At 40.1% G+C, this 72,089-nt stretch overlaps 5 protein-coding genes across 7 annotated transcripts; 4 read left to right on the top strand and 1 right to left on the bottom strand.

Moving 5' to 3' along the window:
- The first annotated feature begins 29,121 nt into the window (after window positions 1-29,121).
- On the top strand, window positions 29,122-40,956 carry LOC121880072. Of its 2 annotated transcripts, none has more exons than XM_042387080.1 (9): window positions 29,122-29,527; window positions 30,971-31,097; window positions 31,289-31,524; window positions 32,960-33,173; window positions 34,849-34,959; window positions 38,060-38,159; window positions 38,474-38,609; window positions 39,592-39,805; window positions 40,613-40,956. In XM_042387080.1, the coding sequence occupies exons 2-9, from the start codon at window positions 30,979-30,981 to the stop codon at window positions 40,698-40,700; spliced, it is 1,218 nt and encodes a 405-aa protein (XP_042243014.1). In that variant the 5' UTR covers window positions 29,122-29,527; window positions 30,971-30,978; the 3' UTR covers window positions 40,701-40,956. The 2 variants fall into 2 exon arrangements, with proteins under 2 accessions (XP_042243014.1, XP_042243013.1); XM_042387079.1 differs by having other exon boundaries at window positions 29,123-29,527; window positions 30,963-31,097.
- A 10,305-nt stretch (window positions 40,957-51,261) lies between these two features.
- On the top strand, window positions 51,262-54,760 carry LOC121880150 (poly(U)-specific endoribonuclease-like). Its single transcript, XM_042387240.1, has 6 exons — window positions 51,262-51,371; window positions 51,470-51,703; window positions 51,850-51,979; window positions 53,297-53,496; window positions 53,807-54,036; window positions 54,356-54,760. The coding sequence occupies exons 1-6, from the start codon at window positions 51,335-51,337 to the stop codon at window positions 54,590-54,592; spliced, it is 1,068 nt and encodes a 355-aa protein (XP_042243174.1). The 5' UTR covers window positions 51,262-51,334; the 3' UTR covers window positions 54,593-54,760.
- Window positions 54,761-58,183: 3,423 nt separating this feature from the next.
- Window positions 58,184-65,653, top strand: LOC121880194 (poly(U)-specific endoribonuclease homolog). Of its 2 annotated transcripts, XM_042387337.1 has the most exons (6): window positions 58,184-58,388; window positions 61,089-61,187; window positions 62,240-62,411; window positions 62,511-62,710; window positions 62,876-63,102; window positions 63,421-65,653. In XM_042387337.1, exons 1-6 carry the CDS (start codon window positions 58,343-58,345, stop codon window positions 63,649-63,651), a joined length of 975 nt encoding a protein of 324 aa, XP_042243271.1. In that variant the 5' UTR covers window positions 58,184-58,342; the 3' UTR covers window positions 63,652-65,653. The 2 variants fall into 2 exon arrangements, with proteins under 2 accessions (XP_042243271.1, XP_042243272.1); XM_042387338.1 differs by lacking the exon at window positions 61,089-61,187.
- A 130-nt stretch (window positions 65,654-65,783) lies between these two features.
- LOC121880193 (rhodopsin-like) lies at window positions 65,784-67,829 on the top strand. Its single transcript, XM_042387336.1, has 2 exons — window positions 65,784-66,011; window positions 66,612-67,829. Exon 2 carries the CDS (start codon window positions 66,612-66,614, stop codon window positions 67,737-67,739), a length of 1,128 nt encoding a protein of 375 aa, XP_042243270.1. The 5' UTR covers window positions 65,784-66,011; the 3' UTR covers window positions 67,740-67,829.
- Window positions 67,830-68,927: 1,098 nt separating this feature from the next.
- LOC121880021 (rhodopsin-like) lies at window positions 68,928-71,418 on the bottom strand. Its single transcript, XM_042386972.1, has 2 exons — window positions 71,303-71,418; window positions 68,928-70,154 (listed from the first exon to the last, which is right to left on the bottom strand). Exon 2 carries the CDS (start codon window positions 70,152-70,154, stop codon window positions 69,027-69,029), a length of 1,128 nt encoding a protein of 375 aa, XP_042242906.1. The 5' UTR covers window positions 71,303-71,418; the 3' UTR covers window positions 68,928-69,026.
- Between the last annotated feature and the right edge of the window lie 671 nt (window positions 71,419-72,089).

The raw sequence follows: 72,089 nt of genomic DNA, 5'->3' as shown, positions 1-72,089 counted from the left end.
GTTCCTGTACATATACACGATTACCTGCCAAACTTCAAGAGTGCCGTCAGTAGTCAGCCCTAAGGAGTGCCACTTCAGTATACCAACTTCTGTAATCACTTGTGTCACTCCCCACCCGCTTGTGTGTGTGTGAATTACGTAACTACCTGGTTTACCATATGGTCATCCCTCAATATGCATGTAGGAGTTCCTGGGGGAGACGAATAAAAAGGTCGAGGGTGAAGGTCGAAGATAAAGGTCATGGGTCAAGGTCAAAGGTAAGGGTCATGGGGTAAGGTCAAAGGTAAGAGTCATGGGTCAAGGTCGAAGGTAAGGGTCAAAGGTAAGTGTCATGGGTCAAAGGTAAGGGTCATGGGTCAAAGGTAAGGGTCATGGGTCAAGGTCGAGGGTGACGGCCATGGGTCAAGGTCAAGGGTGCCGGTCATGGGGTCAATTCGGCCACCATGAATTCTTAACCGAGTCCGGAACTATTGAGTCTATTTATAATGCACTTAAAAGAGAGGGTGTTTTTCCTTACCAACGAATAACCTTAAATAATTATATACCTGTAAATAAAAGAGCAACTTCTATTATATTGGTCGATATTCAACAAGTATAATAATCTAAAGTTAGTCGTTGGTAAGTAAAAACCTCATAAAAAAGTACAGTACAGACAGACTTGATGATGATAATAATAATAATAATAATAAAGCTTAAACATTTTCAGTGAAGTATGTGTGAGTGTCCTTGGCCTCCAGACAAGTGTTTAGGGTAAAGCATAGAGAAGGGCCTCACACCTGGCTCCCCCCCCCCCGTCTCACAACATTACTCATCGCTAGCATAAGCCACACACACACACACACGTGGCACCTCTTAACCCGACCACACAGATTCTTGGTATGTAAAGTTAGAAGTTTTCCTACAAATACAACTGTGGCTCTTCAACTAAAACACCCCTTCAACAACACACAGGCACGTACGCACACACGTACGTACGCACACAAAATGAACTAAATTCTTTATCGCAAAGTAAAAAAAAAGGTAGAAAATATAAAGGAAAGAAAAATGTTTTAAATTGTTGTGTGATTTAAATTAGTGAAGAGGTTAAGTTGTGGCGGTGACGGGGGAGGCGACCACGACGTTAAAAAGTTTGGAAATTGAGATTGAAAGTTTATTTAGACGTGAAATTAAAGACTCAGATTGAGGAAAATACTTACAGCGGTCTCCGGTTCCTGCTGCGACTCCTGCTGCTGTTCTTCGTCCTCCTTGCCCGCCATGGCAGCGGTACCAGCAGCTGACTGTCTTAACAAATACCGCACCGTCGGTCGACACTCGTTCGTCAGGTGAGGCCAGGAGAGGCGGCCGATGGTGCCCCTGGTGTCACTAACGATAGTTCTCACACAGGTAACTCACAAAGGGCACAACGACCAGGCCCCCGGCACACACACACTCGGTCGAAGGTGCGGGCACTCCCTCTCACCGCACCATAAGCACTGGCTGGCCTCAGGGCGTCTCGGTGCCAAGGTGCCACCACAACCCCGCCCTGCTCTCCCCCCACCCCAGCACCTTGCACAACACACACCAAACATAACTTACACCACTTTAAAATAAAAATAAACAACTACACCAAATCATTTAAAACACTCCTGAGACTCTTCATGATTAAAGTTCTTTACACTAACAACTAAAATATAGTAAATAATCATATAAATTCCCCTAACAGTAAATATGTCTCCCCCCCCCTAACACCACCACCATGTATCGGCCAATACCCGTATCGGCAGCGTCACACACACACACACAGACACACAACCCGTATCGGCAGCGTCACACACAGACAGACAGACAGACAGACAGACAGACACACACACACACGCCAAACATCACCAGTGAGTGATGCGAACGACGGCATTCCTCCCCGACGATTGACCGAGGCGCCACACCAGTCACAACGAACCCGGAACACAGATCCTGAGAGAGTGATCATCTAAATCCTACAATCCTGATCCTTAGAGAGACAAGAACAGCCTCAACTCTGTCCGGTAATGAGGGGCAATGGAGGCCTAAGGAAAACGGTGTGAGAGGTATAGCGTGGGTGTTCCTCCTCTACCGTTTCGTCACCAGGAGCTTCGGCTAATACACAATCCTCCTCTGTGTGTGTCCCCTCAGCCTCGACTACCCACACTACGCACTAAACACAATCCCTTTAAAAATACGGAGTCAATCAAAACGACATTTACGTGGAATAAAAAAAATAATTTCCCATACCTTAACACTCAAAAAACACTACACCATGACCTTCAAAATTCCATCATAAACATCAAAATACAACAATAGTGTATTCTTAAACCTCTATTGTATTATCTACATCAAATCATTCAATAAATCTCTGCACTAGACATAAATTATTTTCCATGTGAATATTATGCATCCGTGTTTATTTCACCTGTAGATTTAACAACCTTAACGCCGCTACCTTTAGGGGGAATTGATTAATTTATCGCTAGGGTGGTTAATCTTCAGGCGATCTCCAATTCCTGTAGCAGTTAATGGCGTCTTACACCACATGTTAAAAACGTCCCTCCTTGATCATCCCATCCCGTCCACAACACCCACAAACAAACAACACAAACTTAACACACACACACACACACACATACCACATACACACACACACACACACACACACAATTAACAGCTCTTCCAAGACACAAAAACACAGTATGAAACCAAGACAATATCTGTATTCCTAAACACCCCCCGCCTCCTGTTTGGAAGAAGACCCTCCTCCTCCTCCCCCTCCATCCAGCTGCTACCCGTCCCACCCTCTCTAACTATCAACATATTGTCTTCCATCAGATCTGTCGTCACGCCAAGCAGAACGAGAAAACATTTTTGCTGTCAGATTCGTGACGGGTGTCGCCTGGTGACGAGAGAGAGAGAGAGAGAGAGAGAGAGAGAGAGAGAGAGAGAGACCCTCCTCCACCTAGCTAGATCATAACACCACCCCTACCTCCCTTAGCCCTGTTTCACGATCCTCCTCTCGATTCCAAAGGTCACACGACCACCCAGGAGACACAGCTGAGGAAAAGAACCTGGATGGATAAACAACAACACGTGGGAAGATTTTTGTTTGGACCTCAGACACAACATTTTACAATTCAAGTCCACAAAACTACAAAAGACAGACAAACACACTCCTCATTATTAACACCTCAAATAAAAAACACAATAAAGACAAAAACACCACAAAAAATAATAATAATAATAATAATAATAATAATACCTACCCAAAAAAACAACCAATAATAATAATAATAACAGTAATGATAATCACCTCTTGTATACCCCTATATTCACCCTTATTACATTCCCTTATATCGCCTCAGTGAACAAACCACTACATATAACACAACAAAATTGAGAATTATCGTCAACTGGGTGGTGTTGGCACATCAATCCTTAATGATTTACCTGCAACAGAAAATTAACTTATGATAACGCAGGTAGAGAAAAGGTAAACAAACAAATTATATTAACAAACTCACCAATATATTATTATCATAACTTCCCAAAAATGTCGAATATATCATTAAAATATATGAAATTATAAGTCTATATTACCTAAGCTATGTGTGTTTGTTGGCAGATGTATAAGAACAGTATAATACCAATATAAAGTTGTAAAATATTGATATAAATTTATAGATCTGATTTGTGTAAGAAACCACGTGTGTGTGTGTGTGTGTGTGTGTGTGTGAGAGGCCCCAGTCACCTTAACATATCCAAGACACTAGTAAACACCAATACATCATTCATACATACATACACACATACAGTACATACATACATACATACATACATACATACATACACAGCAGGCAGCCCCCAGTCGCCTCGCCAGACCCATGAACACTAGTAAACACATACACACAAACACACACTAGTCAACATGTAAACATCATATGATCCTGAATCAAAACATTCAAAGCTGCAGCAGCGTCCAAACACGTCACGATACATTACACTCGCAGGGGTGAGTTAGAGTCACCGTTTCCTAGGCGTGTTTACTTCTCACATCTGGTCTCTCTCTCTCTCTCTCTTGGGGCGAGGAACATATCCGGTGCAGTAATACGGCATATATCATAAGGGTGATTTAGACAGATTTTTTTTTCTCCAATAACTGTTTTTAACTTGACTTACGAATGTGTGAGTGATATTACAGGAATAGTTGAATTTTTAATGGGAGAAATTGGTGATGGAGGTGAGAGAATGGAGGGGAAATGGTGGATGGGGGTGAAAGAATGGAGGGGAAATGGTGGAAGGAGGAGAGAAAATGGGGGGGTGGGGGGGATGGTGATGAGAACAAAGTGAATATGAGAAGAGAAACGTGGAAGACAATAACATAGTAAAGAAGATGATAGATATAAACTTATAAACAATGATGAGAAGAGGACAGTGCCACCTCTGAGAGAGAGAGAGAGAGAGAGAGATGAAGCCAACATTTAATGGTATGAACGGGTGAGCCAAGGAAGGTGAATGGAGAAAATGAAATAGTGTTAACAGCGACGTATGTTAAAATACTTGTCTCTCAAGAAATAAATATTTACTGACTAGGATGGAGACGGAGGGAAATGGTGGCAGGAGGGTGGGGGGGGGTGGGTAGAAGGGGAGAAAGGGGAAGGAAGTAGGAAGGGGATGGCTGTAGAAGATGAGGAAGTGAAAGAAGATAAGAAACGAGAAGAGGTAGTAGGGAAGGAAGAAGAGGAAGTAAGAGGGGAGGAAGTTATCTCCCTACATCAAAGGGTACAACACACACACACACTGGTAGCGTCTGTCAGGCCATGGAGACAGACTTCTTGGCGAGGCATATGGCAGCCTAAGTTATTATCCCTCCCCTGATTGTGTGAGATAAATTAACAAGAACATCAGCGTGTAGGCCTATATGTCAGACGCAACTGGAATACTGAAAGGAAAACGGGAGATATGAGAGAACGGATTATCTAAGAGGTTAAGGAAAATGTTACTAATATAGAGAAAGATATTTTAAGCATTAGAGAAGACGAGTATTTTTTAATTTCCTTTATTTTCCCCTCCCGAGTTGTGCCACACCATCTAAACCTCCTCCTCTCACCTATATCAAAGTTTTTTACCATCATCAATGCTCTCTCTCTCTCTCCCTTACTCTTGTGTTTCTTCTCAGGCTGTCCATTGACTTCCTTTCCCTCACCAGCACTGCTCCTCCTCACCCTCCATCACCAGCCCCCCCTCCCCCACAATTTGTCCCTCGTCCACGCGTGACTGATGACCTACCGGGATATCTAGCTATCTCTCCCTCCTTCCTCCCCCCGCCTCTCTCTCGCCTATCAAGTCATCTTTCACTATTCCCTCTCGTCCCTCCAGACCACGAGGCTCTCTTTCACTTCAATTCCCTTCCCTTAGACGTCCCTCCCTCCCTTCCCTTAGGCGTCCCTCCCCCCACTTTCTTCTTTCTTTGTGTACGAACCTCTGTCCTGTATGGCAGTGAACAGTGACATTACCCACATGAATCTGACCTCTATACATTTATAGCTGTTAATGAATATGATGTATTTCTTTGTGTATGAACCTCTGTCCTGCGTGGCAGTGAGAAGTGATACCACCCTCAGAGTCAAGACCTGACTGAACTACTCAGAATAGGCAAACTGTACTACAAGCTTTGTCAATAAATTTGTTAAACTAAAAACTCCACTCACTCCCTTCCCTTAGGCGTCCCTCCCTTCACTCACTCCCTTCCCTTAGGCGTCCCTCCCTCCACACACTCCCTTCCCTTAGGCGTCCCTCCCTCCACACACTCCCTTCCCTTAGGCGTCCCTCCCTCCACACACTCCCTTCCCTTAGGCGTCCCTCCCTCCACATAATCCCTTCCTTCAACCAGCCCTCCACTTACACCCTCCCCTCCAGCCCGCCCCTCGACACAAGCGCGGCGGAACTCTTACATCAGGGGAGTAAAAACATTAAATAAACTAGTGTAGCAATAAAGAGGATGTGCTTTATGGCGCTGTCCCATATTTACAGTCTCCTCTCTTGTGATTGGTTACGTGACAACCAATAAACGTTAAACCTCTCCATCACTACTAACAACACCCGGTTCCTCCCCTCCATGATTCTTCCCGTACAAGTAAATATATGAGAGATTTTTTATTGCAATGATGGAAAGTGTGTGTGTGTGTGTGTGTGTGTGTGTGTGTGTGTGTGTGTGTGTGTGTGTGTGTGTGTGTGTGTGTGTGGGGTAGGGGAGGTAAAAGTGTTCAGGTACTGTGAAGGTCTGGGGTGTGTATGTGTGTGTCGACCATGGAGGTATAAAGTATACCTCCATGGTGTCGACAACTGCCTCTATACCGAGTGACCCAGATGTGAGGTAGGGCAGGGACTGGGTGGGTGGGAGGCAGGCGGGTGGGCGTCCCTTTATGAGGGTGGCGGTGGCTCTCACTCACTCAAAACCACAACATTCCTCAGACCATACAGAGAGAGAGAGAGACGCTCTACATACTCCCCCATGACTCACACCTCTATGCCACCGTCGCTGCTGTTATCGTCACCCTCACTTGTCAACTTCCACTCTTAATTCACCCTCCATACGGCACAGTACCGAGAGATCAACACCCAACCCTCAGAACATCTTTATCTATATCCATCTTATCCCAGAGTCCCAAATTGGAACTAATAGCTACAGTATGAATCATTATCCTGTATCAATAACTTACAGTATTTTACAACATTTATCTGGCTTTATCGTCTGTCTATAGCCAAAAGGAAACGCCGAGACTAAGGGACAAATCTATTTTTTTGTACCATTTATAAAAAAAATAAAAATAAAAAAATAAATAAAAAATAAATAAAAAATAAATCGTGAGCAAAATATGAAATAATATTTACTGAACCTTAAGTAGTTTTTATTGTTTGATTACTGTCTTATTTACGGTAACTTTAGAATATCCACCTAAGCTTATTTCACATTATATGATTAACCACCTAACACTATTTGGGGGATGGGGGTGAGGATAGAATAGGTTAGATTAGCGTTAGATTAGTATAGGACAGGTTAGCGTTAGGATAGGTTAGGTTAGCCTTAGATTAGTATAAGACAGGTTAGTGTTAGTATAGGATAGGTTAGTGTTAGGATAGGTTAGCCTTAGATTAGTATAAGACAGGTTAGTGTTAGTAAAGGATAGGTTAGTGTTAGGATAGTATAGGACAGGTTAGCGTTAGGATAGGATAGGTTAGTGTTAGGATAGTATAGGACAGGTTAGCGTTAGTATAGGATAGGTTAGTGTTAGGATAGGTTAGCCTTAGATTAGTATAAGACAGGTTAGCGTTAGTAAAGGATAGGTTAGTGTTAGGATAGTATAGGACAGGTTAGCGTTAGTATAGGATAGGTTAGCGTTAGGATAGGATTATATATTTTAGGATAAGCTAGGTTAGAATAGAATAGGATTGAACAGGTTAGGATAGGTTAGGTTAGTGTTAGGATAGTATAGGACAGGTTAGCGTTAGTATAGGATAGGTTAGTGTTAGGATAGGATTATATATTTTAGGATAAGCTAGGTTAGAATAGAATAGGATTGAACAGTTTAGGTTAGGTTAGGTTAGCGTTAGATTAGTATAGGACAGGTTAGCGTTAGGATAGGATTAGATAGTTTAGGATAAGTTACGTTGGAATAGAATAGGATTGAACAGGTTAGGTTAGGTTAGGTTAACGTTAGGGTGCTTAATTTTTAGGTGAAATAAGCTGAGGTGGAGATTCTTAATAATAACAATACTATTTCATGTACTAACAAAGCTTTCAAACATTTTAAACCTAACCTATGTTAATACCTAAAACTGCACTATTATTTATTAAGTAACAAAATGAACCACCACCTTTACAAATGAACCAATATATTGATTTGAAGAACCACCACCACCACACTTGAACCTTTAACCACTCGTAATCTTCCGCCACCATCGAGGACAACCCACCAACCCCCATTTAACCTTCAAAGGATGAACCCATACTACTCCTCCTCAACCCCATCCCCCATCAGAGAGAGAAAAAAGGACCTCTTCCCCAACCCATATTCCCTTTCCATCCTTCATGAATCCCTCCCCCCTCCCTTCTTCCCCTTCCACAGTGCCCCTCAGCAACCCTCCCCCCTCCCCCCAAGGAGACGCAGTACCCTTAAACCTCCCCCGACCCTCACCTCCCAAACATTCCTCTTTACAAGAGTGCTATTCATATATCTCCATGGTGGGGGGAGGAGGGAGGGGGGTTGGGTGTGGACACTTCTGGACGAGACCCGAGGACAGGGATGAATTGGCTACTCTAGTAACTCCCTATTACACGAGGACAGACAAGACTTGGCTACCTTAGTTCCCTATTACACGAAGACAGACAAGATTTGGCTACCCTCGTCTCCCTATTACACGAGGACAGACACGATTTGGCTACCCTCGTCTCCCTATTACACGAGGACAGACACGATTTGGCTACCCTCGTCTCCCTATTACACGAAGACAAAGGCAATGTATAGCAGTTATAAAAGAACTGAGAGAGAGAGAGATACCTTCTAAGCACATAAAAAAAAAAAAACTCATGGTCCACTACGTAACCTCGTGGGTGAGAGCTGCTACAGTAAATCACAGATACATATCAACTTATAACTGACAAGTCACCTAATGGAATTTACAAAGTCAGATACATCACTGATTTTATATGTATGTATGTGTGTGTGTGTGTTTGTGTGAGAGAGAGAGAGAGAGAGAGAGATCAATAACCACAAACATTAAGCACATACTGTACCTAAATAAATAACAATAACAAATAAACCATCAGAGTTAAACCAGGTTCTCCACACATCAGTTAACATGTCTGTCAGTTACATTTAAATTCGTCATTACGGTACTTAAGAGGTCGAGGGTAATAATTAAGTAGGAGCGCTGCCTCACATTTCTTGCATATTATCACACACACACACACACACACACACACACACACACACACACACACACACACACACACACACACACACATTCTTCGGGTAAAATAAACTCAGGTGTCTAATCTCCAGGTGGTCTATTTTAAGCCTCTCTTCCCCCCCCCCCCTTCATTACTCTCTCATCACACCTACACTCCCTCACCCCGGTCCTGCCAGCCAACCAAATGACAGACAAAGCCTTAACGAGTCTCCCCACAATCATCAGCGTCCGCCAGCCCCAAAACGCCCTTTCCATTGAGGTCTGCATGCCTACCAAGTCCCTGAAACCTCGGGGCAACAAAATGCTATCTCTTAACAACTCTTAAGTGTGATAATCCTACGTTTCTAAGCTGGAATGTGGTCCTTTTCACCAGCTTTAACTATGAGAGATGTTACTGTTTGTTTACAATACGCCAGAGAACTGCTTTTTTTTGTATATTTTTATCTATTTCACCGTATGACACTGTAGGCTGGGGAGGTGTCCTTCACCTCGAGTTACGTGCAGTGTGTGCAGCCCGAATTACGTGGTGCTGTGGGGCCAGGTAAGCGTGGGAGAGTGGTCCAGGCTTGTAAGAGAAACCCTCTGAAAGATAAACCTCAAACCTAGCAGCCAGGCACGTCCCGGACGCGAATTTTTTTTCCTGAGGGCTTCCGTCATTTTGAACAAGGGGCACTGTCGCAGTGTTTGAAGCGCGGCACCACTGTACACTCCGTAAGCGAGAGAATAAGAGACGATCATTCATGCTTGACTTAATATTGTATATCCTAACGTAATAGATACTAATACAACCAAATAATAACCTAACCTAACCTAGCCAGCACGGCCAAGATAGAACGAATTCTTGCTGCCACCAGCTGATTGTACAGTGGTGCTTCGCTTCAAACACTGCGAAGTTGCAGCTTGTTCAAAATGACGGAAGCCCTCAGGAGAAAATATTTCACGTCCCGGACACTCCCACACTGGAACTGTCAACACAACACCACCCAAACCTTCCACAGTAACCCCAGCTGCCTCTCTCATGATACATCTTAATCAAGGGAATAAATTAAGTCATGTAGAATCAATGTCAATAACCGCGGCTATTTTAACAGTGTTTCCTGACTTTCATCCCAGCAACAAATTATTATCGGTCATATTCTCCTACAGCAACCAGAACACACACAGACAATACACACATATATATACATACACACGCACACACAATACAAACACACGCACACCATCTTCCCTCAAAACACCTCATATCTATACATTGAAACCACGTCTGTCGATTCCTGGCGAACTAAAGTCATTCCCCTCCTCCCTTCCTCCACTAATCTGTAATTAATACACTGTCCTTTACGCCACTTACAAACTCTATTATTATCCTCCCACCTATACCTACCTACCTAACCCTGGTGAGACTTCCCCCTCCCTCTCTCTTTTTCTTCTCCCCGGGAATAAAAAAGGACTATACTCCACTCATTCTCCCTCGTAGCTCGGACATTCAAAACTCCTTCCTCTCTCCCCTCACGTTCACTCACTACCCTGTCCACCCTCTAACCCCCATTTTTTTGGCCGAATCATATAATTAGATACCCACCCTTTCCCCTAATCGCCATACACAGACACACACACACACACACACACACACCTAGTCTCCTCACCTGGACTAACAAATATCTCGCCTTTTTCCCTCCCTTTTCTTTATAACTCACAAAACCTCTTCTCTCCCCTCGTCACTATTTACTTACAAACTTCCCTCTCTTCTCCTCACAACCCCACCCCCCCTTATAAACACCATCCCTCACCTCATCGCTATTCACGAGCCCCCCCCCCCCTCTCATCTATAAAGGTCATAACTTCACCCCGTGTGCATTAAGATCAACAGTGTATTGAGGATGGAGTAATTATGGGGAAGAGGGTGAGTGGGTGGGGAGGAGAGTGTGAGTGAGTGGGTGGAGTGGGGAAGGTGAGGTGTGGTGAGTGGGGACGATGAGGTGTGGGTGAGTGGGTGGGTTGACGATGAGTGGGTGGGTGGGTGAGTGGGTGGGTTGGGAGAGGGTGTGGGTGAGTGGGTGGGTTGGGAGAGGGTGTGGGTGAGTGGGTGAGGTTGGGGAGAGTGTGGGTGAGTTGGGAGGAGGGGTGGGTTGGGAGAGGGTGTGGGTTGGGAGAGGGTGTGGGTGAGTGGGAGGGGTGTGGGTGAAGGAGGGTGTGGGTGAGGAGGTGTGGTGAAGCAATGAATGGTAGGGGAGAGAAAGGGGTGTGGTGTGGTAGGGTGTGGGTGGACAGATGTGTGGTGTGGTTGGGTATGGGAATGGAAGAATGGGTGTGGCGTGTGGGGAGGTGGGTGGAAGGAGGAGGCGAAAGTAAAATGTGTGGGGATGTATGAAAGGGAGATAAAGGTGTGGTGTGGAAGGGGTGTGGGTGGGGAAGTGGGTGGGGATGTGGAAGGGGAGGAGTGGGTGGGAGGGGGAGGAGGGGAGACTATTACTTCATCCCTCCCCACTTGAGGACTTGATCAACAAACACTACGGTTCACAGGCTGCTAATTAAATGCCCCGCCGCCGCCGCCGCCTAAGAATACCTTCCCACCATACCCTACAACACACCTGTACTCCACCTGTATGTTGTTGCATTTGTAAACACCCCAGATGACAGAGAAGGAGGAGGAAGAGTATGAGGAGGAGGAGTAGGAGGAGGAGGATGAAAAGTATGAGAATGAAAATAAATATGAGGATAAGGAAGACTAAAATGCATGAGGAGGAGGGGGAAGGGGAGGAAGGAAAGTATAAGGGAAAGGAGGAGGATAAGTATGAGGGTGAGGAGGAGGAAAATGAAAAGTATGAGTATAAGGAGGATGAAAAAAATCAAAGAAACCAAGTAATAACAACACAAGAATACGTTAATAATAACAAGGACGTTCTATCAGTGAGAAAAATAAACACAATAAATTGCCTCATCACTTCATAACCTCATCGTCCAATAAAAGTCTTCACAATCACGTTATATATAAATTATGGCTTATACTAGTTGACTTCATTCTTAAACCAAGTGTGTGGGTGTGTGTGGGGGTGTGTGTGTGTGTGTGTGTGTGTGTGTGTGTGTTTGTGTGTGTGTTTGTGTGTGTGTGTGTGTGTGTGTGTGTGTGTGTGTGTGTGTGTGTGTGTGTGTGTGTGTGCGTGTGTGTGTGTGTGTGTGTGCGTGTGTGTGTGGGTGCGTGTGTGTGTGTGGACCTTAAGGAATATGAAATAAAAGTAAAAATGAGATTTCTATGTAAACTTCACAACCCAGCATATTAAAAGGGCTCATTATATACGGTTCAAAACACTAACTCTTAGACTCCACGACGGATGAACATTGTAGGACGTGAAACAACTCTCTACCGTGTCCAAACCTTGTCGAACTCATTAACACTAGAACACAAAGAATCCAATCTAAGTGTTGAAACAGATACAGCTGCAAAATTCACGTCTTATGCACTGGAAAATTGTTCGTCATACTGCAAAACCCCCGTCCAAGGTCTACGAACAAGGCCATTTGTGTGCGACACCATAATCCCAATAGTTAGTTGTGCGATTGTCGTGAAACTTAAGGGTACGCGTGTTGTCGAATAAAAATAATCCAATTCGAGAGAGAGAGAGAGAGACCCAAACAAACGCACAGAGATGCATTGTATACACCACTACAACAGTATAAACAGCCTCACGCCCACAGTGATAACCCTACACCCCAGGCACTAGACAGCCGGGGGCAGACCACATCACGACCCAGCTGGACCATTACAAACCACACCACAACCCTCATCATTCTATATTAAAACAGAGAACGTGCAGTCGCCTCCACGAATACCTACTACAGTGGCTGGTGTGTTTTGCGAGATGTGGCAACTCTGTGTTCGTTTACTACGTATTAAGACTCCCGGAATTGCCCCCAGGAACCTCGCAATAGTAGCCAGACTATAGGGAAGCTAGATAAGCATTCCACGGTGTTACCACATCACAAACCACGACAAGCACTGTACCAGGTGTAATTGCAATCGACTGTACATTAGCCCCTTAACTATTGATAAAGGTAAAATTTCGTCTTGAACAATTAATTTTGAGGACAAACATGTTTCTTTATCAAACTTACTATTAAGGCTAAGTTAAGTGACCTTTTTGATAACCTTAATACAATTCCATATTTGTACCATTAATATGACGTTCTAAACCACATGCACCTTCCCTCTGTTGCCTCACTTATCAAGGTCCTTTAACTAGAGTCTAACAAGAGGTGAATATAAGCAATCAGTGGTGAATGATGAACAGTATGATACCAAGTTATGATCACCAGTCTCTCATCTTGTGTCCCCTCACCACATGACTGACAACTGGCCTCACACCCACAAATTACGGTTCCTTGACAGTGATGTTCTGTGAAATTTCCGTGTTTTTTAAGGTTTAGTTTTTCGCAGCGCCTTCGTCACTACAACTACGAAGTAAACACAATCAGCCAGTGGATTACTTTCGAGTCTACCCAATTCCTGTTCAGTAGTCTCTCATCGACGGACATAAACAACAGTGTAAAAACGACATCCGTTCTTGTTATAAATAATTACGATCTTTTAAAGTAAGTCACGACACACCATGACCAGCACAACTTGGCAATTTACCTGACAAACGAGGCACGCCAGGGATCAAAAGTGGGTTATTCACGCGAAAATGTGAACAAATGAACCAGATGGCAACTGAAGCTCCAGGGCAGAACTGAGAGAGAGAGAGAGAGAGAGAGAGAGAGACTGCTGGGAATTAAAACCATAACAAGATCAGAAAATATGAAAACTTTATTATAACGAGATAAATAAAGATGGAATGTCACTCATCAAGCACTCCTCTATATCTTATACGTAAAAATATACATTAAAATAAATCGTCTGTTATATAAATATGGGTTTTCTTTCTCGCTGAAATTTCTATAAAAGCCAAAATGATTTATAGTAAAGAAACAGGAGGGAACTAGACTAGCAGGTCAGACGCAAGTGAAACCCCGTAATTAGAATTTAACGGAAATTGCTGGTGAGTTGGCGGGTTGGTGGTGCAGACACGGCCGCACCTCCCTGGCGGCCGTTACTGCCACTATGACCTCCGCTTACAACACACAACCACTTACCATACTGTCCCCTCCACACTATTCTCGTTCCTCCACGTCCCTCCCGGAATACCTCCAACTCTCAAAGTCTCTACAACCTTCCACACACACACACACACGGCACCACATTAAAACTCGCAGCTCTCGTGATAAAGTGGTGGGAGCGTAGCCACGACAGGGTGACGCTGAGCAACTGTGTTTACATAAAAAGATCCAGACGAGGGTGATGTAGAAATGGCCAGAGGAACAAGTGGTGGGTGGTGGTGGAGGGAGGTGGGGGAAGTTGGTGCTGCTTTGTCTGGTGTACACGGGATGAACTCACAGCCCCAGTACATTAATCTATGTACCGCCTGGCTCCCTCGGGGGGTACACTAGGAGCAGGACACGCGACGACGATGTGCAAGTCATTTGTCGGAGTGGCATGTGATGGTGCCCAAGTAGGCTTGACGTGAGAAAGGCGAACAATGGCTGTACGAATAACCTGCCTCTTGGGGACGGGGGGAGGAAGGAGTGAGGGGGGGAGGATAATACACCTAGATGAATAACGTTTGTCAAAGACTCAATGGGTCAAGAGCAAGCATACAGAATGGCGTGTCTGCTGCTGGGTGCTGGAGCAAGGTAGTCTTGGCTGGGGTGAGGCAGGTTGCACCATCACCCCCAACCAGACAGCTTTCTTCTCCAACATGGATATGATATCAAAGTTGAGAGAAAAGATGTTGGTATGACTCAACTGGTTGGGAAAGACGCCGTCATGATGGATATTAAACAGGACGCTGCGTGACTTAACGTGGGTAGATCGTGTGTGTGTGGGCGGTGGTGTGTGATAGGGTGGGGGAGAAAGGGTGGGATGCAGTGAATAAGAAGGTGAAGGAGAAGAAACGAACTCACTTGGTAGCAAAATACACCAACCATCTTCAAGGTCCTGCCATCGCCCTCACACTGCATACACCTGCTGTTACCACCAACCCACCACAACACACCCCCTGTGGCCACCTTCACCACACCCTCCACCTAGAACCAGTCACAATATCCAAAGTAGAGAAATAATTTACAATTCATTTATGTTATACAAAACTTGACAGCGAGTACAAACAAAACTATAAATGCCTCCGTATACTTCATGAATTGGTTGGTATGTAAATAGACACATACACAAGAAGCTATTACCTTCACCACAAGGTCATGTTAGTCCTTCACTTCATCTCCCAGCTGCCCACTCACTCCCCTATCCCACCCACTCTACTATATCTCCCCAAGTACTCCCATCCCACTCAACTCTCCCTAGTAATTTTTACCCCAATCACCCGGCCATCTCTACCCCCAAATCCTCTCATCTCACTCACCCACCTCCCTATATAACACCCACCCATGTCCCCAAGACCTAAACACCCTACTCACTTCACTTCCTTCCCACTCAACCATTCCACACCCCCACCATACAAACCTCACTCTCTGGCTCACCACAAACCACAGATGAGTTTATTAATTAAGCGTTACATGGGCTCAACACCCAGAGCCCATTAGTCTCTCTCAATTACCACTCCCAGCTGCTACGACGCTGATGTATTAACCACACAGGAACCTCTCACCGTGTATAAGGAACCAGAGCAGATGGTATAATTTCCTTCCCTCGCACCGTAGCCAAAGTCCAGAACGTAACTTTGTATATAATCTCAATTACATAAAAACACACATTAAACACTATTATAATTAAAAGATATAAGACCTCAACTGAACGAACACCATTCACCTAAAAGGCTCACGCTTCCTTTCTTCATACCTAAGTTAAATATACGTATAAAAACAACAACAAATGGATTCACGCGACCAGCAACAACACAACTCAAGCGACACAAAACACGGCAGACAAACACTGGACAGAATTGACGATTAAAATTACTAATTAGCGAGTGATGTTGCTGTTATATATTAAGTGGATGCAATACCTTTAGAAAGTTTAAATCCTGGTGTTTTAATGAATGGAACGAAGGTGAGGGTAATCTGAAGCTGGTTATTACCGAAACAAACGTAGAGGCAAGTCAGCCATGTTGTTGACCTACACTGAGAAATAAATACTCACACATATTATTACAACATCTTGTTCCGTCACTCTTTACCAATTATACCAACACTAATGACAGGAAATTAGTACAAAAGTTGCCTAATATGTTGTTGTTATGTCGCCTTTTCCAACAAATAAATTATAATGCATAATATGAAGTGAGATAAATATACCCAAATCAGTAATGGCTTTCCGGGTTTAAACTGAATTTTTTTTCTTTGGGTAATATTGCCAGTTTTGACAAGGTAGGGTAAGATATTCAAACCAAATGATAAAACTTAATATTCATGAAAAATCAGATGAAATGTAGCTTATTCAGGTGTCCGTCATTCAAACGTAACAATCTCGTTTAAAATGAACGTGTCCATGTCAAATGCCCCCAATGGAGGAGGAACGGAGGCAAACATCAGCCAGCTTGATCAGAATGTCAATATATTATGCAAATTTCATTGTACAAACAGTTTCCCTTGGTCACAATTCAGGAGCTTCATCAAACCGTGTAAATCAATCTTGTAACTACCACTATATACCAAATCGGCTTCGAATTCCTTCTACGAATTTATCATCAACTTTTCTGTAAACTTCATCCAACAGAGACTTCCGATGTTCTGTCAATCTGCGTAATGACGTCATGAATCTTAAGCGTTTGATGGAAATCACATTTTCAATCAGGATTTCATTAACCAATCTCGGCAAATTACAAATTATCACTTTAATCAAATATCCACGGGATCTATTAGAACCTTTTCAACTATTTCTGCGCACTCGTGAATAATGATGATAAAATTCAGATACAAATCACATTCTACTGCTCACTGCAATATAAAATACACTCAATTTATTAAACACGAGAGAGTATTCCCAGCCTCTGTATTCATACTATACTTAGGATAGTAACAACAAACTTTGTAACTAACATACAATATAAACCGCAAATACTACTACTAATAATGATGGTGATATTTCCCAGCGGTGGTGATGGTGTTTTTGGTAATACTGAACTCCACCGCCTGTCAGTCACGGTGGGTAAGCGGCGTATATACGCGCCATTAAGTGTCCCGCAGCGCTCCAACACCCATCGGTCTTACCTCCCTCCCTCCTGCCTGACCTTCACTTCCGGAGTGCTCAGGTTCACCCCCCTCAACTTTCACCAGTGTCAACAACTCTTTAAGTAGCGGTACATATTATGACCAAGTTCTGCTACTGTACTCGTTATTCCGTTAAGGAGTACAGTACTGCATTACATAAACAAATTTCACACAAGGGGTATTACAGGTATATTTGTATTTGTTATTACCATTTATCATTCTTTTACGTAAAATTGTATAAATGAAAATACAAAATATGCAAATATGTTGAGTGAGGATGGTACAACACAATAGAGTTCAGGGAAAATGAACCCAATTTTCTGTGAATCATTCTGAGGTGAAGGTCTCCTAAACCAACCAGTGGAGGTAATATTCTCTCTCTCTCTACTACAATGAAAACTAGCACCGATACAGTATACTGACGCTATTCACAGCTCATATTAGTGTTTTTGTTTACAGTATCACCCTGGAGTTAGTTAGTATATGGAGGTCTACATCAATACCTGACATCCACAGCCGAGCTTTACATTCCAGCAGAACTAAACAAAGTATAATTGACTCCTGACTCCCTGATCTGTGCAGTGTGACGGTACAGAACTGTCACTCCCCCCAACTCACAGCAAACAATACCTGCCTTCATGCAAACTGTGGTACATACAGTCTGGGTCAAAAGTTCGCTCCTGCCCAAAATGAAATAGCATCGACCTCAAACGAGATACAACTGTCAGGGTAAGTCAGTTCGGAGACTCATTCCCGTGAATCAGTTTCACCAAGAGGGGAGCAAACTTTTGTCCCTGACTGTACCAATAATTTGAAACTCTGGTCCAAAGTAACACCATAACCAACACTGTAACAATGCCAAACTGAGGCAGACAGCTAACTAAACCAGTGCCAGAGTGACACCATATTAACCCAACAGCAGTATAATGACCCAACCAAACTCTGGCAATTGTCTCACTGTTGAGTCTGGAAGTGGGGAAATATTTACGCTTGGCTAGAAGAGTAGGTGAACGCCAGAGGACTATTACAGGGGTGTTACTGTCCCTGGGAGTGGTAGGTGAAGTATATGGGAGAGAGGATGTTGGACTAATCTTATAAGAAAGCATCACAAACACCCACAAGCAAGGAACAGGGTGACTTTTGAGGTAAAGGGAATATTAATCAAACACTCGCAATAAAGTCAAGAGAAAGGGTTAAAAAAGTATAATATACCTGTACTGCATTTATGACTTTTGAGACCAGCAAAATCAATAGAAAGCCCTGGCAGGTGTTGTGAAGGTGTAGAAACTTAATGGCGATAGATTATAGCACAGGGTAAAACAAATAGGTCGAGAGGTTCGTGATGTCACCCAAGTTATCTGGTGTAAAGGCTGATCTAAAACGTGGGAGAATAAGATCTTATATTTGCGAGGTCTTGGAAGCTTAATCTAGACAGTGCTCGAAGACGGACCGTAAACCATGTGCAGGGGAATGCCTTGGTATGCGATAGTGGCATCATTAACGAAGCAAACAAGCACAATTTGGCATGCACGATACAGTTTTATGAAACATTGTGAATTCAATATGGACGCTGAAGATTCGATTTGTATGCTGCGTATTCAAGTTAAGATGAGCAAGTACGTTCGAGTCTACTTGTTTTTGCTCTTTCCTGGCGTGACTTTCTACACATGTCTTATACCATACACATCCTCCTATTGTTTCATCCACCTTCCAGGTTTCAGTACCTCTTGATCCACAACACAACAGTAACAAAAGTAAGAAAATAATAACAAGCCCAAATTCACCCAGACAGCATAGCCAATGTAACTGAACAAAAACAAACTCATCTGTACAAGTACAGGGCCCACTGACTCGGTGGAAAGTGTTGCCAACGTGTATGATTTAACTCGCTGCTTTTTATTATAATTATATATGTATATTTTTTGTATGCTAGTTGAGTATTGTTAACCATCATCTATTTCTTAACACACTTATTCCATCTTTAAATGTTAAAAAAACGAGTAACTACGAAAGTCCAGACAGGAGAGAGAGCTGGGGGGGGGGGGAGGACTGAGGACGTTATGTGACTCCTTTATGATCTACACAACAAAGATTCTCTAAGAAAACCTTAATGTCAAGCCCAATACCAACTTAAAAATCACAACTTCTCCCTAATAAGAACGACTTACATCATACCACCAACCCTTACCGCGCAGACAACCCACACAAAAACACCCACATACCTTCTTAACAAAACCCTCTGGCACTTCTACCCCACCTACCTACCTACCTACCCAGTAACTCCTCTGATCCTAAAGCACAACCCACTCTTCACGCAGCTCTGATTTCAGTACACAAAAACACGAAAGGAAGTGAGGCATCTCTTGGGATGGTGTGGAGGAGAGCTGGGTGGCAAGGGTAGACTGAGTCACTCCGTGGGGGCGAGTGAGAAGCACTGGGCATCTACCGGGGATGATGATGTTGACTCACCACCACGGCCGGGGGTGATGTTGACTCACCACCACGGCCGGGGGTGATGTTGACTCACCACCACGGCCGGGGATGATGTTGACTCCCCACCACGGCCGGGGATGATGTTGACTCCCCACCACGGCCGAGGATGATGTTGACTCACCACCACGACCGAGGATGATGTTGACTCACCACCACGACCGGGGATGATGTTGACTCACCACCACGACCGAGGATGATGTTGACTCCACCACGACCGACACCACGACCGGGGATGATGTTGACTCACCACCACGGCCGGGGATGATGTTTACTCCCCACCACGGCCGGGGATGATGTTGACTCACCACCACGACCGGGGATGATGTTTACTCCCCACCACGACAGGGGATGATGTTGACTCACCACCACGGCCGGGGATGATGTTTACTCCCCACCACGGTCAGAGATAATAACACACGGTTTTAACCAGGACACGCCATTAGCAGTAGAAACAAGACAAAAGTTATCACACATAAACGTTCCACAATGAGGATGTTCAGCTCTTAGTCATAAACAAGAAGAGGAAACAACCACTTAAAACGTACATTAACACAAAGGGAAAATAATAGCCAGAACATTTAAAACAATCAGCGATAAGATACTCACAGCTTGTTCTGCCACTGTGTAAATATATTACAGGTAACAAGCGTGTACTGTACTCCTACGTGTTACTGCAGTGATGAGTTTGTTGCGTGACATTTCCACCCTCATCATCAGACTATTTATGGAGTGACGCCTAATTACATCAAACAAACCATTTGGCATTGCAGACAGAGAAGACCCCGAGAGCTTGCTCTTCTGGGAATTCAGCAAGAACCATCTTTAATGCCACACTCTCAGCTAAACATTGTTGCTGCGCGATAGTTACACCACAGGGCGTAGCTACCAAAATATTAAGTTAAAGGGACTACAAAAATACATTTACCAGAGTATCAGTGGATAAACAAGATAAACTGACGAGAACGAAGGGTATTCCTGCATAACAATTTCAACACTAAAGCAAATTTGGCAACAAGGAAGCAAGGATAAATCTGAGAGCCTCTATTGTTGTGTTCCACATACGTCAACATCCAGATACATATATACTTCAGTGCTGTTGAAGCCCAAAGTGGTTATTTCCAGTGTACACAATACCTTCCAGCCTCTTTGGTACAGCAACTTCTACCAAACTTCGATACCATAGTGGACATAGTAGTACCCGGTAGTTAGATCTCAGGAATATTGGGCACCCCTGCTTAATTCAGCTGATGATGGGCTATCTTGGAATTATAAAAAAGGTGTGGGTCGTCTCTGAGAATGGTGTGAAGGTCATCTCTGCGTTTGAAGAACGAGTGGAACATTTCCTACAAATGAGAAAGGGAACACGGATAATCTCCCGAAGTTAAGAGATGGATGTGTGGGTTCTCTCTGGTGAATTAGACTGGGCAAACAAACAGGTTACTTCTGGGGGTGAAGTAGAACCAATGTATACTTGGGGTGAAGGGTAGAGGGGCTGGGTCATCTCTGAAGGAAATACCAGTAATGGATATGAGCAACTCTGGGAGTGAACTTCTGAGCCATGATTAAGGAATTAAACCAATCTAAAGTGTATAAAGGGTTGATACAACGAGAGCATGACCAACAAACAAATCTTTACTCTAACCAGTACAAGACAGAATCACACACTTTTAAATGCCAAGATTAAAAAAAATATATCCTAAAACGACAGAAGGTTAATGTACAGTACAAACTAGACAAGTCTCTCCCAGTTTCCATTCATACCGGTAACTCCCTCCTTAACTCTGTACATGAATAATGCAAGGCAGCCAACACTCTGGCGAACCAGTCTTAAGATTTTATGCTTAGACACATCAGTGAGGCTAACTTTTCTACCCACCCACGGCACACTACTCTCAACCCCTCGTGGATAATGTTAGACTACAGTAACAGTTACTTTACTCCTTGTCAAGCCAGATCACTCGATACGGGCAGATGTTTAGACCTACCGTGCTGCAACTACCCAAAATTAACACACACACACTGAACATTCTATACTAAGATACCGGTACAAAAATTAAAACAATGTCCATGAATTTACAGTTCAATGTTAATAAAATTATTCGTTTCAAATTTCAACACAAAGGAAATTTAGAACAAATACCTCTATATAAATTTTCCGACGTGTGGTGACTCCCACATAATGGCGAGGAATACAGCGAAGCGCCAGAACCAAAACAGTGAGAGGTCACCAGGTGTTCCTAAAGTAATCCTCTGCTCCATAACATCACGCATGTACGACGCAGTTATGAGGCACCTGGGGTGATGTGTGTTTTGGATGATGATGCTACGATGTCACCCAAATCCAGAGCCCTTCGTGTCCTCACCCGTACGTAATATTAGATGGAGTCGCACATTTATAGACAAAACATTAAATCAATAATTCCGGGGCATCAAATTAATCCTACCTTTGAGACAAGGCATTAGTTAAATGATGGTGACAAGTCACTCTGGATCGCTCCAGACAAGGCATCACCTGAGAGACGGTGACAGACTGTCAATCCACTCTGTTTTGGTCATTGCCTCGCCTAAGGATGGTGGCAGACTATCCCGTCCCAAACCGTGGGCACGCCTTTATGTGAAGGCCAGACCATGATGGTCCCCTCACTATTCAGGGGAATTCAGTGTCACACATTCTTAGACTCCTCACACGATCATAATAGCCTCAGTTACGTCCATATAGAAGTTGATTTACCTACTTTCTACAATCTACAGTACCAGGTAGATGGGAAAGTGGCGACGACTTCCCGTCATATACTGTAGTAAGTAGTGTGGTGAACTGAGGCGTATAAACATCATATCCATAATGCAGTTCGTTCAAAGTATTCTCGGAAAAAAAATGTACAAGAGTTCATTTTGCTCTACCAAGCCAAACAGAATCACATGAGGTAAAATATATATAGCTCCAGTGACCAGCGACTGAGATATGTATAAGGCGACACAGCGTGCCTAGTCACCGTAAACTACAGTATATATATGAAGGAGTGTTTTGTAAATCATATATCTTTTTACATTTGTCGAACCGCTGCAGCGACGTCAAGTATCATGACTCAACATTTCAGTTAAGTTCTTGAGGTAAGACCTAAAAATCTTTGTTGTTTCTCTACTAACCATAATGATAACGGACTTATTTCACAGGAGAGACTATGGGGAAAATAAATGATCCCCAATAGCGAACGTCCGAGATAACATTAGGCTACTTTCCCTGTTAGACCTCCCGTACCTTGAGGAACACCGTTAATACGGAAAATAATGACACGGCGCACTGAGATACAATGTGATCACAGCTTTGCCCACACGTTCGTTAAAACAAGAAAGTATCATTTACAATTCAGATTATACATCAACCATAACGTAAATAATAGACATTGAAGCAAGGTTTCTGAAATTATGGAGGATCATCCAAACTAAAATATTCTTACTGTATATTGCTTGTGGGTGTGGTAGGTCTCTGGTCGTATTGGACTGACAGAAGATGTTTAAACAAGGGTATAGGTCAATGATAAAGGCAAACATATTTATCAGCTTCATGCCCAGGAAATTTATCAAATTGACCCATCGTATAAGGACAAAGTTACTTTCAAATTCAATTAAAACGAAGGCATGTAACTTCCTTAGCCCTTGACAAAAGCGCCTTTTCCTTAATTAAACAAGGAATTGTGGATTGTATGAGAAGTGGGTAACAGTAATCTTAATAATACTGGTAAAACCTCACATACAATCCATAATTCTATTCAATATTCATCACCCATTCCAACTTCTTCATATTAGACAATGACTTATCACACTCTTTCAGCATCCATAATATAATATTCACTACTGAGTAACAAACGCTTAAATGTGTGCCGATTACCGGGATGCACAGGTGTGGATAGATACCTTATTCACAAGACGCCCTCGGCTTAGGTGTTGCTTATTAAGAAAACATGGAAAATAAAACGTGAAATGCAAAATCTGACGAATATGAACTTATCGATTAACCTACGTGTGGACTGGCTGGGTAACCTTCGCCCGCGCCGGTCCAAGTAGGAGACTTCAACAAAGCGGAATTTTGTGCAGTGCCTCAGCCAGCGAGGCAAAACCACCTGCCGGGCGCCGCACATCCTCATGCCGCTCTAGTCTCCTGTAACGTTGGGGATAAGCTCTGGCGACTTACCTTTTTAGCATCTTTGGGTGAATCTTGTGCTACTTGGTCATCTGTTGTCGTGGATGGAACCTTAGGGTGTGTTCCATTAACGATGGTAGCGTTGGGTTCCGGAGCTTGCCGTGGTTGTTCAGACGAAGTTTCAGTGGGAACACTTCCATTACCCCCACCACCGCCAGTGTCCTCTTGGCCATTTTGATGAGAAGTATCGTTTTCCACTGGCATCTTGTGGCGGAATCTACTTCACTAGCACCTTTAGATCAATTTTTATATAAATGTGAGTAGAATCACAAGGATTGACGGGCGTATCATTAAATATCCGAAAGATCGCGCGTGGCCACCCGCTCTCACATACGTAAACAATCTCACTGACTTCCCACGGTCGCTGTCGACTGGCCGCGTCCAGGAATTATTGCCACACGGAACAATTCTCTCTTTATTTTACTCACCTACATAAATATATTCTTGAAATTTGAATGCGCTTAACTATAAATATACACACTAAATGCCAAATTTAAATATATCATGCGATGTCATTCGATACAGCGTTGCAAATCCGTGCAAGTTTAACAAGAATCTTGCGGCGTGTATCGACTTACTCCAGTCTCGCCCGGAACGAGAGGGGCGAGGAGCGACGAGAGGGCGGGGCGTTCAAATCTCCTCCTCAAGCGACGCTCACAGCCTTACTGTACCGAGTAAATTTATCACTAAACGACTTTTAATCATAGAGCATTTTGACCTGATTAAATTTCAATCTTTTAATTTAAAATAAAAAAATAATGACAAACTTTCTTAACTTTCCCAAAACAAAACAAAAATCAATGGCCAATTACGTACCTGATAATGTCACCTGAAGTCCATTAACTCGGTAATTACCCTCCAAAATCATTAGATATACGCATATTATGAGGTACATAATATTTATGCACGTTTCTGAGCACAGGATGTTATTCATTAATTTCCTATGTTACCTATACAATATTTTTCAAGTCAGCGAGTGCTAAGTACAATACTGTAAAATAAATACAGGCTAACTAATGTCATTCATTACTCTGATAATATAAGGTGAAGCTGAAACCTTGTAAATATAAACTAGAATAACTAAAATTATTACTGATAGCCAGAAGGAACGAATGATATTGAAAGTTTATTTAGCCAGAAAAACACAGATACAGAGTGGATAATAATAACAATATTAACATGGCTGAGCCAGTTGAGAACCTGAGCTCTCTTTGAGGCACCTGATATATACTATACATTTATCTCAAGGAAGTATTATGTAACATTTAGTATCATCTGGAATAGTACAATAGCATGGTGGTAATAAGTACATATCAGAATGTTACCACGGTTATCACTTCGATATTTATTTATTTTATTTATTTTTTACATTTATATTACAAGTATATACATATTCTACAGTGGTGTTGATATACATAAATATGATAAGGGAGGCAAGCAATACAACATGTGTAGTATAAAGGTGGAACAAGAGGACAGAGCTGTTAGACAGACACAGACAGACAAGTACCGAGACAAAAATATAGACTGAACTATAGACAGACACATTGAGGGACAGAGAAAAAGGGGACACACACACAAACAGAAAACGATGATGAAAATATAGACAGACAGAGATAGATAATAAGACAGACAGACAAACAACAAAATACCCCCCCCTCCAAAAAAAAAAATATGCTAGAGAGAGAGCGAATGGGGGAGGAGGGTGAAGGTAACCGGGGAGAGAACGACGGGCTAAATTATCCAATATTGCATCACAGTTTATAACACCGTGTTTACGATTCGTTATCATTCCATTTCATAAGGTGTTAGTATTATTATTTTGTTTCGTTACTATTAAGGGCATTGGAGAGAGAGAGAGAGAGAGAGAGAGAGAGAGAGAGAGAGAGAGAGAATGTGTGTATTTTAAAGCGAGAAAGAAAGGGGATCCGGGGAGGGGTGTGTGTGTGTGTGGAAATTTCAGTGGTAGGAGGGTATAATAAAGTAAGCGCTGCACATATACACACGGTTCACGATAACATGAAACGCTTACTCCCTCTTGGCCGAGAGAGAAAGATCAAAGTGAAATGGTCATGCATATTATTTCGCTCTGATGAACTTGCTATACGGTTTGTTAGGTCCAAATTTACAGTTCAGATTATAAAACATTTAGGGAAAAAGAATATATATACCGTGCACGTTTCAATATACAGTATTTATACATAGATTAAATTGATAACTCAGGGAGGCAGATAGATAGTTAGTTAGAAAGAAATGCACAGACAAAGATATAGACAGACAAATAGAGATGCACAGACAGACACAGATAAATACAGATAGACAGGTAGAGACAGGCACAAAGACAGACAGGTTCAGTCCGTGTTTGGAGATTCAATAATGTTAATTAAAGAAATTAATAATCTAAATAAAACAATATTGGTTCATGATTAATTCAGTAATAATAATGATTGACTTTTAGTTAGTTACGTCAGACTCTTATTCGCTGAGAGCCATGATGATTGTGTCTAATTATGAGTCTTGGATCACTTCAAGATTAGGTTAGGTTGGATAAGGTTAGGTAAGGTCAGGCTAGGTAGAGTTAGGTTTGGTTAGGTAAGGTAGGGTTAGGTTTGGTAATGTTAGTTTGAGTTAGATTGTAATATTATTTAAGATTAGGTTATGTTAGCATATTTACATGCCTAATCAACCCTCAACACTGGTTAGTTCTCAATTAGTTTGTCTAGGACTCTGGGTACAAGGCACTTTAAATATAATTCTTATATAACACACTATTGGAACACTTTATAAAATATTAATAGATGATTTTCTCAGCCAATTGTGTTCCTACAAACGCCTCCATTGTCTGCACACTTGCAAGCTCCAGTGCATACGAGATTCCCCTTCATGCAGGTGCAATTGTGCGAGAAGCTTCCCTTTGTTCATCCACAGGAGACAATATCCATCCACGGCTCGGGAATGGAGGAAGTAATACAAGCCTTGGTACCATCTTTCATTCCCCCGTTTACGGTTGGAGGTGAGAGCAGGACTCGCCTTGGTATACAGTACTGTACTACTGAATACATCGTTGTGTATAGATTGTGGAAGCCTCCGAGACGATATACTTCTGGAGACATGCATTTGGAAAGCTATTTAAGGGCCTCGGATCAAGATATACGAAAACAAAAAGTTTAAAAATATCCCTAAAATAAAAAGTGTGAAAATGTTCCTGAAATGAAAAGTGTGAAAATATTTCTAAAATAAAAAGTATGTCAAAATATTACTAAAATTCGTTCCTGGTGTGCGTGTACTGTAGTTTAACGCAGCAACTTGCAAGCCTCGGGTACACTACAACTTAAAACAAACTTTTCTACAGCCCGGAACCCACGTAGCGTTAACTTTTTTATTATTATTATTTATAAATTTTACAATCTACATACACTGCATACACAAATATTACATATTAACATATTTGTAAATGAAATATTTGGATGACTTTTCTTTTAAGATACACTTGATCAGTGGCGGCTCGTGAAAAATAAAATGGAGGGACTGCAAGCCTCACACAACAGTAGGATACACAAATTTGACCTACCTCAGGTATGAGTTGTAGTTGATGTCCACGAATTCCCAGGGCATGGTAGTAGTGTTGGTGGTGATGGACCAGTATTAATTGAAAATAAAGTCGGCGTGTCTGCTCTTCGGTGTAGCAAAATTGTTTATTACTATTTCATTAAAATCCTTTATTTCTGTTATCATTTTATTTTCAATGGATATCACTGCTAAAGCAGACAGTCTGTCATTCACTGATGTTAAACTGGCGTGTATATTCTTTGTTCCTGCTTGTACTGTTCTGTTGAATGGATAAAACTGGTGTAGGTCTTCCTCTTGCTTTGATTTCAGTCTTTTCATTTAATGTCAGCTGGGAAAAGTTGATGTTTTGCAAATACTTCACTCGATTTTCCATCGTCAAAGGGTAATTAAAGAAAGCACGATTTAACCACACCGTCCACACGTTGTACGAGACTGAGCTGCTTCAAGTGCGGCGGCGGCGGCCAATTAATAACAGACATGAATCGTACAGCATTGACAGCAACTATGAAAGTAACTTAAATTTTGGTCTGATTTTAATGAAAATTCACTTAGCAACGTATTGAAAATAATTAAATAACATATAAAATGATATATTTGTTGGTAGTGTATTATTCAGCTGTCTCTCTAAAGGAATCATACGCCTGGCAGTGAGTGTCTGGGGGACTGCAGCTCTGCAGCCTATGCACGAGCCGCCACTGCACTTGATCATCCATTTATTATAATATAGTCTGCCTTTAATAAAGGCTATAGTCTTCTTCACATTATAATTTTCTTTCCTACTTAACCACATACAGTAAATATAATCTGACATTAGCATGATCATTGTATTCTTATCCTTATTATCACTACAGATAATATTAAACATTAAGAAATGCAGAAATAATTTGCTATTGACATTGCAGACTGTATTCAGGAGATTTTTAAACCATTTAATTATCTCTGTTATGGAAACAAGTAAAATACATGTAATGGATATTCTACGGGAATTAGCCCACCCGGGCACAGGTCAAACGACCCACAACGAGGCCTGAGGGGCGAAAAAACAAGAACAGAAAGAAATTGAAAATAGGGAAGAAAAAGGTTATACTGTGTTAATCTACACCACGAAGATGCCGGAAAACCAGCTTTTTAAAGTGAGACAGATTGTATAAGTATGGAAACAGAAGGCAGAGCATTCCACAGTTTGGCTGTGTGAGGAAAGAAGGAGTTACTATAACGGGTTATTCTAGTGTGACCGACATCCACAGACTTGCATAAAATTGTGATATATTTGTAAGACACTGTACTGTACTGTACTGACATTTTATATTGAGTGTAGAAATTCTTAGACAATTTGTAAAGTTTACCCTCCTTTATTTTACATTTTCTATCAATGTCAGTGTTTACGTTTACATGCTATGCCCAACTTGAGATACTTAAGAAAATTCGATGAAGCCATCATATCAAGTTTACATGAACGACTGACATATTTAAAATAACAAATTTATCAGTTTGAATGAATAGTCTTCATTGAGGTCTAGCTTGGGCCATCCTCATCCTGTCTTAAGATGGATATTCCAAGTTGGGTAAAGATATATCAATACAGTACAGGCTAAAATTCAAAACTCGTATAAAGGAAGAGCAAACTGTATGTGCTCCGTACTATATATTACAGCCCTGATTTGATTCATTAAACACCCATACAGTACAAGCATACACATATTACATTTACCGATGATATTTGGGTTATCTATTAGGAGGGGTGTTAGTGTTACATGTAGTATGGTAACTGAGAACAGCACTACCACAAGAAGGAGTTTTTCGATTTCGTTAATTTTTTTCACTCTGCCAGAACACTGAAAGTACAGTACGTGGTTGAAGCAGCCGCCACCTTCCTTGGTTGTTTGGAAAGAAACCTCTACGGTTACGGTAGCAGAGTAGAGGTTGCAACCATTGCAAGCGGCAGAGGTTGCAACCTTGACTAGCCAGGAAGTGAATCACCTTCACGAGGACCATCACGTTAAGGTCAAATTCAAATCGCGTATAAAGGTAAACCTTTACATATTGTCACAACCTGATCATTTCATACAGTACAAACGTGTATATGGTAAAATTATCCTTTTGGTCATCCACCTATTTGAAATAAGGTCAGGTTCGTTCAAGACACACCCAAAACACCGGAAAAACATAATTTCAACCCAACCTAACCTAACCCAACCTAACCTAAACGTAACCTAGCTGGATGACCGAAATGATAATACCGTATACAGTATATAAACATTTGCCGAAGATGTGTGGGTTAGGGAGCACAGTACGTATGTTACTTTATTCACAACCTTTGTTCAAAACCAATCACACAGCTGACAATGTAAGTGATGCCATTGTTGTTAAATAAGGTAATATTCAATGGCAAAATGTATATTTTCTAAACAAGTATTTATGACCAGTGTGACTTAACATTAGGTAATGGTGGAGGAGGCATTTAGTAGCAGAAAAAACTTAAGGAATTCTACCCAATTTTGTGGAGATTCTACAGTATTTGCATGATACTTAGGTAATGTATTGGTAAGTTGTTAAATTTTGCTAATTTTTGTCTACAATGTTCTTATCATTGTAGTTAGTATCTTAAAAGAGGCGATATTTACTAGAACCAAATAGATCCTGACCTAACCAACCAAAGAAACCTGCCTACCCTTATCTGGTACAGTTTCGGAAATGTGTTCCTACCACCGCCTGTGGTAACCCGTCTCCAGTGGCGGACTGGGTCAAAAATTTCTACCGGGAAAACTTGTAAAAGGGCCCACTCAAAAGTTTCAGGTCGCATTGGTACGGACTTAGTAATGTCACATTCGGTAGCATTAGGGTGGATTGAGTTAATATCTCATAAACCTCATATCTCTTTATTTCTTTTTTCCGTTATTTCCAAAGTGATGGATCATCACTGGGGCCCACCGGGAAATTTCCCGGTATCCTGGTGGGCCAGTCCGCCACTGCCCGTCTAACCAAACGGCCAACCTAAATGACCTATAGCAAACCTATCCACCTATCACGTCCATCGTTACATGACCAATACCCATTCATTCATAAATAGTGATACTACGACTGCAATGTTGCCATTTGGAGACATGGGTTACCACAGGGGGTGTAGGAACACATTGCCACAACTGTACAAAAAGTAGGAAAAACACTATTGCACCACACATTTCTTTTTATTCCTGAGATGAGGAAAAAAAAAATTATAGAAAATTTCCCTGAAGTGACTCCCTCCCTAACAAATAATATACTGTACTGTACTTGCATCTTAGGAATATATCTTTCAATGTATAGGTTTTCAATTTACAAATGTTTTTTCTGGAATGCAACCCTTCTATAAATTGAGGTCGACCAGTCTGTACAGTACTGTATATACTGTATACTGGAATGTATATACTGTATTCTGTATGCACATCATTTTAATTTATTTTCTTCTAATAACAATTGATAGTTTTGCAGTTAACAAAATGCAGGCAGACAGCTCTTCAGAGACCAAATTTGCTGGACAGACACAAACGGCAAAAGCTATGGCAAAATTTGGTGATGATGATGGCATCAGTGACACCTTTGCAAATATGGCTGTTGGGTAAGTGAACAGTATTTCAAATTCTTTAACTTTTAGTAAATCCTCCATTAGTAGTTGCACTGAGCTACTGGTAGTCAATTTACCCACTGAGTGATACAGGGCTGCTGGGACCTCGTGGTTAAGTCATTTATTGATTTTAATTTTTTAATTACTATATATTGTACAGATATTCATACAATATTTACTTGCAGGGAATGTGACTCCAAGAGGACCAGCTACATACCTTGGGATGAATATTTTATGGCTGTCTCATTTTTAACTGCCATGAGAAGTAAGGACCCCTGCTCACAAGTTGGGGCATGTATAGTTAACAATGAGAAGAAAATTGTTGGCATTGGATATAATGGCATGCCCAGGGACTGCAGTGATGATATATTGCCATGGAACAAAGAATCTGAAGATCCTCTGTGTACCAAATATATGTATGGTAAGTTATACATGTTTTACCTGTCTTGATAATTCCAGTAAAACTTGGTTAGTTAAAATCGCACACCAACGCCATTGTATTTCACTGCCGATTAGAAATAGTCCTAGTTAAAATGTATTTCACCCAGATATCTGTTGCATCATCTATTCTTATCTGTTGGATTTAGATGTTGGAGAAGACGTCTCCATACAGTAGAGTGCAGTACCATGTAATCACTGTGTCTGCCGTAGCTGTCTTCATTGACTAAAGAGTGTAAATATGAATTTTTTTATGTAGAAATATGTTGATATAGAGAGAATTTGTGATCTAAAAATCCTATATTCGTTTGTCACTGTTGACACTTACATCTTATATTTTATATTAAGAAGTATTTACTGTGCTCATCCGAGCAGCTTCCTTGAGGACACCGAGAAAAGTTGTAAAGCCTTTGAAAGTTTGTAAACACTAAATATCTTTGAGTGCAATGCTATTGTCTTTATATTTAAGGAATATAAACATTTTCATGAGGACTAATTGGGGGAAGTCTGTCCGGTTTAGCCAAAATACTGGGTTGGGCAGAGGTCCATATTGTCTATAATGCATGGTAGAAAATTCCAAGTCAAACTGCCTGAGAACACCAAACCTTCTATAATTTTTAGCCTAGATGTAACACTCAGAGTTTCTATACAGTATGTCATATGAACGTTTTATCGCTGCTTGGGGTTTTAACATTTGTATAAAAAAAATCATGAAAATTGATTTCCCATCATGTATAGTGTTCAAATATTTCTTTAATGATGTTCATTGAAACAGACTTGTAGAGAATTTATTCAGGATCATTATGGTACCAAATTAATCTTTCTAACAATTAGAACAGGTGCTGTGGTTAGAAGTTTATACAGTTTTTCACTAGCCATAAATATTTTTGCCCGTGGCCGTGGCCTAATGTATGGGAGAGTGATAAGAGAATCATACATAGTAGAAAAGTGTTTCTTATGGCATACATTATAACATTATAATACACCTGGTGAGTTATCCTCCTGTGCCAACAGTGTTAGCCCCACTTACACGAACTTTCCTCTGTACTAACCGGATTTTGATAAAATTTTCCGGATTGTGGATAGATATGTCCGGTGCTGGACTCCAGTCTGGTTTACAAGGGGATCCAAATTAAGATAGTCCAGGTTAGAGTGAGTTTACTGTACAAATACAGTTACCTGTATATAGTAGATGTTAACAGACTTTTTTTTTTTTCCTTTTACAATATACTTGTACTGTACAGGTACGTATGTTTAAACATGTATTTTATTAGTTATTTAGTATGCTTCAATTTGTGTTTATAATACATTATATTTTCTAAAGTTAGTTTTATCTTGTTTTTTTGTTATGGTTTTGTTATGTTACTTTAATATTTGTTAAAAGTTAATTGTCTAAGGTTTCTTTTAATATTCAACAGTTTGTCATGCTGAAATGAATGCCATCATGAATAAGAATAGTTCAGATTTGTCTGACTGCACTATCTATGTTGCCCTGTTTCCCTGCAATGAATGTGCCAAATTAATAATTCAAGCAGGGATCAGAGAAGTAATTTTTTTCTCTGATAAACATTCTCAAAAGCCAGTTACTATCGCTAGCAAGCGCTTGTTGGACATGGCAGAAATTCTGTACAGGTATGGTAAAACTGAAAGTTTTAATTTGTAGCTCCATAGAATATTTTATAATTTCACTGTGATTCCTGGAGACTCATGCATTTGCCATTAGATTTACATGTTGGAATCCCAGGTTGACCCTCAGCACTGATGGCAGGCACTAGTCAGACAATTAGTAATTCCCTCCCTTCAAACCATCGCATCTTAAATATGAGACTAGAAATGACAGTTACCACTAAAGGCTGTGGGAAGACGAGTACCAGATTGACCTGTAAAGCCTTTCCTTCCATTGTTTACTGTGGGTCTTATTGTATTACTGTACCAGTGCATTACCAAGCACCAGTCTAATTGCTGAACTGCTTCTTTGGTTAGTGACAGTTTGACAGTTCTGTACCCAGAGTAAGGGGCACCCCCCTATAAATTTTAGCACTTAAGGCAGAGTTGGCCAATTTAAACCAATGGTTTAACCTGTTTTTGTTTTTGTTTTTTTTAGTCCATGGTATGACCCCAAGTGCCAAAATGCATGGTCAGGCGTGTTTTTGATGTCATACGACATTTTTGGGGGAAAGTGAAAACTTATGTGCTTATACTGTATACCCGGTAGTAAAGATATTCTATATCTTTAAGGAAATATATGTAAAGGTTATTTACAACTTACAGGCACAGCATAATTGACTTTTTAAATATTCTGTAGTACAGTATACTGTATCTTTAATTATTTCAAAGGTCATTTATTAACACTAATTACTGGAATTTTTAAATTGTGAACCCAGATCTTTAATCAGCATGTAAAATAGCACCTCTGTATGAAGTCTGTTGTTAGATCAATCCTCACTTATCAGTGATAGTGTTTTCTGGGTCTCAATGCAGCAGGCAATGTTGTGTGCTGTTTCATGGGTCAAGAAGTTTTATGATCACTCCAACGTTTACCATTGAATTACAATAGAACCCCAAAATACACAGGGTTGAATTCTTAGGGCTTCCTAATAGTACAGGCACTGATTTCATATATTTTTTAACTAAATAATATGTAAAAGAAAACAGGATTAGATTTTCTAACTAAAAAAAAATGAATACTTAATAGATACTGTGCATAATTTTGTATAGTTAAAAAAATTAAGTTAGATTGACCTTTGAGGGAACCCTGAGGCTTCGTGTACAGTATTGTAAAGGTAGATTTTGTTCACCTGCCTGTGTGACCATAATTGACAAGTTTACTCTACATAGTCAACACCACTGCATTTACCATACAGTATGTGACTTTAGGGTCTTTCTTGTAAATATGTTAACATTGTCTTCACTTTGTTTTACATCATCCTTTTCTAAAAATATCTGTACTGTATGTCATTTAATTTCATAGTTTGTAGCATTTATAAGGAGAGGGACTAATATTTACATAAATATATCTCATTATAACTTTCCTGTGTTATGTACTGTAATGGTTTTATTATATCACAAGGACAGTTAATTGGAATACCGTATGTGGAAGGAAATATATTCATGGCATGAATCTAAGATCACTATTACTTTATGCTTGGGGGTTTGATATCTACTTAATTGAAAAATGATATAAAGAATTTTATTGAATTTGTATGTTTTTTTTTTTTTTTTATGATTGAGAAATTGATGGGAATTGAAATTAGTATTTTTCTTAAGCTTACTGAATTTGTAATTGGTCTTTGTTTTTCTTCTTTAGGCAATATGTACCAACTCAGAAGACCATAAAGATAGATTTTGGAGTAACATATCAAGCCGAACAAAGTGACGCCAGTAACCAAAATGGCAGTATTTCACCAGCGACTCCAAGGTAAAATACATTAAAAGTTTTGTAACTAAACTAAACTAAATTACAACAATTTGTGTCAAACTTGAATTTTTTTTTTGAGATATCCCATTGATGTTTATGGCAGGGGTTGGCAACCTTTTGAACACACTGTGCCAGGTTTTAATATTTCTACTGCTCTGGATGTCAACTATAATTTTCAATATGCAAATTATTGTCATGTGTTTATTGATAAATAATGCTTTCATACATATTTGAAATACACACAATAACATATGAATGGTAAGATATATAATCAAATACTATAAAATGCTCTTACCATTGAAGAATGATCCCTGTCCCTGCTTCCCTTTGCTCAGCATTGCTATGTCGGGAGTATATCTGGACACCTTAAGTTGCTCACGCTCCTCGGAGAGATCATTTGTACGTCGGCTGCGATGAGGATTGAGGATATCTTCATGTGTGAAAATATCTGCTCACATAGATATGTTGATCCAAAGGTTGAAAGCAGTGCGAAGGCAAACTTCTTCATGCAATCAAATTGCTCCGGTAGGGATGCCCAACTGCTTAGGAAGGAGGCCTCGTGATCACTCAGTCGTTTCAAGTGATTTACGTAGTTCCTTGAACTTTACTACCTGTAATGAAGACGACTTAAAATTTATCAACGCCATCTCCAGGTCCCCAATTTCCATCCACTCAAATAAAGACAAGTCCAGGTCACTCTCCTAAAAGTTTTCAGGTTTAATTAAAAAGGAAAACATTGGGCCAATGTGCTGGAAATCTTGAAATCTGACAGAAAACTGACTTTAGTTCTTGCATGCACACTGCAATCTCTGTAACATTCACAGGATGATGTGCTGACCACCCCTTCAGGTGCTTGAAGTAGCGGAAAGTTGTAGTTTTAATATCCACCAAGTAAACTGCCAGCTTTGCAACAAAAGCCTTCCAAGTGTCATACAGATCCACAACTGTTTGTCCTGCAGGCAAAGATTAAGGTCACTGGGGTGTTTGGTGATGTCTGAGAGAAACATAAGTTTCACTACCCAGTCTTCATCTTCCTTTGGGGTATTTTTGGCTCTTTTCTTTCAGAAAGATCCTGATTTCATCAAAGCATTCCTCAAACCATTCTAAAACCTTCCCGCAACTTAACCACCTAACACTAGAGTAAAGGGGTATGCCTCCATATGCACTATTCATCTCATCAAGAAATGACTGGAGTTGTCTGTGTGTAAGAGCAGATCGTGCAACTAAATTATTATTCAAAATTTTTGTCACAGTGGCCATTACTTTATTGAGATCAGAGTTTGAAATTCTGGCAAACAGATTTTCTTGATGAATAATACAGTGTAACTTCAGGATGGGGTGCCTGATTTTATCCTCAATTAGCTTGGCAAATTCCCTGTGTTTTCTTACGATAGCAGGAGCGCCATCCATTGTAACTGCAAATATTTTTTTTAATATTAACCCCTCTCTCCTCAAAATGATCAATGAACGTTTTAACAATGTTATCTCCCTTGGTAGTACCACACATAGGTCTTAGACAGCACAGCTCCCCGTGTACCTCCGTGTCACTGTACCTGGCGACAATAGCCAAACGTGGTACCGGTATGTCATATCAACACTCTCATCATCAGCAATACTAAACACAGTTGCATTTGTTAATGGAACAGTTTGCTGTTCTCTTATATTTGCAGCCATGTCTGATATGTGCCTCTCTACAGTCCTGGCTGCAAAAGGCATGTCTTTTATCCTTGAGATGAGTGTGTGTTTGTTTGGTAAATCACTAAATAAAACTTGAGAGCTGTTGAGAAAGGCTTCCTTTAAATTATCCCCATCAATAAATGATTTTCCATGTTTAGCAATACATAGAGACTCTTTGTAGCTGGCCTCAGTTGGATGATCTTTGTTTGCACTCAGATTCTTCATAACGCTACATTGTTTTTCATAGTGGGATGCTGCCTTCTTAATTGCTTCAGCCTTGTCTGCATTGTCCTTAAATGTCTTCTCATGCTTCGTTTCATAATGTCTCTTTACACTTGATGTCCGGCAAACAACATTCATGCAAAACAGAGCACACACAGCTCGACCTTTCTTTAGAATAAATCCGAAGTCTTTTGTCCAAGAGGGTTGAAACGATCAAACGACTAATTTGGCTTTCTTGGCAGCTGCCATTGTGGCTACTTAATTATGAGTAGCTTCTGTCACCACAGTTGAAAGTACACTGACTGTGCCTGGCAGTCTGAGTAACCAGTGTTACTACTTAGAAATGGAAACTCCCACACATAAAAAATCCAGTAGATTGGATACTAATAGAAAGATGATTGTGTAGTTTAAATAAAAGTGATATAAATACATATTCAAAATAATAAAACATCTAATTATTCTCCAATTTCTTAGATATAGAAAATATCCGAGAAAAAGAACACAAGGCGAGCTACCTATTTTGTGTAGCCAAGATGGCAACACTGGGAATGACGCGACACAGGCTACAGCTGAGCTGATATGTCATAGTTTGTTTATTTGAATTAGCACTACAAGTATTATTTTTCGATTATGTAATATGTTTTTAAAATCACTTGGCGTGCCAAGGGTTGCCGACCCCTGGTTTGTGGTTAAAGTTCACATATCTTTACTCCTCAACACATTTTTCAGTTAGATTCGACTTTTCTCACTGTACTTTTATAATTTTTGTTCCCTTTTTTTTCTTGTTAACCAAATCTCATTACAGGTATCAGTTTAGTGCTTTAATTCACTTCTTTCTACCTATTATCTCTGTTTCCCATCTTCCACACTCCTCCTGCCTGTGGTTGTCTCTCCCCAGTTTCTAATAATGTATCTGGCTTATTATGTAAAAAGAAAATTAAGTATTACCTCCTCTTTGTTACTCCATTCATTTCATAACTTGTGTCTATTGTAATACTTGTACTGTCCACTGTTAAGGGGCCTCTTGCACTCCAGCCAACAGTGTTAAAGGTCTCCTGGGTCTAAACCTAAAGGCTTTTTGTGACTGTACGAACTGCTTGCCTAAGGGGACCCTGTGCACAAGGGATTAATGTTTATACAAATATATGTTGATTCCTGGGTGAATTTTTTTTATAATGCTATAAGAATTTTATATTCTCAGAGACATCAATAAAAAAAGAGACGACTACTTAGCCTGGGGAGAATACTTCATGGCCATGGCATTTTTATCTGCTCTCCGCAGTAAAGACCCTTCAACTCAGGCAGGTGTTCTGTTTGTGTGTTTTGAACCAGTTATGGTGTTCTGTAGAGATCTTGTTAAACATTCTTGATAAACTTGTATTGCTTACCATCTTTAGAAGTGCTCTATGTGTTCAATGAAGGTCTATCAAGATGGTGGAATACATTAGAGCAAATAGCCAAACTGGCCACCCAAATTTATGAAATTTGGAGGTAATATATTTATATATTAATATCTATTTAATTAACAGACTTAATATTGTATTTAGATTTGAAAGAAAATATTCTACCAGATGTCTCTATACTGTATCACATCTTATAGAGTTCTTTCTTGCAGGTAGGAGCATGTATAGTGAACAGTGAGAGCAAGATTGTTGGTATTGGCTACAATGGTATGCCTAGAGGTTGCAGTGATGATAAGTTACCCTGGGGTAAAAGCAGCTTTGACCCACTTAAAACAAAGTATATGTATGGTAAGTATTCTTGTCAAGTTTCTTACTGTGTGCAGTAAATTTTGCTCTGCATTTCAAGTCACATGGCAGCAGGATCTATCATTAGACAACACATTATGCTTCCAATATCTTCCCAGGCAGTAGTACCTCCCTGTTTGATAGCTGCTTAGTGGTCCAGTTACCCATCAGTTATCATGATGGATGCATGTCCTTTGATGTTTCGTGACGCGCATCCCCCCTCCCCCCCCCCCCGCACACCCTTGACAGTAGTACTATTCATCAGAAGTTGATTGATTTGAGGTCGTGGGTGCCTTGGTGGCCATGGACGTAAGGGACCATGCGCACGCTAGCCATAATAATACTCTAAGTGACTCTACTAATTTTATGCCTGAAACATCAGTTTTCAACCATGTTTTTTTGGCCCAAATATGCCCTTGTAGGAGGTCCAGCAGGTCTTACAATACCCGGGGCATCAGGGTTAATCACCCTGTCAGAGTCATTTACCGCAGATAACACTTACCAGTATATACAACGGTGGGCGGACATTTCGTAACTGGTCTGTTGAATACCATATAATACTGGGTATTTGATATAATTAAATGATAATGTCTTTATTTTGGAGGCGAAGAAGTCATGGTTAGGTTAAGTTTATACTGAATCGGTGACAAAGTGTCTGATAACTACAGTATACCATATATCTTGAACAGAGCCCATGGAGACAATATTACACATTGCTGCCTCACACATGTCAGACTATGTTAATAGAATACTTTAACCTTAAGTACAGTAGCTTTCCTCCTCATATCCCATAGTGCTCTCTGATCCATCTTATCATATGCTGTCTCCAGACCCATAAATGCTCCATACCATTTTTTTTCAGTGTGATTTATGACATATTTGTATATATTCTTTCCATTGTGCACCATTTTATATTTATAAATGAGAATTTCAAGCAGAATTTGATCCAGAATTATGTTTGTCTTATGAAACTTTTACATTTTAGTTTGCCATGCAGAAGTGAATGCCATCATGAACAAGAATTGTGCAGATGTTGCAGGATGCACAATCTATGTTGCATTGTTTCCTTGCAATGAATGTGCCAAGGTTATCATCCAGTCTGGGATCAAGAAAGTGATATATTTCTCAGACAAATATAAAGGAAAACCTTCAACAATAGCTTCTAAGAAGATGTTAGATTTAGCCAAGATCACTTACTGGTAAGGCCAATATTTTTTCATTCACAAAACAAATATTGTACAGTACAGTATATAGGAACATTCATCTTACAGTTTCTTAGTTCTGATATGCGGTAGTCACTGCCATAATAGAATTAGGAGAGTGAATTCAGTTCTGTAATGTATGATGAATTTTAAATACCAGTTATTTACCTTCTTAGATGGACCACATACTGTATTTACCCTGTACAGGTGCTCCTCTGCTTAAGAATGTTCAACTTACAAACTTTCAGAGATACAAACATCATCACTGAGGGGGGTTACCTGCCAGAACAGGTGTTTAATGTGGATGAGACTGGATCATTTTGAGAAAAATTCCAGATAGAACAAACATTACCTAAGAGGAGAAGGGTGAGCCAGGTTTTAAGGCTGTATTAAAGGGTATAGCTGTACTAAATATCCATAATCTTTTCATTTTTTACAATATGTTTGGTATCTACAAGAGTAAAAGTTGGATTTACAAACAAGCCTCAGGAACATAACTCGTTCGTAAGTAGAGGAGCACCTGTACTTATTTCAGTCATACCACGTAGTCATTATTTTGACTGATATCAAACACATATCTGTTATAGAAAACTCTCCCCTTATTCTGTTACAACTCATTTAAGGACGACACAATCAAAACATTCTTTATCAAGTGTTCACTGTGTGTATTAATATCAAATGGTCCTATAATTTTCAGATATTTTATTTTCTTGATCGTAAATGATTGTTAAAGAACACAGTAGCATATTATTACTGTACGGTACTTGCTACCTTTTACTTATTACTGCAATATATTTTTTCCAGTCAGTACAACTTGCCGTGCAGAAAAGTCATCATAGACTTTGAGGCCATTGACTGGAACATTGCCTCACAGCTGCCACCAAGTTCTTGAAGATGCACATTTTTTCATGAGACTTGAAGGAATATGTAGTTATATAATTGTATCCAGTAAAAAGCTTTTATACTGTAAGCTTGAACACAAGTCCTGTACAGCAAAATGTTTTACCAGTGGTATACAGTGCAGTATACTCATCCTTATATTCAGCGAAGCTGCATACAATATTTTTTAGTAGTTTTTTTTTATTTGATGATGAAAAGAAAAAATTGATTTATCTTTGGTTTTATAATTTAAGTAGTATTTCCATTTACATCTGATTTTCATTTACCTGTTATCACTTGATGATGGTGACAGAAAGGATTGATACCATACATGTAATACAGTAGACCCCTGGTAGAGAGCTTCCCTGTAGAGTATAATTATGTCAGTGTTGGCTTCAAATTTACACCAAAATTTGAGAGAAAATGGGGGAATCTGTTAAAATACAATACATATTGTAGGCCCTTGATAGTGAATGAGGATCACTTGTTCTTTAGTACTGTATAGCAACCCCTATTGAAGTTAACTTCTTATGGGAATTACTGTATAGGGTAGCATTGCTAAACCCAATATATATACTGAATATATGTTGGTGTCCACCTCAGCAGACTTACCAATACAAAGTCATGATAAGTTCTCACCACACTCCCCAAGGCTTCTTTAGTCTCTACTGGATACTGGCTGACAATAGAAAGAAGTGCTGGCAATGGCAGAAACCACATAAATACAGTACTGTACTGCTGAATCAGCACAAGACCTGCACACTTCTAGTACATAAGATGTTTGTCATTCACAGATAAGGAGTACAGTAATTCACCATTCACAATATACTGTACAGTATTCACAACTCAAGAAATATTGGAAGACAAAGACCTCAAATTTTCAGCCAGAGAATTTTGTGATGCCATCAAGTGTGAGCACCTTAATTAAGTCCAGACTTGACCAACACTGGTACATTCAAGAGCTCATACATACCAGTACTGTAACAGTGTGTCAGAGTTTTTCAATCATCCTACTCTATATCCCCTTTATACTGTACTGTGCTGACAATATTTGCATAACTATATAAATAAAACAAACACTTTATAGGCAAAAAAACTACGAAAGAAATGAAATCCAATTTCTGAAAATACAGCTACGTTTTAGAGTTTTAGAAGACTTGAAAAATAACACCTACTGGTACATTTTAATATTACAGTGTACAGTATAACATCAGTACAGTAACAAGACAATCAGGTATGGCATACCTGGCCATGCTATTGTCACTGATACAGTACACTTCAACACAAAAAAGTAGCATAGCTTGCACTGCACTTGATTGCATTCTCTTATCCAACTGTAAAGTTAGGTATACCCATTTACAGTTGGGTGAAATGGGTGTGAACCAGCAACCCATTGGGACAGCAGGCAAATCAGCCTCTGCTCTTTATATACACATACATACACCACCCTCTGAGGCAGGGAGATTAAAATAACTTGGTTCAAAATGCTGTAATTTGGGTAAAAAAATCGCCATATATTTTAAAAAATATACAAATGCATATACACGCGACGCCACCACATATACTTGTAATCTGGTGAAAGTTGTACAGCAATCTGGCAACAAGTGTGGAAGTAATTACTGATAATGGGTGTACCAGGTGAAACACGGACGTAAATTCATAAGTACAGTACAGTATATGGGTGGATGGAGACATGCATGTCAAACCATAATGGGATGTACATATCAGCCATCCATATACACCATTTGCACCAAGTTGTGCAGAATTCTGATAAAAACTGGTGGATGAGTTGATTTTATAAACTTGCAATTGTATACCTGTACACACACACACACACACAGAAAACATGTAAGTCACCAATATTTTTGTCTATATAAGTTGATGACACAATTTTAAAAACAAACAGATAGCACACATAATGCCTTTGAGATATTCACTTCACCATGAATATCAAGCTTGTAAACCAGACCCATATTGACAGACATAAACTCTTACTGAGTGCATTTTCAATGTCCAAAAAGTTACTCTTTTTCAACAGTATATGGTGAAGATTGAGATTACAGAGAGCATACAAACACAGAGACACCTGTACACCCCAGTACAAACAGAAGTGAAAACTTATCTGCTGTGCAATGTCTGATATAGTATCAACTCACAACATTGATTGGATTGAAAATTATGGCCATCAAGCTTGAACCATGAATGGTAGGCGAGGCTTGAGGCCGTCTTGGTGCCAGCAGCAGAGGGAAGCCAACCTTGCTCCCTGGTTGAGCTCCTCACATCAGCAGTAACCGCAGCCGAGGGGCCCGTCAAGCCAACTGGAAAAAATTTTCACCGTATTTTAAGGGTGTCCGGGAAGCCCTTGCTAATGCTGCTCGTGTTTTACCCCAGAAATGGCCTCGCTCTAATGCAATCTGGAGTGAGTTGTAAGACTTCGAGGCAGAGCCAAGAAGCCCTATAGCAGTAAAGGTAGGTGAGCTTACCGACGCCAAGAACACCCTTAACAGCTTCTAATTAGATCACATTTCTTGACAAGATTACCGCAACAAGGGGAGAAGAATGGTTAACCTCGTTAAAGAAGGCGTAAGGGCGGCTTCCACAGTACCGTGCTTAAATTCTTCGTGGTCATAATTTACAAACAGTATTAGCATTAATTTATACAAGTGAATATGAGTATACAAAAATATGTATGATAAACCGTTAAAGGATATACAAAAATATACACACTTAGTGATAATTCTGTAGCTGTGTGTGGCACCTCTGAGGAGTAATTAGTATCCCACTATTTAATGTCTTCGTTCTTATTTTTTGTTTCCAGTTATATTTTTTCGATTTCCCTCTCACTTTTTTTTACCTGTATTAAATGGTTTATTGCATCAAACTTAAATCATGTCCAAATAAGAATGATATATTATACATAAAATTGTAACCAAATTTAACCATATATCATGAATTAAAAAAAAAAATAAAGGTGCAGAACAACTAGAATTATTCAACAATTAAGTTCTCTCGATTATCCAAGTATAGTATAGACTAAAGGCCTTGGGACTGACAATGCTTCAGACAATACACAACAGGGCAAACCTCAACGAAGACATTCAAAATTCTCAAAAGGAATGGACAAGACAAATATACATACACAAACGTATTTCTATGAAACAGTCTTGCAGCTTGACACCGTGCAAGCAAGGACAGAACTGAGTTTCCAAATAGCTCTGAAGAAGACTATCTTGAACAATAGAGGGCCCATGTAAAAGCTATTGACTTCTTTCTCCTCCGCCATTACCACCACTGATAAGTAAATTAGGTAACTACAATTTACTAATTACTAAAGGTGTAAGATTTTTATTTACTTGTCTTAACTTTTGATGTTTGTAGTTTCACATCGATTCAAACTAATAGTAGTATTAGTGGTCGTTTCTTTTCTTTAGATATAAAATATACAGTAATAACAAAATAAAAAAAAAAACTAACTAAACACAGGATAAACAAGAGCAGCGGAGATGAACCTAACTCTGATCTACCTGACCCCCTCGCCTCCCTCCTTCATCTCTTACCCCCAACATAGCCAGGTCCTCCACCCAGAGAATTAAGACACAATTAAATATATTCTCGCTTGTTTTATAAGTTTAGTGAATTTCCTATTGTTGTGTATATAATTAGGTATCGGATAGGATGACAGAATCAACTTCTTGCAGGGTCCAACGTAGGTAGAAGGTAGCAGACAGCTACCAAACAGGGGGGTACTACCGCCTGGGAAGATATTGGAAGCATAATGTATTGTCTAATGGTAGACCCTGCTGCCATATGGCATCACGAATATTGTGACCAAGTCCCAGGTTGCTGATCTGACTTTCTGCCTCATTTACACACAATTGCAGGGTTTCAATTGTTTCTCTTACAATTGACAACACATCATACTGTACTTATAGCGTTTCTCACTATTGATTTTTTTTATTATCATTATTACAGTGTTGTTATTGTTATTATTATTTTATTTTACTTTTTATTATAAATTTTATTTACTATGAATTACTGTACAAGTATTATTATTATTATTATTATTATTATTATTATTAAATTTTTGCCCCCCAGGCCCCGATGTGGGTCAGTGACCTGTGCCCGGGTGGGCTAATCTCCTTAAAAAAAAAAAAAAAATACTGTCACAAACGTAAGCTAACATCAATAAAGTTGATACAATTATAACACAGAAAAGAAAGTGCAACTATCAGTGTATAACATGAGCTAACAGAGACATATATGTACGGAATCACTCCACAAAGAATAATACAATGAAACATACAAACAAAACAATGAGACATGTTTGAAACCGAAAATAACACCTATAATCCAGGTATTAATGATAAATCAGATTGCATGGATTAGAGTTAGATATCAAGGTGGTGAACAGTGCCGGATTTAGACCTGTGGAGGCCCATGGGCAGCCTCTTTGTGGAGGCCCCCCTCATTATAACTACCCAAGAGGGTGGGGTGGCGAGTGAAGCGAGCCTAAACATCTGGGAGTTTCGGGGGGCGCTGTAAGCCCCCCGGGAAAATTTTGAAATTTGAACACAGCAGCGACGACTTCACTCAACAAGCACACATGACAATTCTCTCTCTCATTTTACATCTGCAAGACAAGTTTGTCTACTCGTGGGAAGTTCACGAATCATGGGCGACGCAAGTCTCCTCTTTAATCGACAGACACATGACAACCAATGTGTAGATACTACACGACCCAAACCCCTCCAACCGACTGTCAACAAACACAGCGCCCTGATGGCATTCGTAATGGAAGTGATAATGAAATTTTTTTTTTTTTTAATCTCAATTTCGTTATTCCATGTAGTTCATTTTTAATCAATATATGTTTGTGGAATTCTAAATATATTATTAGCAACACAAACAATAGCATTAATTAAAAATATACGGTTCATAGGAAAACCAGGTATTCATGAATTTCAAGGAGTAGCTAGCCTAATTTCTATCACGCTTCTTGCTGAAAATAGTTTTACGTGATGGAATAGATAAACATGAATTTTAAAGAATGAAAATAAAAATAATCCAAATGAATAAACAAATAAATAAAATATTGTAATATGTGGAGGCCCCTGGGCAGCTGCCCACTTAGCCCACTCTTGAATCCGGCCCTGGTGAACGGACAGGTACGGTGCAGGTGTCTCAAACAGGTGTTACAGGCAGCAGCAAGTGTGTGGAGTATTAGGGGAAGGGGGGGGGGGTTGTATTACTCACCTAAGTGACCTAGTGACACTTGTTTCCCACCACACGGATATGACATACACACACATACACTACCTCATAAGCACCTGTAAAAAAACACATACACAAATAGCTACGAATATACATACACACGTGCACACTCTTAAACTTACATTATTTACAAACACGAAATACTGTTCAACACACATCACTTCACCCTCCCCGACACACACACACACACACACTCACATACTCATACACACACACACACACATACTCATACACACGTTCACATACTCATGCACACAAACTCACATACTCATACACACACATACTCATACACACACTCACATACTCATACACACCGACGGGTCAAGATGGGTCAGACGCACCTGGCGCTGCTCAGCAGCAGCCACGTCAACTGTTATGTTGGCCCATACCAACTCCCTCCCCTGAACCCTCCTCCCCACCGGAATATCAACAAGTTCTCACCAGAAGTTACTATTTCATTTGGGAAAGGAATGGAACCAGTGTTGAATAGTGGTGAACAGTGCTTAAGTCAGTGAAAAACAACTCGGCAGTTGAATCTTACCCAAGCTAACCTTCACACAGTGAGGTCCCAGGTACCCAGTGATAATTCCCCTGAGACTCCACGATAGAGAAGCCTGGGACCACACCTCACCCACTTGAGTGAGTGAAGTCCTGTGACAACTGACCACGTGGTGTTCCCAAGATGCTACGACACCACATAGTGAATGAGTTGCTACAGCATCATGTGAAGTTCCTCATAACACCATCTGTGAGGGAATTACTACACCACGTGATGCCCCTCATAACACCATCTGTGAGGGAATTACTACGCCATGTGATGCCCCTCATAACACCATCTGTGAGGGAATTACTACACCACATCAGGCCCCTCATACACCATCATTTTCAGGGAGGGGAGAATTGATAAATGGCAGTGAAGACATGAGCAAAGCATTGAACAGCTACTTCTTATCAGTTTTCACAGAAGAAATTTGCGATGAAATTCCGGAGGTGGAACTGATATTTAAGGGAAAGGAAGAAGAGAAATTAAAGATATCACCATCAGAAAAGAGGATGTTCTTAAGAAGATAAATAAACTAAAGAACACAAAATCCCCAGGGCCGGATGAAATTTTTCCTCGAGTCTTAAAAGAGTGTAGGGAACAGATTAGCGGACCCCTCGTAAATTTATTTACAAAATCATTAGACACTGGAGTTGTGCCAGAGTTGTGGAAACAGGCGAATGTAGTACCCATATTTAAAAAGGGAGACAGAGCATCAGCGTCAAATTACCGGCCGATCAGTTTGACGTCAGTAGTGGGGAAATTTCTTGAATCAATTATAGCAGATAGCATCCGATCGCATCTAGAGAAAAGCAAATTAATCTACGACTCTCAACATGGGTTTACAAAGGGAAAATCTTGTCTAACAAATCTGCTAACGTTTTTTAGGAAAGTCTTCGAGGTAGTAGATAATGACGAAAATTACGATGTTATTTACTTAGACTTTAGCAAAGCATTTGACAGAGTACCGCATCAGAGGCTTCTGAGAAAAATTAAGGCTCATGGTATCGAGGGGAAAGTTTTAAATTGGATAAAATCATGGCTCACCGATAGAACGCAGAGGGTCAGCGTAGATGGTGTTAAATCTGAGTGCCGTGTAACCAGTGGGGTTCCCCAGGGGTCAGTACTAGGCCCACTCTTGTTCATAATCTACATAAACGATTTAGATACTGGGATCAGCAGTGACATAAGCAAGTTTGCGGATGACACCAAAATAGGGCGGCAAATTAATTCAGGGCAGGATGCAAATGCATTACAGGAGGATCTAAATAAACTGCAGGGGTGGTCTGAAAAATGGCAAATGAAATTCAACACCAGCAAGTGCAGCGTACTTAATATTGGAAGAACAAATACTTATAATGTATACAGCCTGAACAACATCAACCTAGAGAAGTCGACTTGTGAAAGAGACCTAGGGGTACTTGTAAGCCCGGACCTACGGCCTAGAAAACAGTGCGTTAATGTTCGAAATAAGGCAAACAGAGTATTGGATTTTATATCTAGAAGTGTAAGTAACAAGAGTGCAGAGGTCTTATTGCAACTATATCTTGCGCTAGTCAGGCCGCACCTCGATTATGCGGTTCAGTTCTGGTGCCCCTATTATAGAATGGATATAAATTCACTAGTCGGTGCAGCGAAGAATGACAAAAATGATTCCGGGACTTAGAAACCTTCCATATCAGGATAGGTTAAAGAAACTTAACTTGCTTCCCTAGAAAGACGAAGAGTGCGGTGAGATATGATAGAAGTATTTAAGTGGGTGAAAGGAATCAATAAAGGGGATATAGATAAAAGTTCTTATAATATCCGAGCAGGATAGGACTCGGAGCAACGGATTCAAGTTGGATAAGTTTAGGTTTAGGAGGGAGATAGGAAGAAACTGGTTCACAAATAGGGTGGTGGACGAGTGGAACAAGCTTAGCAACTTTGTAGTAAGTGCGGGAACTCTGGAAAGTTTCAAAAGGAGGCTAGATAGATTCAGTGGCGGCTCGTGAAAAATAAAATGGAGGGACTGCAAGCCTCACACAACAGTAGGATACACAAATTTGACCTACCTCAGGTATGAGTTGTAGTTGATGTCCACGAATTCCCAGGGCATGGTAGTAGTGTTGGTGGTGATGGACCAGTATTAATTGAAAATAAAGTCGGCGTGTCTGCTCTTCGATGTAGCAAAATTGTTTATTACTATTTCATTAAAATCCTTTATTTCTGGGAAAAGTTGATGTTTTGCAAATACTTCACTCGATTTTCCATCGTCAAAGGGTAATTAAAGAAAGCACGATTTAACCACACCGTCCACACGTTGTACGAGACTGAGCTGCTTCAAGTGCGGCGGCGGCGCCAATTAATAACAGACATGAATCGTACAGCATTGACAGCAACTATGAAAGTAACTTAAATTTTGGTCTGATTTTAATGAAAATTCACTTAGCAACGTATTGAAAATAATTAAATAACATATAAAATGATATATTTGTTGGTAGTGTATTATTCAGCTGTCTCTCTAAAGGAATCATACGCCTGGCAGTGAGTGTCTGGGGGACTGCAGCTCTGCAGCCCTATGCACGAGCCGCCACTGGTGGTAGTAACTCGACAGAGCTGCCATGCACAGGCCAACTGCCTATTGCAGACTCCTTATTTTCTTATGTTCTTATCTGTGAGGGAATTACTATACCACGTGGCCCCTCATAACACCATCTGTGAGGGAATTACTACGCCATGTGATGCCCCTCATAACACCATCTGTGAGGGAATTACTACACCACATCAGGCCCCTCACCATCTGTGAGGGAATTACTACACCACGTCAAGCCCCTCACAACACCACCTGTGAGGGAACTAGTACTCCACGTGATGCCCCTCATAACGCCATCTGTGAGGGAATTACTATACCACATCAGGCCCCTCATAACACCATCTGTGAGGGAATTACTACGCCATGTGATGCCCCTCATAACGCCATCTGTGAGGGAATTACTACGCCATGTGATGCCCCTCATAACGCCATCTGTGAGGGAATTACTACACCACATCAGGCCCCTCACCATCTGTGAGGGAGTTACTACACTACATGTCTGCTGTTCAACACCTCAGCTCACATGATCTACGTGTGTAAACATTAATCTGTATGTTCACTGTATGTTCCTTCACCTTTCTCTAATGAAGGCTTTTGTTAAACCACCAATGTATGTAATAAGTCATTTATGTCCAATGTATATTTTCAGCCTTCGGGCTGCAGAACTTTTTCAATAAACCGTTAATTATTATTACACACACACACATACTCATACACACACACTCACATATTGTATGTCGGTGTTGGCTCCACTCTGTGTGTCTGTATGTCGGTGTTGGCTTCACTCTGTGTGTCTGCATGTCGGTGTTGGCTCCACTCTGTGTGTCTGCATGTCGGTGTTGGCTTCACTCTGTGTGTCTGTATGTCGGTGTTGGCTCCACTCTGTGTGTCTGTATGTCGGTGTTGGCTTCACTCTGTGTGTCTGTATGTCGGTGTTGGCTCCACTCTGTGTGTCTGTATGTCGGTGTTGGCTTCACTCTGTGTGTCTGGTATGTCGGTAAGCGCTCCCACTCTGTGTGCCCGCAATGTCGGTGCGGCTTCACCTGTGTGTGTTCGTATGTCGGTGTTGGCTTCACCTGTGTGTCTGTATGTCGGTGTTAGTCACCCAGTGTGTCTGTGCTGTCGGTGTTGGCTCCACTCTGTGTGTCTGTATGTCGGTGTTGGCTCCACTCTGTGTGTCTGCATGTCGGTGTTGGCTCCACTCTGTGTGTCTGTATGTCGGTGTTGGCTCCACTCTGTGTGTCTGTATGTCGGCGTTGGCTCCATGGGTTAAAACATCTCAACTGCCAAAGTAAAGTAACGACCAGTAGCGGGTTACGTAAGAGCCGTGAGTCGAGACAGGTGATTTAAGGTCATCTGTCGTGACCGAGATACAACGACTGATTCTTATCTATTATCAGTAGTTTACCTTTTTTATGGCCGGGGTTTCCATCGCCACCATTCTTATCATCATTAGTGCCTGGCAAATTTTTTCTTCACGTCAAGTTTCATTAAAATCTCAACACGTCTCTTTAAAGCTAGGTTACTATCACACACACAAAATGAGTTAACGTGAAATTACAACACAAAATAAATTCTCATGTTATTTTACTTACTAGTTGGAGTGAGTCATGGGATGTATCCGTCACACACAGACACACACAGAAGGCCTTATCATTCTTTTTAATCATACTTGATGATGATGTTGACCTTTCCGTTGGCGCTTGTGATGGTTGGGGGAAACGGATGGGAAGGAGATAGGCGGGAAGGGAAAGGCTATAAGGGGATGGGATAGAAGGGATGGGAAGGGAAGGGGGGATAGGAGGGAGGGGAAGGGAATGGATATAAGGGGATAGGAGGGAAGGGAAGGGATATAAAAGGATAGGACGTGAAGGGGATAGGAGGGAAGGGAAGGGATATAAGGGGATGGGATGGGAAGGGAATGGGAGGAAAGGGGAGAGTATGGAAGGGAAAGAAAAGAAAGGGGTAAGGGAATGGTAGGGTAAGGAAGGGGAGGGAAGGGGAAGAAAAAGAAGGGTAAGGTAGGGAAGGGAAGGTTTAGGGTAAGGAAGGGAACGGAACGGGATATTTCTAAGAATCGTAAAAGGCGGAGTGTGCTGCATGATTCCAAAGTCACTCAAGGTAAAGAGGGATGTGAAGGAGCACACATTGTGGGAAAAGTCTTGAAGAGATAAAAACAACCCAGGCAGGTAGATAAGTACAAGGTATAGGCGGTGTGTTATCATAAACCCACCAGATCTTAGGAACTCTGCCTGCAATCATGAAGTTGACTTTTTTGCTCCTTCTCGCAGCCGCTGGTAAGTTAGAACCGCCTGGTCATCTGGATACAGTGAGTTGAACATCTTTCTATCATTCTAGACTAAATTCGATGCTTCGTGCATGTGGTGTGTTACAGGGGGCTATGGACAGTCGTGTAATGGTCGGTGCGGTGACAATGATCCAACCCAATCCTGTGAATGCAACTCCGACTGCACGAAATTCAATGATTGCTGTAGCGACTACGAGGAAATATGTATGTCGTGTATGGACCGTTGTGACGAGGCCTTCTTAAAACCCAAGCCCTGCCAGTGTAACAATCAGTGTAACTCCCATAACAACTGCTGTCCCGACTACGACGATGAGTGTGGTGGTGAGTAATGGAATGTTTTACTTGCCTGGCGCCAGTGTTACTTAATTAAACTATTCCTACCTTATTTGTTGTTATTTGCTTTTTTTATGAACATTATAAATTCACGAGGCTTCACTGAGAGAGAGGTATATTTGAATCTCTGACAGGCGGTGTGACGGACGCGGAGCTACGGGCACTCACGGAAGAGATGTACGCTGCCATGGAGGACGCTGTGGGTGACCTTCTGACCATTGACCTCCAGGGTAAAGGTGATTCAGGTGACCTTGCCCCGGGGCCGTAAGTACCGTAACTTTCTTGTATTGAGTAAGAGAAGCGGCTCTGTTTGTTTTGTGACCAATGGGAATAGAGTACAATAAGTTAAAGGAATATACTATTGGTCAATTTGACATGAAAGTGTAATTTAGCTTTTCCTTTAATGTTCCTCCTTACCTCCTTTCCTTTCCTCTATTCCTCCGTACCTCATTTCCTTCCCTCTATTCCCCCCTACCTCTTTTCCTCTCTATATTTCTCTTCCTAATTGCAGGTATATAAATGTAAGGCACAAACTCCTCTTATTTACAGTCACTCCAAAAAACTATCTCTACTTGAGGTGATCGATGAATATCACAATGAACACTGTGACTCCTGTTGTCTCAGTAGGGTTGTCAAAATGTTTCGTCAGTTGTGTTATATTTAATCAACACAATTTTGTATCGATAGTTTTTTTTGAGTGACTGTATGTTCCTAAGTTCCTGGGTTTTTATTCTTCGTTTGCTGTAGAATAGAGGGTAAAGTCAACCTCATGGTGATATGGTCTGTGTGTCTGTTGTCTGTATTCTGTCAACCCCATGTTATCTGTTTGTCTGCTGTCTGTATTCTGTCAATCCCATGTTATCTGTTTGTCTGCTGTCTGTATTCTGTCAACCCCATGTTATCTGTTTGTCTGTTGTCTGTATTCTGTCAACCCCATGTTATCTGTTTGTCTGCTGTCTATATTCTGTCAACCCCATGTTATCTGTTTGTCTGCTGTCTGTATTCTGTCAACCCCATGTTATCTGTTTGTCTGCTGTCTGTATTCTGTCAACCCCATGTTATCTGTTTGTCTGCTGTCTGTATTCTGTCAATCCCATGTTATCTGTTTGTCTGCTGTCTGTATTCTGTCAACCCCATGTTATCTGTTTGTCTGCTGTCTGTATTCTGTCAACCCCATGTTATCTGTTTGTCTGCTGTCTGTATTCTGTCAATCCCATGTTATCTGTTTGTCTGCTGTCTGTATTCTGTCAATCCCATGTTATCTGTTTGTCTGCTGTCTGTATTCTGTCAATCCCATGTCGTCTGTGTACCTGCTGTCTGTAGTCTGTTAATCTCTTTCCTTTGCCTCAATATTCCCAAACGATGAGAAATATCCCCCAACACGTGTTCTTCATGGTATGTTGAGGTGCCCGAAGCTGGTCACATTTACAAAGAGCTTCTATAATTTCCTTTTTTGTTTTTAATATTTTATCCATGATGCATTGGGTCCGTTCCACTACTGCTACATGGGTGGTTCTTGGTATGTGATTTAAAAAGGTAAAATACAAATAAAAGATGATACAAGTGGTGGATCTCCTGCAGGCTGTTCACTTCGGTACCAGACGCTGCCCTGAACGGTCCTACCATCAGTCTCCTGCGGCAGCTACAGGATAATTATGTTCCCGATGTTAAAGTCGCAGAAGATGAAGATGAAGTTGAAATCGCCGAAAAAGATGATTTCCTGGACGCTATGATAAGTACCCAGATCATGCAGCTGGTTCAGAATTTCCTCCAAGATAAAAGTGAGTTTTTTGTTAACTTTCCTGTTTATTCTTCTTCCCTTGTGAGAGTCTGGAGGTTAGGGATATCACGTTGATAACTATGAAGAGCGACATCCAGTTGAATCGCATCAGTAGAGCAACTGGTGTTGCCTGAGGTTTAGTAATGGATTGAAATACTGATTACACTTTCCAAAACAAATCAAGTAAATGTCTTAGTTTTTTTACCCCCAGTGGCAGTAAGTATGGAAAACATAAACAGTACAATACTATAGGAATTATATCAATGTAGTGCATGGCAATACTCACTTCACCTGCTGCCTATACATTACAGAGCTCCTCACAGGTAGTCTCAGGGACAAACTGGATGAGATTTGGTTCACCATGTACCCCAGGACCAAGTCAGGTCCTCGGGGATCCTCAGGTTTCGAACATTCTTTTGTCGGCGAGCTGAAGAACGGACAGGTCTCTGGCTTCCACAACTGGGTCAATTTCTATAAAGAAGAACAGAAAGGCAACAGTAACTACGAGGGCTGGTCAGGGTTCCTTAATATCGATGATAAGGTAAATTTATCTTTTATTACGAGGAAATTTATCAAATTTATGTTTTATGTTGCGGTAATTACAGTATATAGCTCTTTCATGAAGTGTGACTTGACAAGCAATAGAAATAAATTAGATTATAAAGAAAGATTAATGTTAAATATATGGCTAAGAACTGAGGAGAACTAAGGACTGAGGTCTAAGGACTAATAAGGACTGAGGGAAAATAAGGACTGAGAACTATGGACTGAGGATAAATAAGAACAACTTACAACTAAGGACATTAAAAAAATAAGTAGTATAAATAACTTAACACCTATATCCTCCTCCTCAACCTCAGTGTGGCGTTCTCATGGATCACTTCACCTGGTACTCGGAACCCAAGAAAATCGGCTCCATGTTCGTTGGGACACCCCCTGAGCTGGAGCTGGCTACTTATACCGTGTGTTTCCTGGCCAGACCCAATAGTCTCTGTCCAGTCCAGATGAATAACAAGCTGTACCATGCCCAGACGTGGGACATTACCTACGAAGGGAAGGTCTACGTTGGCAGCGCTTATCCTGATATTGGTGTTTGATTTTATGATATAAATTCAGTTTTCTGAAGGTATAAATTCAGTTTTCTGAAGGTATGAATCCAAATTTCAGGAGACTTACTATAAAATTATATATTTGGTTAATTTTTAGATGTTTCTTCTCTAATGTTTACCATCAAATGTGAGTAGAATAAAATGATAAACCTATAATAAGAGTAAACATTACCTTCAGTTCATCTCTTATCTTATTAAGAGATATGTACTGCGTCAAAATGGCCGACATATGTTACTGGTATTAAAATGTACATGACTAAGGTGACGTCTACAGTCGATTACATAGACTAGGTTATATACACGGATATATCCCTTCATTATATATATACCCTATTACAAGCTCATATATGATTAGTTATCGTTCTTGGCACTCTTAAAATATATACTACACAAGGAGGATATATAATTTCAGAATGGTTTTAAGACAATGCGGAGAGACAGATTGATGAACCAGCCACCGGGATTATGGGGGTGTCTCAACGTACCATGACGACATCCACCAGCCAAAATGTACTCGATTTATCTCAGGCATGAAGAGGTTGATCGTTGCTAGTGGTGCCTCTGTTAGTTGAAGCTTTTATCTATTACTCGAGTGACGGGATCGCCAAAGAAAATTATCAATAAGTCTGTTTTGAATTGATCGCTGGTGCCCTTCCCCTCTGGTTAAGTTAGATTAGGTTAGGTAATTAAAGTTATTATTTTTGAATTATTACAGATAAATCATGTTGACAGTCATACATGGATATACACCAAATTAAACCCATTAGCTTTATTTATCCCTGATCAAAGTTATCTACAGGGCAACTACAGTCTGCATCGCCCATTTAGCTTTGTTTACAGTCCCTTTAAGTTTGAGTTTACAGTCCCTTTAAGTTTGAGTTTACAGAGTCCCTTTAATCTCGACCTGAAGAAAAACACCATAATATCTATACTTAATACACTATAGCACCATCAGTTCAGAAAATTAAAAAAACAAAACGCACTTAGTATGTGTTCCATTATGTACCCTAATGGGATTATATCTTTTATCTGTAATAATTAAACGGCGCTCCACAAACTACATCTCTACTTAATATTTTTCTTGTGAATAGAGAGGAGTCAGGAGGCTGAGGTACAGCTGCACCCTACTGTACCCTGCTGGTTACACCCCTAAGAGATTTTACAACAATAAAAATGTCGATGCCTGGGAGTGTGTGTGTGTGTGTGTGTGTGTGTGTGTGTGTGTGTGTGTGTGTGTGTGTGTGTGTGTGTGTGTGTGTGTGTGGTACGCAGTGAGTGGCACAGAGAGGCGGAGGGAGACAACCACTGGTATGACCCAACACCGGAAGTTGAATGTGATAAATGTAGAAGGTTGGGGCCAATTTTATGAGTACATCACCCCATCCACCCACAAGTCCGCAACATCCCCCCTTCCCCTCCCACACAACCTCGATGTTTTGGATCCTTCGTAACTGCCCTGAAAACTTCGCCTCAGGGAATAACATAACATTTTGTTTATTTTTTTACTGTTATAAAATATCGTGGATAAAACTAATTAAAATAAAACATTTCTATTATATAAACAAATGCAGGCCATAACTTAATGATTAATTCTTATAATAATTATTCTTTGGCCACTAGAACAACATATTTTCATCAACATTTGTTTATTGTACATCATGTGTGGAAGACCTCACACGTCATATGGAAGATCATCAAAGAACCTGTATTAAGTAGAGTCATCCTTCTCCTCCTGGCTTTAACCTTTAACACACAAACTTGCTGTACATTTAGTCTTAGTGATGGTAGTTACACATACTGTATATCCTAGTGAAGCTTTATAAAAAATAGTCTAAATGAGAAATAGTCAGGATATGATTAAATTTACGGAAACCTTGACAACGATAAAATCCAAAGTCAGTTTTTTAATGGATGCATACAATGTGTGTGTGTGTGTGTGTGTGTGTGTGTGTGTGTGTGTGTGTGTGTGTTATTCATCTACCATGACTCAGCCCCGGAAACACAGGCAGTGAAGGGCGATATAACCTTCATTGCTGAACCTCCATTTTAAATGTTCTTATAACAATAACACAACCAATGATCGGGGTGGGGGGGTGGGGGGGGTGAGGGGGTGGGTGGGGGTGGGTGAGGGGGTGGAGGAGTTTTAGGCTTACTGAGGTAACATAGTACTTGAGGCAAATACCTTCTCCCACAGACTTACATACCGACTTAAGGTTAGGTTAGGTTAAGTTAGGTTTAATGCGTTAGGTTAGGTTAGGTTAAGTTAGGTTTAATGCGGTAAATCATCACGTGACATAGGCGTGGGTATCTAACCTTCATACGACCCCAAGTTATTTGTTTCCCAGAAAGTCTTGTGATGACGTCATAAGTCTTCCTCCCTGCATCGTCGTGACTACAAAGAACATACAGTGAAACCTCCATATAACGCACTTCTCTCTATATATAAACAGTGAGATGGGGGATTTCACATCTAACGGACTCTCGATATAACTGACTTTTCACCTCTATATAGATGGTTAAATGAAGGTTTCAAATCTAACACACACTAGATATAACGGACTTTCCTCTCGATATAGTCCGTTAAATAAAGGTTTCACTGAATACAAAGATGATGACAAAGACTTTTTTTTACATTACACTACAAGATAAATAAAGCATAACTTTAACTGAAAGACGAACGTTAAATAAACTCTCATGATAATCAGAGATTCTTATGCGGTTAGGTTAGGTTATGTGTTTTTAATGTTTAGAGAATAATTCAAAGTACAGTAGGTATACAGTAAAAGAAAATCAACAGGTGAAGTGTTCAAGGTTAATACGATATCTTGACAGAATGTGTCAGTCAAGTCAAAGTTGCCAAAATTATATATATTTATATTTGAACTGATTACTTATATAATATTCTATCACAACAACACAGGTATAAACGGGGAACACCTGAGATACAAAGTGTGTTAAATAGGTATACGAACACCTGTCCTAGACTCACAACACCTGTTGGAGGTGAGTAATGCTGAAAACAGTAAGTGTAAACTGTGTTGTTCCGAGTTGCTAGTATCGCATTGTGATTAATTTCTTATCAAGAGTGTTAATGCTGTCCCTAAAGTTGTACGAGAACTTTAAATTAACGAAGATTTTATGAAGCTTTCTAGGTGTATTGCAAGGTTGGTGATTTGTATCGTAAGCTTCGTGGTTTGTTTTAAAGATAAGACCCGGTTAAATCTTTTACTTGGCATCGGTGGTTCCTAAGAGTATAAACACGCTATGACTTTCGATGGTGCCAAGGGGAAACAGAACTTAATTCACCAACACAGAACAGTCCAATCTCTTGAATTCAGTAGTCCTAAGATGCTGATTGAACTTGATTCTGAAATAGCATTAATACGCCGCTACATGGAACATAATGGCATTCGAATTAAAAATACCATAGAATATTAGTATTTTTTTCATATGGTACTTAACAATCATGGGTTTCATACATATAATAATAATAGTAATAATAATAATAATAGAAATAAACACACCAAGAGTACAGTGGGAGGTATTTGACACAGTGGGGCGTACATAACAAGAGGTTCGACTCTCGCTCACTCCGCCCAGCTCAGTTAGTTGTGATCCCGGCATCAGTGTGAAGGGCTCATCACGTCTCGCCCTGCAGCACTCCAGTAAACGACTACCGCTAGCATCACCCACACACCCACCATACCTTTGGACTAACACACCGTAGGGAGAGTGACCATGAAGGGGAAGGTGTTATGGCTGGTAGTGTTGTGTGCTGTGGCAGGTAAGTTATTGAGGTGTTGTTGGTTCATTCATCTGACTTATCGGGTGAATACGGATGGATAGTGGGTAGAGCAAGAGGTGGGCAGTGATGGGGTATTGGGCAGGGCAAGAAGCGGGCAATGGGCAGTGAGGGGCAATGGGTAGGGTAATTATTTCCTTAACTCAATGCTCTAATATGAAATACAGTACACAAGCAGCTAACTAATTTGTCCATTGCTAACTGGTTTACGTATGGCAGTAAAACACACACACATACACAACACACACACAAACATACACAAACACACACATACACAACATACATACACACACATACACAACACACACACACAAGTACACACGTACACATACATACAACTCACACACACAACACATACACACACAACACACATACACACGTACACATACACACATACAACACATGCACACATACAACACATGCACACACACAACACACACACAAACACACACATACAACACACACAAACACACACACACATAAACACACGTACACATACACACATACAACACACACACAACACATGCACACACACACATAAACACACGTACACATACATACAACACACACACACACACACACATAAACATACACGTTCACATACACACATACAACACACACACACATACACCGGCTCCTACTACCACCTGAGATCCCTAGCCCGAGAATTGCTGTTCGACACCACAACCGCATCCAGCCCATACGTGCACGAACTGATCGCTATAAGAACAGCCCAGTCCCAACCATTGTAAAAATTATCAATAACTTGTAATAAACCAGTGTATTCACTCCCACTAAATACTACTTCTTGCACTGTCACTATGTTGAAATGCACTGTAGTTTGAGCTTTTCCCCATCTAGTTATTATATATCTTATTTGTATCACTTATGTTACTTGTATATTATTTGTAATTCGAAACCCATTCCCCAAATATGTAACTGTATATTTTCAGCCTTCTGGCTGCCATGCTCTTTCAATAAACCGTTAATTATTATTATTATTATTACACATACACACACACACACACAACACACACACTCAACACATGCACACACACACACATAAATACACACGTACACATACACACATACAACACACACACACACACATTATTATTGTTTTTGTTTTGTCTGAAATTATTTTCAAGTCAATAAGTAATTTGATTTGTGATTTGAACTAGCATATTTGTTTGTGATGTCAGTACACTTGTTTGTGATGTTAGAACTATTGTGAATATACACCCTTGTAGCGTCAACACATTCGTTTGTGAAGTCAATATATATACTTGTTTGTGATGTCAACATACTCTTTTGTGATGTCAACATACTCGTTTGTGATGTCATTATACTCGTTTGTGATGTCAATGTACTCTTTTGTGATGTCATTATACTCGTTTGTGATGTCAATGTACTCGTTTGTGATGCAATATACTCGTTTGCGATGTTAACATACTCGTTTGTGATGTCATTATACTCGTTTGTGATGTCAATATACTCGTTTGTGATGTCAATATACTCGTTTGTGATGTCAATATACTCGTTTGTGATGTCAATATACTCGTTTGTGATGTCAATATACTCGTTTGTGATGTCAGTATATTCGTTCGTGATGTCAATATACTCGTTTGTGATGTCAATATACTCGTTTGTGATGTCGACATACTCGTTTTTGATGTCAACATACTCGCTTGTGATGTCAATATACTCGTTTGTGATGTCAGTATATTCGTTTTTTGTCAATAATCTCGTTTAAGACATCAGGTATAGCTTATTTGCATACTAAATTAATCTGATTGTTTGTGGGGTGAGAAATAAGTACAGTCACTCCAAAAAACTATCTCGACTTGAGGTGATCGATAAATTTCAGAATGAACACTGCGACTCCTATTGTCTCCGGTAGGGTTTTCAAAATCCTTCGTCCGTTGTGTCATAATGTCTCAATATAATTTTGAGAAGATAGTTTTTTGAGTGGCTGTACAGTTCCCTTCACTAGAACGTTTCCAGGGGCTCTTCATATAAACATTCCACAAATCATTATCTTTGAGATATTTGTTTTAATATTGTTTTACTTTGATTCCATAGTATGTTTACTATTGCGAGTTTACTTCTGTCTAATGTAAACAAACAGAGGGCTGCCACACTGCACAAAACCCGACGAGGTCCTATAAACGCACTAGTGAAGGGGACTATACATCATTGGTTATGGAAATTACTGAACAGATTCAATATGAGAGGTACAGTTGCGGTCAAAGCTTCCTGAACACTCAACAACAATTGGCATATAAGTACTTGAAGATCATTAGATAAAGGAGATTGGAATTTTAAAGTATTTTCTCACCTTTTTATTTGTGTTAAGGAGTGTTTCCCGACATGTGATGTAAAGCATCATGAATAGATTATAAACTAATTCTTAATTCACCGAAAGATTAACCACCCTAATGCTAACCTAACCTCACCCCCCAATAGTGTTACGGTGGTGAGATTCTTCAGGTGTTCCGCTTATTTAAGACTTTATTCAAGCACTGATACATCATTCTCATGTTGAAACAAAATGTCTTCACCGATAATCTTCATGTTACATCATCGTGTTGTAAATTTCCATAACCATAATGATGTAATTCGAGTTGCATAAAGGAATGTTAATTAACCTGAGGTGGTTGTGTGGGTCATGAACTTCCCCAGGCATTCATGGGTGTCCGAGGAAGAGCACACCCAGAGTTACCCCCACTGAGGCAACCATACAGGCAGTCACGGCTCCTCCCGACGTCGAAAGGCCTGCAGGTACGCTCTTCCGTGATGCTCATCCACACATATTTCTGAACTGCCGCCAGGTAACTAGGCCGACCAATCACAGATCAGCTCCACATGGATGACGTAACTCGTGACGTCATTATTAGAGGAGAAGAGTTGCTTATCTATCCTCTGTCAAGTTGGTCTGTAATTGAAGACCTCAGTTGTTGAAGTCTGATCATGATGATGTCACACATTGGCTGGCAGGATATCCCAAGAGTTCTGACATTATCTGTAATGATGGCGTCTTTAACTTGAGGCTGTGCATGACCTTTCGTGAACGGCCATCCGGTAACTCAAAATATGTACACTTGAATGACTAATTTCCTCCGAGTTGCTTCTATACTGATATGAACTCACTCTCTGTTCTTATGGACAACTGTAGACTTTCTCATCTCTCATGGTAAGTGAGGTTTTTGAGTGCTTTTCATGGAGACTCTCAGTCAAGTGGCAATCGGAGACCAAATCAGAAATGCAATATTCTAAGCCACTAATCACCGAACCTTTAACAATTCTTATTAGAGACGGACCATTCGGATATGTATAGAACTATCGTATCTATCAAACTAATTTATGAACGAGATTCAACTTCATTTCACAGGTACCGCGGAACTACAGTATATGCCTAGTGAATTAGCGTGAAACATTATGATAATTTTACTGCTAGGAGCGAGCAAAGATTCATTGTCTGTATTTACTTTGTCTTTCAGAAATAATTACCGAGCGAAAACTGTAAGAGAGTTCACTACGCAGAAATTACAAACGTTTTACTTTGGTTATTGTTAAAAATATATTCAGTACAATCGTGGGAAATAATACAATCCATTCTTATTTTTTATGGTCGTAAAAACTTTATCCTGTTTTATTTCCAACTCCGTATAGTAAGTAAGGCTGTTGTTTGATAACCGCTGCAGTAATGTAAGGCTAATTCATTTTAGTAACAGTGTAGCTTGAGTAAGATTATATAAGAACAACACAACAAGTTACTCTGCCATGAAGCAAGCAGGGAGTACGACTGATAGCTACTGTGGTACTTGGCACAGGAGGAGCCAGCGGTTCCAGAGGCGGCAGCAGCAGCAGGAGCTCCGTGACAAACAGTGAGCTACAGCTGCTGACGGAAGAGCTACTGACGCTAGACAACGGGTTGGTCCAGCCCTCTGTCAGCCGCCAGGGGAAGACTACATCCAGATCTGATGGAGATTCAGCCAGCAACCCGTAAGAGATGCCATGTTATTACTGCTACTTTAAAATATTGTAAACAACATGTTTGTAATAGGACGAGAAAGATAATTTATTTTTCACTATCACTCACAGGTTGATCGCCAATGTACCCAGAAGCACAATGAACAACCCCACAGTGGTATTAATGCAGCAACTCCTGGACAACTATGAACCTCAGGTCAACAGACGTGAAGATCGGACTTCTGCAGAACAATCTGAAGAGAATAGCTTCCTGGACGCCATCATGAGAGCCCCCCTGATGGCCAGACTAGAGACCTTCCTCCAGCAAAAGGGTAAAACTTAAACATTCAATATCTGAAACACACGAATAGAAATATGTTCAATGTGTTTAAATATTCTAAGTGAGACATGTCTGAAATGACACACACACAAAAGAATGTTCAATGCACTTTAAGGTATAACATAGATATAGGATATTCATGAGTTATATTCTCCAGGGTTGATCACCAGTGGATTACGTTCAACACTGAAGGATATATGGTTCACATTATACAAGCGAGGAGGACGACAACCTGGATCCTCTGGTTTCGAACACGTATTTGTTGGGGAGCTGAAGGGAGGAAAGGTCTCAGGTTTTCACAATTGGCTCAACTTCAGGCATGAGGAAGTGGATGGTGACCTTAATTACAAAGGTTATATGAAGGCTATTGATCTGAACGGAAAAGTAAGTGATATTTCCAGCATCAAACAACATGAGGCTTTTTATCAGTTTTCATGAGAAGTTAGAAGTATATTTCTGAAATTTTTTTCGATTTATTTTTGCCAGATTAAATTCGTAAAGCACTGTAATGTTAGTTGTCGGTTTAAAAAAGATATTTTGCTTACTTTGAACACAATTTGAACTTTAGTTCGTGTCATTAAAAGCTTTGCTAGTTTGATTAATTGTTTTGACCGTAAGTGTGTTGATATATTGTTCCTGTAGTTAAAGCCAGCTGGTACAGTATTCTGAACGAGTTGTGTTAACACTTTAAGTCATCGCCAGGGTCAGATCATCAAGTTACGCTTCGACTGGCTGAATGAACAGAAGCCTGTGGGCTCACTGTTCGTTGGCACAACACCTGAACTGGAAATGGCTCTCTACACCCTGTGCTTCCTGGCAAAACCAGACTCTAAATGCAGTGTCCAGCTGGCCGGCAAAAAGTTTAAAATCCAGACCTGGACCGCCTCTTTCGGCGGTAAGACCGTCATAGGCAGCGCTTATCCAGACATATAAGCTGCCAGACTGTTGGATGGCGGTAATATATACTCGTATACTGTATATACAGTGTATATACTGTTGGTGTAATCTTTATACAGTAAACTGTTAACTGATCTTGTCTTTAAAGGTATTATCCATTCTCCGTGTACAACCTTAATAAAATATACTCCAGACAACTCTGCCATACCACACCACCTCTCGGGAATGTTGATCATCTTCCCTATAAATTACCAAATACATTATTTCTTTGACAAAATTCATTGCTGTGTTAACATTACCTTCCACGCGACTATCGTTTATTACTTCTTATCAACTTTCTCCTGTATTTCTGTATTTCTCCTTGGTCTCTGTATTTAAGTCATTATTCTTTAATTTATTTAAACTTCAAAATTCAACTTTAATAAATTTCAACTTATATCCCCTGTAGCTTTAGTATCATTCTTGATTCGCGTCACACTGCCAAACACGAGGGCTAGAACACCTGTTAGGAAAGTCCCACGTAAACATGCAGTCATTATCTCGTTATACAGGTAGCCAGTCGCTTCCTGTCATTGTCTCTTCCATTTCCGTTTTACATATCTGTAGATTCTTCTCATAATATAAAAAGAAAATAAAAACTCTCCCCTTCAGCTTATTTCACCTTAAGTTTAACCACCCTAACCTCATTCCCCCAGGGTGGTTAATCTTTAGGTGATATAAAATGTGGGGAAATATTCTTAAGGTGATCAAAATAATCTACTGTCGCTCGTTTCATTTTTCTTCTTCACACACAAAAAAAAAATGATATTTGTGAATATTAAGCTAACGTGATGAACCGACACTCATCCACAGTATAATTTATGTAGCTACACCACGTTTTCTCGGTTGAGCTTCAGAATGTACCCTTCATCTTTAACGTGAGAAGGATGTATAATGTTAAGAACCACACACTCACTCACTCACTCACTCACACACACACAAACAGGAATATGATTGACTTAGTCTTTATTTCTTAACTCTTCATAAAATAAACAAAGAATAATGAAAACATGATGAAGTCGCCAATAGGTTTTAAGCATGAAAATAATCACACCATTATGATCTGTGACTTTTGTATTGTACTCTTGACATTAGTATTTAAGTTGATAATTACTGTTTTCTTTACGTGAAGATTATAACAAACAGTTAAACACTTTTGATAACTGTAAACAAACAAACAAAAATACTCATATTTATACAGACATCTTTTGACATAGCAATTCAACTATACTTATGTGTATGATAAATATCTACCAATTCTATCATTTAAACTTAATCTTATATACATAAAATTATGTATACTATGTACAGTAGAACTAAATGTACTTATAAATTATATTATCAAGTCTGTTTGTTATTGTAAAGCCACATAATTATTATGTCAGGCATCAGAACACTTATTTGTTTGTCTTTTGTCACGATGGCTGAGTCATAGTACTGTGAATAGTGAATCATAGTGTGTGATCAGTGAGTCAGTAAATGTAAACAATGAGTCATAAAGTAATTAGTGAGTCACAGTTATGTAAACAAGGTAAGAGAGCCATGAACTGTTGTGTTGAGTGAGGAAAGTCTTAAATATTGTTTTCCTGTATCATTATTAGTGTCGTAGAATATAAATAAGTCTCTACAATACCAGTACATGATGGCCAAATCCCACAGCTAACCAAACTAAATACAATAAAGCTAACAAAATAACTGTAAATTACACTCTTGATGAACTACAGATTCATACTTAATATTATGTATAAGGAAATTTCCGAGACATTAAAACACTATATAGAAGAAGGTACAGAAGGAGGACTTAAGAATTTTATTTTTTGTTATTGTACGAAACAGAATGTGAAGTTATTAAGTATACAGTAGTTACAAATCACTTCCTGATCTATGTTTGACATAATATTGTATGGGGTCACAACAGGTAGTGGTCGATTACTTCTTCCATTAATCGACCATCATTGAAATTCTTAGTAAATAAAACAACTGTTCACATTGCACGTTATATTTTGGTCTAATTTACCTTTGTGGCGGAGAAGGAAGCTGGTGACTTGTGTGTGTTGTGTGCTCAGGTGCATTCTGAGTACAATAACGTTTTTGTTACCGGTAGTAATTAGCTGTCCCCTGAGATGTACAGAAAATATAAGACAGTACTTGAGCGGTTTCTCGTGCGTAATCAAGATGAGTTATTCGTTTAGCGGATTTAAGGAACGTCACAGGCAAGCTGCTAGGGGTACTTAAGAGAAGCGACAACCGAAGGAGTCACAGGCAGTCCGCCAGTGCCAACCAACCATATCACAGGAACTCCAGGTGTCTGAAGTAGTTCTTTAAGAAATTCTTCAGCCCTAAAATCCATTGACAAGGTGAGTTTCATTTATTAATGAAGTTCGAATGTGGTCGATAAAATTACTTCAAAACTACAACATTGCTTTTCACGAATCTTTTAATATGACTGGTATAGCCCAGAGAGGAAACAATTTTCTTTTTGATGAAGGAAAATCACAAGTCATCTTCATAACTTACTATGAGAAATCTTGACGTTGACATTTGACAAATTACTTACAAACACGAGAATTCATTTCATAAAAAATTACAAGTGCAATATTCTTCAAATCATCATATTCATCTATTCTGCAATATTTCAAACCTTGTATAAGTTATGATGCTTTCAAAATCATCTACATAAGTCGAGATATTCAGTACATAAGCCCAACAGCCCTTTCAAAGTTCTCTAAAACAATAGCATCTAAGTTTTCCAATTCACCGAAGCTAAATTTTTCTTCAGTTCTTAGATCTTTCAGAAATAGTAGCATATTCGTATTACAGTCATTACAGAAATCTTTTCCAATTTAATCCATTTCCTTTTCACAAATCCACAATTTTTGTCTTCATCTCCTGGTTTCCCCTTAATTTAGTTATAGCAACAACTATATATATTTAATATTTTTTCTCTCTTTTTCTAGATGTCTTACTGGGACAATCCGGCCAACATGGTCTCCAACAGCCTTCCCTCCACCAACCCTTATGGGAACTACACAGTGGTCGACACTGTACCCAAAGAAATCCTCCATATGGTGGATCCTCATTGGTACCAGTTCCCTCCCATGAACCCCCTGTGGTACGGCCTGGTCGGTTTCTGGATGGTTGTTATGGGCACTCTGTCCGTCTTCGGCAACTTTGTCGTCATCTGGGTCTTCATGGCCACAAAGTCTCTCCGAAGCCCAGCTAACCTCCTCGTCGTCAACCTGGCTGTTTCTGACTTCCTCATGATGCTGACTATGTTCCCACCCATGGTCATCAATTGTTACTGGCAGACATGGATACTCAGTGCCACCTTCTGTGAACTGTACGCCTTCTTCGGTTCACTCTTCGGCTGTGTGTCTATCTGGACCATGCTGTGGATCACATATGACCGCTACAATGTCATTGTCAAGGGTGTCGCTGCTGAGCCTCTAAACTCCAAGGGAGCCATGCTCAGGATTTTCTTCACTTGGACATTCGCCTTTGCCTGGTGCCTGCCTCCCTTCTTCGGCTGGAACCGCTACGTGCCTGAGGGCAACATGACTGCTTGTGGTACTGATTACCTCACTGAAGATGTCTTCTCCCACAGCTACCTCTACATCTACTCCGTGTGGGTTTACTTTGTTCCTCTCATCGTGATCGTGTACAGCTACACCTTCATCGTCAAGGCTGTCGCTGCTCATGAAAACCAGATGCGTGAACAGGCTAAGAAGATGGGTGTCAAGTCTCTCAGGAGTGAAGAAGCACAGAAGACCTCTGCTGAGTGCCGTCTGGCTAAGGTTGCTCTGATGACAGTGTCCCTGTGGTTCATGGCCTGGACCCCTTACCTCATCATCAACTACGCTGGCATGATCAACAAGTCCCACGTGACTCCTCTTTTCTCCATCTGGGGCTCCGTATTTGCCAAGGCCAACGCTGTCTACAACCCCATCGTTTACGCCATCAGCCATCCCAAGTACCGAGCTGCCCTGGAGAAGAAGCTGCCATTCTTGTCCTGCGCTACTGAAGGTCGTGATAACCATTCTGAATCTGCCTCCACTGTCACCAACGAGAAATCTGAGAGTGCTTAAATATCTCAGGTCATCAAACTAATTTGATCACAAGACACATGATTTCTTGATTCCTTCTCCTGTAACGCTTTAATATATCCTTGCATTAAATATGCCGTTTAATTCACCTATTTTTATAATCATGACAGGCCTTTTGTGTCATCAGCAAAGGAAAGCAACTAAGTTTACGGTTACGTTTTAAGTATAATCTAAATAATTAATTCCATGAAACATATATGATAAAATAAGCATATAGGAAGGGGTTCAGATAATTTTAATTAAAATCTTTTTGACTTAATTCATCTCTCTGTCTCTCTCACTCTTAATATATATATATATATATATATATATATATATATATATATATATATATATATATATATATATATATATATATATATATATACACACACTAGTGTGTTTGTGCGGATGTTTACTATGCATAACTACAGTTTTAAGGATAAAGAGAGGAAATTTGGTAAGGTGTGTCAAGAACCCCAGAACTACAAACTATACCGGTAGTTTATTTTCTTTCTTGACTTCACTTGTCCAGTCTCAAGGAAGGGTCACCAAGGTGGAATTTTGGAGGTTGGTCTAAGTGATCTGCTTCCCACCCAAAAAGGTGAAAGCCTCTTAATAAAAAAAAAATAGATTTTTTAGTGGTTTTAAGACAAATGAAAATATAGGTGGTGGAAAGAAACCAAGGAGACAAGTTTTAAGATAGCTGAAATTTAGTATGTTTTTGTAAATAGCCCCGAGAATGTTAACGAGCGTCCAAATCGGGGGAGGGGCAGGGGCAGGGTTGAACCCCACCTAAAAGTGGATTCCCCCGTGAAAGCCATAGTTTTTAACACAGAGATAGAATTCGACATAATTTTCTTTTGCATATGCACTTAATTTTAGCCCATGGACGAACACAGGCATCCGTCCGCGTTAATTTTACTTCTTGAGAAATAAACTTGGGCAATGCCAGGTATCCCAATTCATGTGTGTGTGTGTCCGGTTAATGATGAAAGAAAGAAGTAAGACTTATTTTCTTTACCTGTTGTCATTACTCATATTATTTTATCCCCATCATGTAACTTACTTAGTTTCTTGTATTTGTATATAATATTTACATATTTCTCTCCATTCATTTCACGTTTATATGTCTCTGAATATGGTTATATTTTCAACCATTGTTAACAAAAGGTAAAATAAACAATTTAATTCTTTAATTGCTTGGATATTTTAAAAGGTACATACAGCTGTAAGAATTAAGGATTCATAAATCGTATCATAACGTTCGTTTGAAAAACCGAAGGTCTCTTAAGCACTTTCTGACTTTTCGTTCGTAGTGGCAGTGGAAGTTGTGTCTTCCTGAGACTCACGACCTTCCGTTGCGCAGGACAAGCAGGGCAGCTTCTTCTCCAGGGCAGCTCGGTACTTAGGGTGGCTGATGGCGTACACAATGGGGTTGTAGACGGCGTTAGCCTTAGCGAAGACGGATCCCCAGATGGTTAGGAGAGGACTCACAGAAGGCTTGTTGATCATGCCAGCCCAGTTGATGATAAGGTATGGGGTCCACGCGATGAACCACAGGGACACTGTCGTCAGAGCAACCTTGGCCAGACGGCACTCATTAGAGGTCTTCTTTGTTTCTTCACTCCTGAGAGACTTGACACCCATCTTCTTAGCCTGTTCACGCATCTGTCTTTCGTGAGCAGAGACAGCTGCGACGATGTAGGTGTAGCAATAAACGATGATAACGAGAGGAAGGAAGTAACACCATACGGAATATAAGTAAAGGTACAGGTGATAAGGGAGTGACTCTTTGAGATAGTCAGTGCCGCAAGCAATCAAGTTGCCTTCGGGGACGTAAGCATTAAAGCCAAAAAATGGTGGCAAGCACCAGCCAATGGACGTTACCCAACTGAAGAGGTTTCTCAGCATGGCTCCATTAGTGGTAAGAGGAGTAGCAGAGACGCCCTTGACGATGACATTATAGCGGTCCAATGTGATGAAGACCATGCAGAAGATAGAACAGGTGCCAACAGTGGAACCAATGCACCCATAAACTTCGCATGCAAATGCACCCCAAACCCATGTCTGATAATAGCAATTAATGAGCAAGGGTGGGCACATGCAGAACATCATGAAGAAATCGGAAATGGCCAAGTTGACGACGAGTAGGTTGGCTGGAGTACGGAGGGCCTTAGTGGTCATGAAGACCCAGATGACGATACTGTTGCCGCAGACAGACAGGGTGCCCATAACAAACATCCATAGTGCGAGCAGGCCATACCAGAGGGGGTTCATGGGAGGGTACTGGTACCAATGAGGATCCACCATGTGGAGGATTTCCGGGGCAGCCGAGTCAACGACCGTGTAGTTTCCATAAGGGTTGGTGGACGGGCCGCCGCTCGCGTAGTCGGATGGATTATCCCAATAACTCATCTACAAAAAAATAAAAATAATGATTAACGTATATGAAACAGAAATAATAAAATAATTATAATAATAGTGTGTATGTGTGCAGTATATGCTAAATTAAAAAAAATACTGGCGGGAGAGTAAAGATATTTAAATAAGTAATGTCTTGTAATTTACCGTTGTTGATGACAGAGCCAGAAAATTATAACCTAATTGCATAAGAAAGGCCGAATATTATTGTAGGTTATTCTAGCGTCTTGTTCTTTTTTTCGAAGACGCTGGTAAAACTATGAGTGAAGAACTTTTATTGTCATAAAACCATTTCTGCATTATGTAACTTAAGTTTAGGCGATAAAATGAATAAATAAATAAAAATTAAAACAATGATAAGAATGTAGGACATGTGTTGAAACTAGTAAGTAAAATGACTAAAGAAGCTAAATATATCAAGTACATTACAAAGACCAAAATTATACGTCCAAGATACTGTATGTGATTAATTTTTTAATACATAAAATGCTGCCAGATATAGTTAGTGAACGTTACACACAATAAACAAAGAAATAATATGATTATTGAGTTCTACAGCTTATTGGATGTCTGTGGTAACTGGGCTTGATATGATGTGGTAAGTTTATATTTTATGCTCTTGGAAATGTGTAAAGGTAAAACACTGATCGGTGGACAAAATAATTACAGTGACTCATATGTAAAATAGGATACTCGTTCAGAACTGAGTGAACTGGGCACGAGCCAGTGACCATTAGTAAATGAAGTGAACCCAAAATATACAATTCTCTGTGTTAATTTCAGTTATTCGTCTTTGATTTGGGAATTATTTTTGACGTAATATTATGATTTATTATTATTAATAATATATCAACTTCAAGAGCGATTAACGACTTTGGGTATATTATTAGTCTTTCGTAATTTAATATAAATATAACTTACATGATGTTAAATTTAAGGTTACTTAAGACAGAGTTTAAATGAGAATGAAACCTCATAAAATTAAAGAATGATACATTTCAGTTACTAAAGAGCATGAAGATAGTTTGCAAGGGAAGAATACTGTCTTAATAATTCAATGTTCCTTATACGTTTTAAAAGCTATTTATTTCCTTTTCTTACTATTGGAGGTTCACATCCGTCTATTAATAAGAGTAACTCACCTTGGCGATGTGTTGTAGTGGGGAGAACTCGAGTGCCGTTTAGTCGAGAGTACAGCTGCTGCTGCCGTCTGCTGGAGACTGACCAGGGTGCATGGTCTTATGTACCCCTCACGTCTTCCACATGATGGGGCTAAGACCAGTAACCGAATCTTGTCTACAGATGTGGTTAAGTGCTTTGTAAGTTCTTCCCATGTTACGTATCTTGCAGTGTAGCTCCAAGGTTATGATACCTAGATTCCTGCAGCATTGTTTGCCTACTGAGGGATCCTTGTGGTGTACACCTCGATATTATTTTTTTCATTTGGATAAAAAAAAATAATTATTTGTCAATGTATTCAGCATGGATTGTTCTATTTTCATAGGAAGTAATTCTATTTAGGTTAGTCTATGATAATTACAATGTGGATAAATAAGTTTTGCTATAAATTAATTTTTTCTAAAGCTTTTAAAATTTTCAGTTTTGTAGGCTTCTGGTTTGATAAAAAGCTAAGAGCTTCCAGCTGTATTAAACAAGTAAAATAGGATAAAAAACAAAACAAAATAAATACCGTGCACTTGGTGTATTAGGAGATGGAAATGCATACAATAAGCAGCAGAGACAGAAGATATAAAGAACACATATTATCATAAAAGAGCCTGTGTGTGTGTGTGTGTGTGTGTGTGTGTGTGTGTGTGTGTGTGTGTGTGTGTGTGTGTGTGTGTGTGTGTATGTGTGTGTGTGTGTGTGTGTTCAGGAAGAATATCTTTCCTACCACCCAAAAAAAATAATAATTTGGTATAGTTTAGG

Source organism: Homarus americanus, unplaced genomic scaffold, assembly GCF_018991925.1.
Source record: "Homarus americanus isolate GMGI-L3 unplaced genomic scaffold, GMGI_Hamer_2.0 scaffold30108, whole genome shotgun sequence".
NCBI lineage: Eukaryota > Metazoa > Arthropoda > Malacostraca > Decapoda > Nephropidae > Homarus > Homarus americanus.
Note: the sequence above shows the minus strand (reverse complement) of the source record. Positions and strands in the feature narration are given on the sequence as shown.

What these genes read in the sequence shown, in the direction of transcription:
- LOC121880072 (XM_042387080.1), top strand. Translation starts at nt 30,979, where the DNA reads ATGCAGGCAGACAGCTCTTCAGAGACCAAATTTGCTGGACAGACACAA. An exon ending in TTTGCAAATATGGCTGTTGG is followed by an intron (nt 31,098 to 31,288) that starts GTAAGTGAACAG and finishes ATTTACTTGCAG; the next exon opens with GGAATGTGACTCCAAGAGGA. An exon ending in ATGGCAGAAATTCTGTACAG is followed by an intron (nt 33,174 to 34,848) that starts GTATGGTAAAAC and finishes TTTCTTCTTTAG; the next exon opens with GCAATATGTACCAACTCAGA.
- LOC121880150 (XM_042387240.1), top strand. Translation starts at nt 51,335, where the DNA reads ATGAAGTTGACTTTTTTGCTCCTTCTCGCAGCCGCTG. An exon ending in CTACGACGATGAGTGTGGTG is followed by an intron (nt 51,704 to 51,849) that starts GTGAGTAATGGA and finishes AATCTCTGACAG; the next exon opens with GCGGTGTGACGGACGCGGAG. An exon ending in GAATTTCCTCCAAGATAAAA is followed by an intron (nt 53,497 to 53,806) that starts GTGAGTTTTTTG and finishes TATACATTACAG; the next exon opens with AGCTCCTCACAGGTAGTCTC.
- LOC121880194 (XM_042387337.1), top strand. Translation starts at nt 58,343, where the DNA reads ATGAAGGGGAAGGTGTTATGGCTGGTAGTGTTGTGTGCTGTGGCAG. An exon ending in CGACGTCGAAAGGCCTGCAG is followed by an intron (nt 61,188 to 62,239) that starts GTACGCTCTTCC and finishes TACTTGGCACAG; the next exon opens with GAGGAGCCAGCGGTTCCAGA. An exon ending in GGAGATTCAGCCAGCAACCC is followed by an intron (nt 62,412 to 62,510) that starts GTAAGAGATGCC and finishes TATCACTCACAG; the next exon opens with GTTGATCGCCAATGTACCCA.
- LOC121880193 (XM_042387336.1), top strand. Translation starts at nt 66,612, where the DNA reads ATGTCTTACTGGGACAATCCGGCCAACATGGTCTCCAACAGCCTTCCC.
- LOC121880021 (XM_042386972.1), bottom strand. Translation starts at nt 70,154, where the DNA reads ATGAGTTATTGGGATAATCCATCCGACTACGCGAGCGGCGGCCCGTCC.